General features: G+C 37.3%; 6 protein-coding genes and 2 pseudogenes across 12 annotated transcripts; 5 read left to right on the top strand and 3 right to left on the bottom strand.

The window, feature by feature from the left end:
- Positions 1-14396: 14396 nt before the first annotated feature.
- LOC148923298 (uncharacterized) lies at positions 14397-15032 on the top strand (annotated as a pseudogene).
- Positions 15033-15402: 370 nt separating this feature from the next.
- Positions 15403-17053, top strand: LOC125206303 (uncharacterized). Of its 2 annotated transcripts, none has more exons than XM_089060324.1 (3): positions 15403-15558; positions 15731-16397; positions 16630-17053. In XM_089060324.1, the coding sequence occupies exons 2-3, from the start codon at positions 15809-15811 to the stop codon at positions 16821-16823; spliced, it is 783 nt and encodes a 260-aa protein (XP_088916450.1). In that variant the 5' UTR covers positions 15403-15558; positions 15731-15808; the 3' UTR covers positions 16824-17053. The 2 variants fall into 2 exon arrangements, with proteins under 2 accessions (XP_088916450.1, XP_088916449.1); XM_089060323.1 differs by having other exon boundaries at positions 15417-15658.
- Positions 17054-17188: 135 nt separating this feature from the next.
- LOC125208256 (uncharacterized) lies at positions 17189-23462 on the bottom strand. The gene is made up of 8 exons (XM_048107838.2): positions 22874-23462; positions 21966-22325; positions 21621-21880; positions 20861-21002; positions 20357-20728; positions 20129-20260; positions 19793-19921; positions 17189-19677 (listed from the first exon to the last, which is right to left on the bottom strand). Exons 1-8 carry the CDS (start codon positions 23060-23062, stop codon positions 17455-17457), a joined length of 3807 nt encoding a protein of 1268 aa, XP_047963795.2. The 5' UTR covers positions 23063-23462; the 3' UTR covers positions 17189-17454.
- Positions 23463-32913: 9451 nt separating this feature from the next.
- LOC125208581 (uncharacterized) lies at positions 32914-33768 on the top strand. The gene has a single exon (XM_048108227.2). It carries the CDS (start codon positions 32981-32983, stop codon positions 33569-33571), a length of 591 nt encoding a protein of 196 aa, XP_047964184.1. The 5' UTR covers positions 32914-32980; the 3' UTR covers positions 33572-33768.
- A 4413-nt stretch (positions 33769-38181) lies between these two features.
- LOC125203946 (DNA (cytosine-5)-methyltransferase CMT3-like) lies at positions 38182-42885 on the top strand. Its single transcript, XM_048102473.2, has 21 exons — positions 38182-38450; positions 38530-38576; positions 38656-38746; positions 38856-38963; positions 39048-39167; positions 39251-39347; positions 39455-39633; positions 39723-39788; positions 39870-40109; positions 40348-40406; positions 40505-40571; positions 40659-40988; positions 41065-41133; positions 41210-41293; positions 41390-41477; positions 41671-41792; positions 41914-42018; positions 42090-42133; positions 42201-42270; positions 42342-42445; positions 42522-42885. The coding sequence occupies exons 1-21, from the start codon at positions 38280-38282 to the stop codon at positions 42697-42699; spliced, it is 2439 nt and encodes an 812-aa protein (XP_047958430.2). The 5' UTR covers positions 38182-38279; the 3' UTR covers positions 42700-42885.
- Positions 42886-45103: 2218 nt separating this feature from the next.
- On the bottom strand, positions 45104-45642 carry LOC148923297 (uncharacterized). Its single transcript, XM_089060756.1, has 2 exons — positions 45274-45642; positions 45104-45196 (listed from the first exon to the last, which is right to left on the bottom strand). Exons 1-2 carry the CDS (start codon positions 45640-45642, stop codon positions 45104-45106), a joined length of 462 nt encoding a protein of 153 aa, XP_088916882.1.
- A 2180-nt stretch (positions 45643-47822) lies between these two features.
- On the top strand, positions 47823-50089 carry LOC125203660 (uncharacterized; annotated as a pseudogene). Of its 3 annotated transcripts, none has more exons than XR_016132435.1 (2): positions 47823-47980; positions 49278-50089. The product of XR_016132435.1 is annotated as an uncharacterized LOC125203660, transcript variant X1 (transcript). The 3 variants fall into 3 exon arrangements; XR_016132437.1 differs by having other exon boundaries at positions 47827-47980; positions 49290-50089; XR_016132436.1 differs by having other exon boundaries at positions 47828-47980; positions 49267-50089.
- Positions 50090-50604: 515 nt separating this feature from the next.
- On the bottom strand, positions 50605-59244 carry LOC125205367 (P-loop containing nucleoside triphosphate hydrolases superfamily protein). 3 transcript variants are annotated; one of them, XM_089061147.1, is made up of 25 exons: positions 59165-59199; positions 58986-59043; positions 58252-58504; positions 58060-58157; positions 57701-57790; positions 57218-57270; positions 56685-56750; positions 56548-56601; positions 55873-55932; positions 55462-55540; positions 54978-55045; positions 54803-54865; positions 54579-54683; positions 54214-54318; positions 53892-53999; positions 53670-53816; positions 53383-53565; positions 53115-53273; positions 52794-53027; positions 52458-52598; positions 52252-52371; positions 52111-52161; positions 51780-51827; positions 51483-51686; positions 50605-51381 (listed from the first exon to the last, which is right to left on the bottom strand). In XM_089061147.1, exons 3-25 carry the CDS (start codon positions 58494-58496, stop codon positions 50836-50838), a joined length of 3027 nt encoding a protein of 1008 aa, XP_088917273.1. In that variant the 5' UTR covers positions 58497-58504; positions 58986-59043; positions 59165-59199; the 3' UTR covers positions 50605-50835. The 3 variants fall into 3 exon arrangements, with proteins under 3 accessions (XP_088917273.1, XP_047960210.2, XP_047960208.2); XM_048104253.2 differs by lacking the exon at positions 58986-59043 and having other exon boundaries at positions 59165-59244; XM_048104251.2 differs by lacking the exons at positions 58986-59043; positions 59165-59199 and adding an exon at positions 58678-58938.
- Between the last annotated feature and the right edge of the window lie 815 nt (positions 59245-60059).

The following is a 60059-nucleotide window of genomic DNA, read 5'->3' as shown; positions in this document are numbered from 1 at the left end:
CTTTCCGTCCAATAAGACAAACGCTTTGAAAAAAGAAATTCAAGAGTGTAAGCAGGACTACGATGAATCTTTAAGCCAATATTGGTCTCGGTTTAAAGGCCTGCTTGACGCTTGCCCAAATCACAGGATGACGGAGGCTGAAACATTTTATCTATTCTACGAAGGGGCAAATCCTGAGTCCAAGGACTTAATGAATTCCTCGAGCGGGGGGAATTTCACCAAGAATAAGGCAAGCGAGGCACGCGAGATTCTGGGAAGATTAATCGACGCGAAGAAGGCGTATGACTGCCCGCGTGCTATCATGAGGAGAAGCTCCGCGAACACAGTTAAGGAACGAGAAGGAGAAGAGGTTAGAGACAGAATAGATCGACTGGAGAAGGCACTGCTAAATGCCATTGAAAAGAAAAATACCCCTGGGTCGACTGATAAGGAAAAAAACCCAGGTCAAGAGGAACATCAGCTTCAATTTTACAATAATCCCTCACTCGATGGAGATTTCCAAGCTCAAGTGAATGCAATGGGGAATTGGAATCAAAGTAATCAAAATACCAACTGGAACCAGTGGAAGATTAAGGAGGCACCATGGAGGGACAATCCTTGTTTCAGATGGGCTGAAGGGAACCAACAACCACAGTCACAACACCCAGGTCCAGCGGAGAACCAGCAGACATGGCCCAGCCGGAATCAGGAAGGACCACAGCATAATTCTAACTGGGCAGGGAAGCAGCAAGAGGGGCTGAACAACTGGAATTTCCGTAACCAAGGGGATCAGCATAACTGGAACAACAGGAACCAGAGCAACCAAGGGAATTCTTATGTGCCACCGCATCAGAGGAACAATTCAGGAAACAATCAAAATTTCCAACAGAGTCACCCAGGTCCAGCAACCCAGTACAACAATAATCAAGGAGGTCAGGGAAATTTTCGCCAGAACCAGGTGGTTGGAACCAATCAAAATCAAGGATTTAATCCCAGTTCAATTCAAGGTTTCCGACCACAGCGGAATCTTGATGACATGGTGCATGACCTGGTAAATTTCCAACAACACATGCAGAATAACATGCAGGCTAACAATGACGTGGTGCACAAAATTCAAGATGCCCAGCAGGAGCAGAAGTCTGCCATGGACATGTTGGCAAAGCAGATGTCCCAGTTGGCCACGTCGCTGAACGAAATGCGGGGAAATGAAGGGAAATTGCCTGCCACTGTCAAACCACCAGACCGAGCAAATATTAGTCAAATTACCTTGAGATCGGGGAAAGGCTATGAAGGACCGAAGCAAGTGATAAACGAGGAGACACCCTCACAGATGAACGGAGAAAAGGGGAATCAGAAGTCTCGAGGAGATGATCCTGGACTCAGAGAAATTCCTATACAGGATGACCTCCAGGAGGGAGATTTAAGGGGATCTATGCCTCGACTAAGTGACCCATTTTTCCTTGATCCAGAACCTGAGTTGGAACTTAAAGAGGGAAGCAGGGAGACAGGTGCAGCCCCAGCAGGGAGTTCCACGAATGCAGTAAAGCGACCCAAACCATTCCCATATCGAGGAGAAGCCAAGAAAAAGAAAGATGATACTGAGGACCTTGTGGAAATATTTAGTAAGCTGGAGATTAACCTACCCTTTTTGCAGGCTCTGAAAATACCCACCTTCAGCAAGTTCATCAAGGAATTCATAGCAGGAAAAACCAAACCTGATGGGAAGATTGTTATAGGAGAAAATGTATCCGCCGTGATACAAAAGAGGAGGATGCCGTCAAAGTGTACAGATCCAGGTATGTTCACTCTTCCTATTTCTATAGGTGATATTAAAATTGAGCATGCCATGTGTGATCTAGGTGCTTCGATAAATGTCCTACCGCTGTCAATATATAAAAAATTGGTGGGAGTCAGTTTGGTCGATACTAAAGTAGTGATTCAGTTGGCCGATAGAACATGCATATCGCCTGAGGGAGTATTGGAAAATGTCATAGTCAGAGTGCATGATTTCCTATACCCAGCTGATTTTCATGTGATAAAAATGAGGGGTAATGAATCTGCTGAGTCTAGTGGGGTGTTACTGGGGAGACCTTTCCTTCGCACCGCGAAGACTGTTATTGATGTGTTTGATGGAACCATATGCCTGGACTATCATGGGGAGAAATACACCTTCAACATTGAAGAAGCTATGAAAAAACCGCTTGATGTTGAAAACTTGCATGTTGTAGATGTAATTAACCCCCTAGTCCAAGAATATCTTGAGACTGAACTAATGCAGGAACAGTTTGACAATTCGGAGCTGAGCCAGACTGTAGAAAAGGAGGTGACAGGATGGTGTGAAACTTTTTTCACACAGGACTTGACAGATGATCAGATCAATGAAGCGATCATGGCATTCTGCCACCAGCCACTATCATTCCAATCAGCCAGATCTGTTCAGGAGAAGAGCCCAGACGAGGGAGCGAATCTAGAGGAAATGGCGCCAAGAAGTAAGGCGGAGAACCCTTTACCTCAGGAAGCCATCACACCGAAGAAGGAGTTGAAAACTTTGCCTGAAAATTTAAAGTATGCATACCTGGAGGAAGGAGAAACTTGTCCAGTGATAATTAACAGCCGCTTGACTGAAGACCAAGAGAGTGCGCTGCTGGAAGTAATAAGGAGGAACAAGAAGGCCATAGGGTGGACACTTTCTGACCTAGTTGGAATTAGCCCTGATCTTTGCATGCACCACATCAGACTAGAGGAAGGGGCAAAGGCTCGGCGTGATCCACAAAGGAAACTGAATCCAAACATGAGGGAGGAAGTGCTCAAGGAAGTTCTGAAACTACTGTCCCTTGGAATCATATACTCTATTCCAGATAGCGAGTGGGTCAGTCCGGTTCACATGGTACCGAAGAAATCTGGAATACAAGTGGTGAAGAATGACAAGAATGAGTTGGTGCCTACTCGACTGGTCACTGGATGGAGGATGTGCATCGACTATAGGAAACTAAATGAAGCCACCAAAAAGGATCATTTTCCTTTACCATTCATTGACCAGATGCTAGAGAGGCTGGCTGGCAAACAGTATTTCTGTTTCCTCGACGGATATAGCGGTTATTTCCAGATTTTCGTGAACCCAGAGGACCAGGAAAAGACCACATTTACATGCCCTTTTGGAACTTATGCCTACCGAAGGATGCCATTTGGTCTATGTAATGCACCAGGTACATTCCAACGTTGTATGATGAGTATTTTTTCGGATCTACTAGAGGTATGCATCGAGATATTCATGGATGATTTCACTGTATATGGAGGCTCATTTGATACTTGTTTAGCCAGCCTTGACCTAGTGCTGCAAAGATGTCAAGAGAAACATCTAGTCCTGAATTTTGAAAAATGTCACTTCATGGTAACTGAGGGGATTGTTTTAGGTCATGTGGTCTCTGAAAGAGGAATACAAGTGGACAAGGCAAAGGTGGAAGTGATTGCAAAGCTACCTTACCCTACAAATCAAAAGGAAGTTAGAGGATTCCTCGGTCACGCAGGGTTTTATCGAAGGTTTATCAAGGACTTTGCAAAAATTGCGCAACCACTCACTCATTTGCTGCACAACGATGTGGAGTTCGAGTTTGATGAGGGATGCAAGAGGGCATTTCAATTGCTCAAGGAGAGACTAGTGTCCGCACCAATTATCAGGGCACCGGACTGGAATCACCCTTTTGAGATAATGTGCGACGCGAGCGATTTCGCTGTGGGAGCCGTCCTAGGGCAGAAGATAGATGGGAAAAACTACGTAATTTTCTATGCGTCCAAGACACTAAATCAAGCTCAGAAGAATTACGATACTACGGAGAAGGAAATGTTGGCTGTCGTCTACTCGTTCGAAAAATTCCGCCCTTATCTTCTTGGGTCAAAGGTTATTGTTTTCACTGATCATGCAGCAATAAAGTACTTGCTAGCTAAGAAAGAATCAAAGCCAAGGCTAATTCGATGGGTCCTACTTCTACAGGAGTTTGATTGGGAAGTAAGAGACAAAAGAGGAACAGAGAATCGAGTGGCTGACCACTTGAGTAGAATTCATCAAGGAGATACGGACGAGGCTATTCCCGATGTTTTTCCCGAAGAACATTTGTACTATATGGACGAACCACCTAGACCGATAAGCTGGGAATCTGTCTTAGTTTTAACAGGTCCAGGAGAATCTGATCGAGGAAAGCGCGTACGTAACGCAGAACCATGGTACGCCGACCTGGCAAATTACTTGGTCACGGGAGAGGTGCCAAGTTCAGAGGAAGCCTCCCGGGCCCAGAAGATGAAGCTTAAAAGCGAAGCCAAATATTACTTCTGGGATGATCCTTATCTTTGGAAGATGTGTGCAGATCAGATAATTCGACGTTGCATTCCTGAATGGGAACAAAGAGATGTACTCCATCATTGTCACTCCTTGGCGTGTGGAGGGCATTTCGGACCAAGGAGAACCGCAAGGAAAGTTTTAGACAGTGGATTCTACTGGCCTACATTGAACAAGGATGCCTTTGAATACTGTCAATGCTGCGAAAGATGTCAACAGACAGGGGGAATCTCGAGGCGAGATGAGATGCCCCAAGTGCCCATAGTGATCTGCGAAATTTTCGATGTTTGGGGGATGGATTTTATGGGCCCATTTCCGTCGTCGTACGGAAATGCTTACATATTGGTCGCTGTAGACTACGTTTCCAAATGGATAGAGGCGAAGGCTACGCCCACTTGTGAGTCTAAAGAGGTGGCCAAGTTTCTGAAGTCAAACATTTTCAGCAGATATGGAGTTCCTAGAGCGATTATCTCAGATCAAGGAACACACTTCTGCAACCGCACTATAGAAGCGCTCATGAGGAAATACGGCGTGCATCATAGATTGTCTACACCATATCACCCCCAATCGAATGGGCAAGCTGAAGTCTCTAATAGGGAGATAAAGAGTATTTTGGAAAAATCAGTTAACACCACAAGGAAGGATTGGAGTAAACGCCTTGACGATGCTTTGTGGGCGTATAGAACTGCTTACAAGACACCAATCGGGATGTCACCTTATAGGTTGGTGTTTGGGAAAATGTGTCACTTACCCGTGGAAGTGGAGCACAAGGCATACTGGGCCATTAAGGAAATGAATATGAAGTCTGTGGCATGTGAAGAAGAAAGGAAGCTGCAATTACAGGAGCTGGAGGAACTACGGCTAGAGGCATTCGATTCAGCAATGTGGTACAAGGAAAGAACGAAGCTCTGGCACGACAAGAACCTCCGGGTCAAGGAACTTCAGGTGGGGCAGAAAGTACTTCTATTTCAGTCCAGACTCAAGCTAATGCCAGGGAAGTTGAAGTCAAAGTGGGTAGGTCCATATACCATCGTTGGCCTCCGCGCACACGGAGCAGTGGAAATCCAGGGAAGTGCTCCTAACTCGGTCCCTTTTCTTGTTAATGGCCATCGATTGAAAGTCTATAGGGATAATTCTGAGCTATGCGTAGTGGAGGAAATACCACTACGTGCGCTCTCAGTTATCACTTAGCCAGACAAAGGAATATTCTCGATGAACTCCTGGGTCAAGGGAAATGTTATGTTTTTACACACTGATCCAGGGGATTCGAGAATATTCAAAGGTAATTGTACATAGTTTAATTGCTTTAGAAGACAAAGAAAATCCAAACAAAATAAAAATTCAAAAATTTCCAAAAATATTTTCGAAGACCCAAACTCAAAGGGGGTTTATGTCTCGTACTTTAACCTTGACCCAGGAGTCTGGGGTCTTCATATTTTTTTTAGGTCGCGGTCAAGGGAATCAATTAGAGGAAGCTGAGGAGGCCATGCCAAGTGAAGAGGTGGAAGAGCTTAGGAAGGAGGTGCAGGAGATGAGGAAAGAAGTGCAAGACGTTAGGAAGGAAATGCAGCTGATGAGGAAGGAGATGATGAAGGAACTAGGTGGGGTACGAAAGGAACTCAATGGGAGTCGGGAGGAAGTGAAAGGTCTGAGCAGCAACGTAGCAGATTTGGCCACGAAATGTGCCAAGCAAAGTGAAAGAGTGGCGGAAGCTGTAGAGATATCTACGAGGATGTTGAAATGGCTGCATCAGACGCTTCCCTTGACCCAGTCGAAGTCGACTCCTGGGTCAAGTGGCGAGGCACAGAAGATCATCCACAGCAGTCCCTCGATCAAGCCATTCCAGCAGTTGACCACCCCGACTATTCCCGAGAAAGTTCCAAATCCACCGAGGACGAAAATGCTAATGAGGAAACCAGGACTCGATCAAGCTGCAGAAGGAAAGGAAGAGCTGGAGCAACCAGCGAAGAAGAAAGTGAAAACAAACCGCCCCAGTGTTCCACCACCGTCTGGCTCTCGCGGGAGCCAGCCCCAGAAATGAGCAATTTCCCCAGACCAAGTAAATTTTAGTTTTTGTGTTTCTTTTTCTGTGTTTTATTTCCATGCGTTGCTGTGTTTTATGCTATCTTCTCCCACTTAGCCCAATGCTTGGTCTAAGTGTGAGAAGTTCTATGTTTTCTGTTGGTTTATTCTTCTCCCACTTAGCCCGTTGCTCGGTCTAAGTGTGAGAAGTGAAATTGTTGTTTAATTCTGCATTGAATTCTCTGTTTTCCCCCCTTCACGACGATGGCTTGAGGACAAGCTTGAGTGAAGTGGGAGGGGGAGAGGAATCAATGCAGTGTTATTATGCTTTGAGGAGTTGTAGGTCTAGGATTGTATCGCATGAACTAGTGGATATAATACGGCAGATTCCCTTAGGGAGAGTAATTGAAAATAGGAGGTATTCCAACTTAGAAGCCTGATTCTTTAGTAAGCCGAACCAATCTGAATGAAGCAAGAACGATAGTAAATGCCTTTACTTGCCTAGTTGTGAAGCCCTACTCTAGAGGTGAGTTATAAGCCTGTGATAACACTTAGAGCTAACACATGTCAAAAGTCTGCCACTGAATGCTGAAGGAAAAGAGAAAAGAAAAAAATAATAAAAAAAAGGGAAAGGAGAAAATATATAATCGCAAAAATTTGGAGGTATAAGCTGGACGAAGTCCAGAGGAGGAAATAAAAAGAGAGAAAAAAATCAAGGAGGTATAAGCTGGACGAAGTCCAGGAAATCAAGGAGGTATAAGCTGGACGAAGTCCAGGAAATCAAGGAGGTATAAGCTGGACGAAGTCCAGAAAGAAAAAAAAAAAAAAAAAAAAAAGAAAAAAAGGGGGATAGTGACGGAGGATAGAAGGAGGAATTCTCATAACCCGAGGTTTCAGTGGTTTGGCAATAACTTAAGAGAGAATCGGTCCTAACATCCCTGGTAAGGAATGAGCGATCGAGTGAATCTAACAATTGGGGAAGTAAAAGGCTATCTTGACGAGCTGACAGGTTGGCTAGGTAGAGGGGAGAAAAAGGCCTATTTGGAGGAGTGCAGCCTGTTGGATTGATCTTAATCTTGTGGGGACGGTTGCCTAAAAGTTGAAACCAGTTCATGCATATGTGTTTATATGTTTTCATCCTATGTGATTATGTACTCTTTGTTTTAGTGTCTAGCTTTGCCTCAGTTGTGTCTAGGTGTAGGAGTTTTGTCTAGAGTCTGTAGAGTCGGTCAAGGGGATAACCATGCTTGAAATTCGCCTTATTCTTCTTTTCTTCTTGTCTTTATACTTGAGGACAAGTATGGTTTAAGTGTGAGCAGTTTGATAAGGCTAATTTCATGCATTGGTTATGTAGTGAAAAACATCACATTTCTGCTGGATCTAACAAGTTTTGTTAAGCCAGGTGTGTGTGTAGCGCTAGATCCAGGAGATGCTGGAGGAGGATATCTAGCGAGGAGCAGGAACGGAATCACGAGGAAAAGCTAGAGGAAGGAAGCCAAAAGCTGAGGGCAATCAAGTCAATCAATACCTCGCTGGGCCCCACCTCGAAGCTTATAAATAAAGGAGTGCGCAACAAGAATGGCAGATCGGTCACACTCCACACACAGTCACGCTCTTAGCTCACACACACTAGGGAAATGGGGAATTGGGGGAGGTTTTCGTTTTCGTGAATTACGTATCAGTGCACCACCGTCCCTTGAGGGCGAAGAAACAATTGTTCTCTTAATTTCTGTTTACTACTCTGTTCCGTCTCGAACTTCACGTTTGGAAGTCGAGCTTGTTGTTTTGTTGCTGAATCAGTTTATCCGTTCTGTTTACGTTTGATTTGCCTTGATGAAGTTGGATTTCGTGTTGATTATTATGACGCTTGCTATTTTGGTTTGTTTATTTGAGATGTTCTCTTGAATTTGTTGCTGAATATTTTAGGAGATTCGAGAATCGTGGTATTGAAGTTGTGTTCGGTTGGATTTTTGTTCGGATGCTTGGATCCGGAGTGGATTTAGCATCCGAAGTGTGGATCTGAACAGGGGAGGTGAAATTTGTGCATGAGATTATGGGGATTTTGTTCTGCTTGGTTTGCTTCGTCTAGTAGTGTGATTTCCGTCGTTGTTTCGTTTACCGTTAAAATTATGTTTCCAATCTACATCTGAGTTTGTTTTTCTCGATCTCTGCATTTATTTGTGTTCGTTGAAGAAGATGAAGTCATTTTCAGTTGATGCTTTAGTTAGTTAGGCTGCAGATTCGATTCTGTCCGTACTTACCTTTTTCAGAGTTTGGTCCCCACTTGTTTTAATCTCCTTGGTCTAGAGATGTTCGTAGAAGTCCCAGATCTAGTAGTTGATTTGATTTAGTTCTTATACATAATTCATTTTTTGCCTAGATCTAGCAGTTAGCATAGCATACTTTATTTCCAAATTCACTTAGTTAAATTCCTCAACCCAAAAATATGCGTGGCAGCAGCCAACCCAAAAATAGCTTCCAAATCTCTATGCATGTACTATACGAGTCCATCCTTGTGGGATCGATCCCTACTTCCCTGTGCTAGTTTAGTATCTGTGGTTGAGGGTTTTGAAGGTTTGCTTGCGTACCAACGACCAGACTTCCAGTCTTGTGAGTCTCTAGACCTTGTGATCTAGTTGATTTACTGGATCTAGGAAGTGTGTAATTAGAAATTGATAGGATACAGCAAGCAGAAAATCAACTCTTCAGTAGCCTAGAGGAGGCTATAGGACCGGACTGGAGAAGCCGTAAGAGGGGGGTACCGAGGCGACATATAGAATTTGAGCCCCAGGAAGCCTGGGAGGAGCTAACCCACCCCGATGCTGGCCAGTTCGCCTCCACTAAATCCAGATCCACCCACTTCAACAATTTCATGCTGCGATTGGTGCAGCTCTACTTAGGCTATAACCTATTGGGGCAGAGCAACTCCGCTGCAAGAACGTCCATGACCGAATTGTACTTGGTATGGTGCGCTAAGCATGGAAGGAAACTGCACCTGGGATTTTGGATAGCCTACCAATGCCACCTGATAGCCACCTACCCAGCCAGAAACTTGTCGCTCTGCCACATACTAGGAGCCTTCGTGCGGAACAACATCATCATAACAGAGGCAGAAGACCTGTCTCCAATGTACATGGTCGACGCTCCTGGCCTATTTGATATACCCTTCTTCGTCCACACCAACTTGGTATACTATAGAGAAGGAGTACCCCAGTTCTACCAAATGGGAGAAGCCCCTGGAGGAAGAGCACAACAAGGCCATGAGATGCAAGCTGTCCAGATCGACCAAGCGCAGAGGCTGAGGCAAGAAAATCTGGAGCGGGCAGTGACTGAGCTGGCTGAGGAGAATAGACAATCACGGGCAGAGATGGCGAAGCTGACAACCCTAATGGAGAGCATCCTAAAGGAATTGGCAAGAGGAAAAGCAAGCAGTGGAGCTGGAACAAGCGGACGTGGAGGACAGGAAGAAGAACCCACCGGACCTGAGGAAGAAGAAGGCGATGGACAACATGAAGATGATGACAACCAACCCGGACCTACTGAAGAAGAACCAACAGACCCACCTGCACAGAACCCTGCACCAAGAAGGAGCAGGAGGAACATCTGATCGAACCACCCCAAACTGACCAGTTAGTTTTTTTTTAATTTTTAAGTTTTCTTTTAGTTCTGTTTTTTTTTTTTTAACTTTGTTAATAGGTAAAATTATGTGTTGAATTGTGAGTAAACCCCATTCATAACACTTAGCCTATGCAATAGTCTAAGTGTGAGAAGTAAAGGGTTTGCTCCTTTGGTGCATGTATTTTAGTATGTTTTTCTTTGTGTTTTGTCATAAGCATGTTAACTCACACTTAGCCTACTGTGTAGTCTAAGTGTGAGGAGTTTATATATTTATATAACATGTTTGTAAATTATACTGCTTTGTTTATAAATCTAGGTATATATCTGAAACTCTCCCACTTAGCCTATTGCGTAGTCTAAGTGTGAGAAGTTTTTAGATATAATATGTGTTTGTTATAAGTGTGTGTCTGTCATACTAGCCATTCCCAATTTTCACTTCACAGCCCGTATCTGGGGCAGACACTTGTGAAGTGAGAGGGGGGAGCAAATGGCCAGTATGACATGTATATATGTGTTATTTGAGTCAGTGCATGTTAGTTTTTTTTAAGGTTTGTTTAGGTCTAGGAATTATGTGTTATGTTTCATGAATGGGCTTAAAACTCAACTGCCTCGAACTGACGGTGAGGGAAATTGAGGGAGATAAGGCATGCCGGAAAACAGAAACCACCCCCTCCAGTAACCCCTAGCCAGTATAGATGATGCAAGTATGAAGGAAAAACTCATCCCTTAGGTCAGACACGAAAGCCCTCTTAAAAGGTGAGTTAGAAACCCCAAAGTGGAACTACTTTCCACTAAATACTGAAAAAAAGAAGAGAGGCTACCACATGATGTCTAGGGCAAGGTGACCGCGTGTAGCAAACCCTGAAGGCAGTAGGGAACCCCCCAAGTAAAAAATAAAAAATAAAAAAAACAACCCTTAGAACCCCATTTTCTAGCCTGACTTATACCCCGAAATGACCCATCAGCCACTGGAACTGTGTGCGTGCAAGGCATAAGGCAAGAAAGCAACTGCCCAGGAGGACATACAAAAGGAACCAGCTAAAGAAAAGAAAAGCAAAGAAAGAAGGAGAAAATCGATCTGAAATTTTCCAAATCCAAAAAAATAGAAGAAGGAATAAGGGTGGCAAAGCCACAGAAGAGAAAATTGAAGAAAATGGTCGCAGATACTTGACCACAAAAAGAGGAAGAAGGAATAAGGGTGGCGAAGCCACAAAGAAGCTACTGACCAGTTGGAAGTCAATGTCAGAAATTGTCCAGCCGAAGAAGAAGCCCTAGCCAGAAGCCCGAATGCACACAGTTCTCCCCCATCAAATAAGTAGTTAGTTTTTGAACCTTAGAGCCTTAGGGACAACTACCCCAAACACTACAAACCAATAACCCCATTACAAGCCTTAAAGACCTTCAGGAACTGCATGTGAGATCTGAGTCCGAAACATCTGTGGTTTAGCATTGAGAGAAAACAGTCCTAACATCCCCTGTGAGGAATGAGTGACTGAGTGAACCCAGTGTTTGGCCTAGGATTGGGTGATCCTGACAAGCAGATATACTGACTGGGGAAGAAAAGGGGGGCGGCGGAAGTTCAAAGCTGCCTAAGGCCGGATTGCACCTGATCTCGAGGGGAAGGGTGGTTGAAAATATAGCATGTTCTATGTGTTTAAATTAACTATATGTTTTATGTGTTTGTGTCGTCGTTTGTTTTCTTTTCTTTTGCGTCAGAGTCTTGAGTCTAGTTAGGTAGAGTCGGTCAAGGGGAGTAACCAGGCTCGTATTCGACTTATTTCTTTTTGTTTGTCTTCACGCTTGAGGACAAGCATATGGTAAGTGTGAGCAGTTTGATAAGTCGTATTCTGAGCCTTGGTTACTGGTCAGTATGTCGTGAAATGCATGTATTATCTGCAAAACAGTTGTTCAAGTGTGCAGGATTAAAGGATCCAATTCAGTAGGAGACGATTCAGGTGACGCAAGTGAAAAGGGCGCTAGAAGGGTGCAATACTGACCAGGATGCATGCTAGAGAAAAGGCTCGAGATGGAGAAGAAGGATGGCTGGGATGATCATTAACAAGGGCATAAAAGTCAAAACTTGAAGGAAGTCTACCCTAAAAGCAAGGGCAAGCCTCCCTATAAAAGAAGCCACTTGGAGAGAGAGAAGGAGTTCGCCTTTGGAGTCCAGCCACCACACTTAGTTAGAATTCTCTCTAGAAGATCAGTTCTTTCAGCATTATCCAATCTCTCGTTCCTCGCCACAGCCATGGTCACTTGACGTCCAAGAGTCTGCCGGAGAAGTCATCAGTCCGCCGTTCCAGCCAGTTATCGCAGTAGTATAGTAGTATCATCGCCCCGAGTGGCAAAACAATCGTTACCTTGCTTTCTAGTTTAATCTTTACTTGTTTTTATCGTTGGTTTGTTGCAAACACTCATCGTTGTTGCCTTTGAAGTACTTTGTTATTTTCCAACATTTACGTTATGAAGTTTCTATTTTGTATGTCGCTTTGGTTCGAGTTTGCTTCATTCTGCCTAGGAAAGTTAGATCTAGTTATTGCTTTTAATTTTTGAGTGCTTTCTTATCTGGAGTTGTTGATTCGAAGTTGTAGCTATGTTTAGTTAAGTTTTCGTGCATGAGTTTCTTTTCTACGCCGTGATTACCACCTTGCATGTCAGTCAGTAGAAGTAAAGTTGCAGTTTCACCGTTTAATTTAAGTTTGAACATTTTAATCGATGGATCTTGAGTTTGAATTCATGAATCTGAAGTTAGTTATGGTGTTTGTGTTCATATGATTTTTTGTCAATACTTGGTGAAGAAGAAAACGTCAAAATTAACTTTAGTTGGACCACTTTTACCTTTAAGTTACTTTTGCTTTTGTTCCCTACTTTTTCAGTTGTACTATCCAGACCTGTCAGAGAGCCCCCAGCCACCAGATATACCTTGTTGTCTAATTTTCCTCTTTTAGTAACTGTCTACTTTCCATATGTCTCTGAGACACCTTGTCCCCTACTTTCACGAACACCACCACATGCCTGTTATTTTCATGCCTACTAGTCAGTAGAGTACCACCTTTATTTCTAGTCTAGGTAAAATCTCAACCCAAGCGTGGTAGCTAACCAAAAACACCCAGGAAAGTCACCGCAGTTATCAAAACGTGTCCATCCTCGTGGGATTCGACCCTTACCTCCATTATACTAATCAGTAGAAGTGGGTTGAGGAAACTTGTTTGAAGCCAGGTCTCGGTTGTCGTACCAACGACTCAGCTGGGTCGGAAATCTCTTCCTGATCAGTTGGATACACTCCAAATTACATACGAAAACCCGAGGAATGTACCTGAACAGACCCTTCACCTATGTACCACAACAGCAAAGTCATTAACACAATGCGACGACTAAAACAAATCAGCAAAGTACCCAAAACAGACTGAGGTGAAATACCAACGTCGGTATGTAAGTGTATATCATGATGAGAATTTTCACCATCTTCATCAGAAGATGAAGAGCTAGAAATAAAATTGGGATTCATTGTGAAGGATAGATGAAATGGAGTGATTGATTTATATGATAAATGATTAAAACATGCCTTCAATTTATAATGATTTTACAAAAGCACAATCTGTGTGCTTTCAATCGTAGCCACACATCGAAAATGTAGATTTAAATCATAGCCATCCATTCAAAATCCATAAACAAAAAAGCACAATCCGCATGCTTTCAATCATAGACATTCATTGCAAAAGTAGATTTAAATCCTAGCCATCCATTCAAATCTAGAAACAAAAAAAGCACAAAAAAGTAGATTTAAATCCTAGCCATCAGCCATTCGAAATCCGGAAACAATAAAAGCACAATCCGCGTGCTTTCAATCGTAGCTACTCATTGTAAAATTAGATTTAAATCCTAGCCATCCATTCAAAATCCGGAAACAAATAAAGCATAATACGCGTGCTTTCAATCGTAGTCTTTTATTGCAAAAGTAGATTTAAATCCTAGTCATCCATTCAAAAAGTAGAATAATTACTTCATATCCATAAATATAAGAAACCACAACACCACAATTATCTCATCTCAATTGTTATCTTTATCTTTTCCTCACAAAATGTCAGTTCGTAAAGAAAGTTATACAGTGAATGAAGATAAACTTATGTGTGAAATTTATATGGAAATTTCACAAGATCCTGGCACAGGGACATCACAATCTGGACAACGATTCTGGCAACGCGTGGAAGATGGACTCAATGAAGCTAGATATCCGACTTGGCCAGAGCGTATGCAAAGATCTATGCAGGCTCGTATTCAAGCCATCGAGAAAGCAACAAAAATATTCCATTGATGTATCCGAGCTGCTGAAGCAAGAAATCGAAGTGGTGCTTCAAATGCAGACATAATGAGTGTTTAAATCATATTTTAATGTTCCATTTTCTCTTTGTACATGCGATTAATTGATTATAATTATTTGTAGATGAATGAAGCCATGCAAATGGTCAAGACAAATCCAAACTACAAATAGGGTTGGAAATTTTCTCATGTTTGGGAAATGATTAAAATTTTGAAAAATTCAAAGATTGTGTAGGGAGCTCTAGACAACAAGCATCACGTGGGATGCAAAATTTTGATTCAGAAAGTCAGGCTCATACTTTGCATGGCTCACAAACTTTATCTTCATTTCTTATGAGTTGTGATGATGGCGAGGAACAAATCCTTAGTGGTTCCTCTTCAACAAGGCCTATCGGGGTGAAGAAAGCTAAACTGAAGAAAAAGCAGTCTGATAACTCGGAATCAATTATTGCTGCTCTAGAAAAATAAAATGAGCAATATACTGCGGGCATGAAACAAGCAAACGATAATATGTCTATGTTTTTGAAACAACAAAAAAACAGTCACTATCTCAAAACTACGAGGGAAGAAAATAAAATCATGGCTATGGACTTGAGCTCCATAGTCGATCCTGATAGTCGTGCTTATTTTCAAGATGAGAGAACGCATTTTATAAAAAAGAGCTCAACAACAAGAACAACCGAATGACTATGCAACTGGAACATATCCTTCGTACTTTGATTATATAGGAGGTTCGGGTTCGGGTTTACCGAATTATTAGATTATGTTTTTCATTTTGTCATTGTAATTTGTTGTTTGTCTTTATTTTAGTTTTATGTCATTGTAACGTAATTTCCATTTGTTGGGCCAATTGTATTATGTTATGTAATAGGAGTACTTTTATTACTAAATATTGTACTATTATTTAATTTATTGTATTATAATATTAAATATAATATTACAATTCATACTGAATAAAATTAATATACTAATAATTTATATTAAATATAATTTCACAATCATACAAAATAAAAGATTAATACTAATAATTTATAAGAAATAAAATAAATATCAATTTACTTTTTGAACTAAATATTGATAGATCTCCTAAAACAAATAAATACTCCGCATCATTACATTATACATATGATAATTAATTAGTCCATCTCAAATCCAAAAACAATCTACTAGTTTCAACCTAATTTTCTCTCTCAGCCAGCGCCCGCTATCTTCTTCCCCATCTCTATCTCTGCATCTCAAAATTTTCTTCACTAGTTCTTCAACCATCTACAACTCTCCATAATCAGGTAAGTCGTTGCTTCCATTCAAAAATACAAAGGATGAGGGAGCCAAGTGTAATTTCCAGGAACTTCAAAAAGTGAAATGCAGTAGCTTCTTTGGTTGGAGGTGAATTCTACCCCAAAGATGGGTTTTGCGTCATCGTTGGAGATGCCCTAATTTCTAGTTTTTTAATTGCAGGGAGAAAGGCTGAGTTCCATTTTTAATAGCTACCGAGAGGCTGAGACGCGAATAGCTTATCCACACAGAGACTTTGTTATGAATATCTTACATTCAATTTCCTCTTTCGTCCCAGTTAGACCGCCATCACTTGTGTCACAACCTTGTCTGTTTAGTTTTAGTCTTATTCCTAATATACATGTGTGCCCTTCTCATTTGGTCAAGTTCCCACCCAATCCGATATGCACTCGTAGGCTTCCCATTATTGCTGCAAATCAAGAAACTGTGTCTGAAGTTGAGTTTGAGGATTTTTTGGAGAAGGATTGGTCATTTCTTGAATTTGATGATACAGATACTGATGGAGAGCATATGCAGAAAATTGATCGAATCATTTCCGCAGGAAACATCAAAGAAACATCAAAGGTTCTTGTTTCTGTTGGTTCTGAAGCATTTGTAGATAGGATCATTTGTTCTTCCCCTTGTGAGCAGTTATTCGTTGTCCATGACTCTCTTTTCGTTCTAGCATGCATCAAAGAAAGATATGATAAAGTCAAATGTTGGCAAGGGGAATTGATAGATGCGCCTGAGAAATGGACGGCTTTTGATGTCGTATATCTGTATTTCCTCCCTGCTTTGTCCTCTGAACTCGATCAGGTTCTTGCAGCTCTCGCTAAGCGCTGTTTGCCAGGTAATTTGGGAATAACCTGTTGATTGGATATTTGCCTATTACATTGTTCCTTGATTGTTTTGCTTTCATTTTTTGCTTTTTGTTAAAGACTACTGCATTCCTTGTGAAGTACTAGTGCTAGGTTAGTTGTGTGATTATTCCTTATCAACTCCTTAATGTCTGTATTATGATGCATCAGTGTGGTGACGGTTCTTGACTCACGTAACTCTGACATTCATTTTTGGATTCTCAGGAGCAAGAGTAGTGATCAGTCATCCCCTTGGAAGGGAAGCTGTTGAAGAGCAGAAACAGCAATATCCAGATGTTGTGGTTTCCAATTTGCCAGAGAAAATGACTCTACAGACGACTATGGCTAACCATTCGTTTCAATTGTTGGAGTTCGTGGACGAACCTGGCATCTACCTTGCTGTTATGAGATTCAATTAGGAGTAGGACGACAATGCATTTGTCTTCAATGTCGCAAATGGTGTTTTATCCAATTCAGCTCACTGATTTTGTTTAAAAGTGCCAATGCAAGATTTATGGGTTTTCAGCCACAGTGCAAGTCTAATGCGACTATTGCTAGAAAAAGGAATTAGCTTCTCTCAAATTTATGGAATTGGATAGAACTCTATTGTTTATACAGTGTAAGGTGGAAAAGTTTCATTTTCTTCACAGTTGAAGGCCATTAATTTTCCTTTCACTTTTGAAATCGTTAACACAGGTGTAGAAATCAGAGGGCATCTCACTTGACACCCCAAAATAAAGTAAGTATCATGCAACGGAAAACACAACCATGAGTGACGCTAAAATAAAGAAAATGAAGTTGATCTTATAGAGTCATAATGAAATCTGGATACCGGAGAATAACAAACAGAAAAATCCAGCAACACTGAAAGCACAAGGCAAAAATTTCTCGGACCAAGAGCAAGAAATTAAACAGTTTTCAAGCTTGTATCACTCATCACTCAGCTACAAGAAAGAAATGTAGAGTTTTCAACTCCTTAAAGCTGCTTTCCAGGATTCAGAATAGGAATAGGGAATAAAAAAACTTAAATGGCCTTGCTATGCAATTATCTCAGAAGATCGAAACCTTTATACCATTGTTTGCAGCAAACAAGTTATATTCCTCAACGGAATCCTTCTTACTGCACGAAATATCGCCATCGTAAAGGTGAGTGCTTCCCATGATTCCTTCTTCCACAGTAGCTTGATCAGTTTGAAATCCTGTTGACAGAGCTACAGGGCCACCAAAATGGAAAAGAGAGAAGCCATCATTTCCCATTGCCATTTTAACAAGCTTCCCCCTCTGTTTGGGATCAACTACTGCAGGATGTTGATTAGTTGGATCCATCTTCTGAGTGGTATGCTGTACTTCATTTAGTGCAGTTAACTGAGTAACCTTAGCAGGATCCTTTGCATCAACGCCAATAACCTGCTGAAAAATAGGATAATGAGCACAATTATGTAATGAGGGTGGCAGAGGCTGCAAGGTCCCATACTGCATCAACCGTGCATTCCCATTCAAACCATATCCAAAACCATTGGCAAATACATAGTGGTTGATGGGAGGATAGGATATCAACCCATTTGTATGACCAACTGGCCAAACTGGAGTCTGATGGTAGTAACTAGCTATTGGAGCCTGAAAAACGGGGTAGTTTATGCTTTTATTATGCATCTGAGGGAGCACACTCTGAGGTTGAGCGCTTGTAGTGAGATTTTCTCTCCCACTCTCGAAACATGGAGCAGATTTTTTAAGAAAACTGCTCGGTTCAGTTCCTGCAGAATCCGGCCCCTCACTTGTAGCATCCAGTTCAGTTAATTTACATTGGTCTTCCACAACACTAAGAGATGCAGTTATCCCGTCCCCAATGTGGTGGGATGTTTCTCTTCCCTCTGAATTCTGACTAGACTCTTCTGAATCAGATGTGGATGTTGATTCTAGGTTTTGATGATTTGAATATGTGTTGCTGTCACCCTCACTAAGGCAGGATGAGCAGTTACCAGAGTTGGACAAGGCGCTCACGGATGAACCTATTGTTCCAAGTGTAGATCTTTTTGTAGAGCATAACTTACCATCTTCTGCTACACCTTCCTTTGAGTAGTGATGGGAATTTTCATATGTCTGGAAATCATTGTTCATCTCTACACAGCTCTTAGCTCTAGACCTTGATAAATCTGTTGGATCATTATCCTTGTGATCTGTTTGAACTGAATTATCAGCCACTTCATCAGAACAAGAGGAACAACATTCGAGGAGCTGTTCGGATTCAGAGACTTCGACATTGGAGGTGCATTTCAACGTAACATCAGAATCTGAGTTGCTTCGGACACACTTCTTCTGTGATTCTAATGGTTCCCAAACTTTCTTTGTAGTAAGAGGGTTTCCAGCAATCTTGCCCTTAGGTCGCCCAGTAATCTCACGTGCACACTGCGCTGGAGTATACCTTTTGCTACGATAATATGGTTTCAAGACATCAGCTGGACTCTCGGACTTATTAACATATTTAGGATCCTTCACTACCCTTACAATATGCGACTCTGGCCTTGATCTAGACTCATGATGGTGCTCACAGCAGCAAGAATGGGGTGCACATTTATCACATGTTCTGCTATTGCTCCACTGTAACTTTTCACTGAACTTGCTTCCATTTCTAACATTAGACGTTGCACCATTGGTTCTCAATTGCTTATTAAAGCCGTGAAAGTTCCTTGTCAGTTCAAAACCATCTGCATGATAGCTGGATTCATATTTGCTAGTGACAACCCCATTCTCTAATAATGTTGCATCCTTTCTCCTGTCAGACAATATTGAGTTTGAATCCCTCTCTGAATCTTTGCAGAACTTCAGCTTCCTGCGAGAATACTTGAAGTGCTCGTATGGATATGAGGAGTTCCAATCTCTTGTGTTGCCAAAATCCTCATCCAGTGTATCTTCGGTAGAATTATCCTTATTTGAATAAGTGTACTCTGTCGAAAGTTGGTAATCTTGAATATCAGGAGACAACAGACTGGAAGTATTATCTTCGCATCTTTCGCTGAGAGACTCTTTAGAGTCTCTACTGCTAGCAATAGTTACCCCCTCATCAATGGGCATCGTAGGCTCATCCTTTGTAACATCATCAACCACAGAATTCAAATGTGATTCAGTACATTTCTTTTCACGATTTTCTTTCTCTCTCAATCTTTCCTTCCTTCGAAGCTTCTTTTCCCTTTCTTTTGCCCTCCTGTACTCCTTCGCGCTTTTGCGTTCTTCCTCTTCACGCTTTTCCTTTTCTTCTTCTTCAAGAAGTTTCATCTATAGAATCACAATTATGGTGGAAATCACAGGTCAATCAGGTCAATCAATTTTGAGCAAGAACATGAGGAGGCTAACAACTGAGCCAGAACTAACAATATCATATGTTAAGCACCTGTTTTTCTAATGTAATTATTTCCTTGCAAGCAACATGTACACGTTCTTCTACCAACTTAAGAGCAAGATACACAAAGATGCTATGTGCATTTTGTCGTGCTGTTCCTTCTCTGAAAGCTTTCTCAACCTGTGCAAATAGCACTGCTGCATTAATATTTAACAACCAAATATGAACAAATCTAAGCATACATAGACAAACACATTGCTTCATTGAAGAAAATAAAATCCTTTTACGAGTACTTCTTTGGTACATTAATCAAACCTATTTATTGAAACAAATTAGGTAATTTCAAGTAGATGTAAACGTAAAGTGGGGAAAGTGAAAGCAACATGCCTGTTCCTTAAAAATGACAGTTGCAGCATCTAGAAGAAATTCCCGAGCAAGCTCAGGGCTCTTAGCATGTTTCTGGGGACGAGAGCATTCACCATCAAGTTCATTCCCATCCTTGTCCACAAAATCATCATCCTGAGAGCAGATGGAAATGGCATGAGAAGATCAGAAGAAGAAATATGTGGGGAAGGATTATTATGGAAGTCAGAACATAAACGGCTAGTTGACTACCTCTTCTTCCTCAGCCTCCTCTGCATGTTCAAAGAACCTTGTGATACCTTCCCCTCTAGTAATAGTTACAAATCCGTCACCAACTACGAGCCTGCAATGTACACATTGTTGACCTCGCAAAGCATGAGCTTTCACATAGAGTTCAATGCAACGCCCATCCATTTTCCAAGCCCGTAGAGTTATATAGCAGGCATTTAAGCCACTTAGATCTAGACCATGCGCTTGCACCTTCCACTTCAAACCAACATTTGCAAACTCCAATATATCTGATTTCCCTTCTGCTGTTCCAATAGCCCATTCAAAGTGATGATATGTACCAGAAGCATCAGAAAATGTCTGATGCCAATCAGCATGTACTGTATCACGAGAAACCTGATAGTTGAGACGAAAAAAAACTGAATCAACAACCCAGAAATATCAGCATGATTTATTGCAATAATACTATGCTGAAGATCCTATTTCTAAAGTGAGGGAAATCCAATAGCAACCGCCAAAATTACAGACCTCATATTGGAAGGCTGTGTCTGCCACACAAAACCAACTTGTGCATCTTGTCTCCCTTCGCGTGCGCTTCAGTTCCTTCAGTTCTTTAAACTCACGTATGACATTTCTTCTGCAATCTCTGCAAAATCTTTTGCTGTCAAACCTGCAAAGGAGAGATTCATATATGTTAGGCCATTCAGAATTGATAAGGGTTGAACATTAGAAGTCCAGCCTAGTCCCAGGGTAAGCATGACATTTATCCTAAGCTGAGTATATGGAATTTATTCTTAATATGGAGTATTACAACTAGCTACAAAATTTGTACTTTAGGAAATCATTCTAAGATTGGCTATATTGTTATGAATATTATATTTGTATAGCACTGCTACTGAAGCCAAACAACATTGCACCCTTCTAACAACTAGGCTATATTCTTTCTTTAGACTATTACAAGCACCTAATTCCAACAAATGAGCCTCTGAGTAATCATACATCCCTGACTAGTCAATGGGTTTAGTTGGCTAAGAAATACATTCTAGAAAAATGTACCCAAGTACTCTAATCAGGAGACTTTTAATACAATACAAGTAATGATAGCACACACACCATAACACATGCCAACAGAAATTTCAATTTTTTATAAGAATCTCTTAAGTCTGACATAGGCAACATCATCCATATATTTATACTTTTTCGGACCTATTGTGCCTCATTGATCTATACTTTAGGTGGAGGGATTCAAGATAATCAAGTGGTATCAGTGGAAAACAAGATGGTATACCTATACATGAGCCTTTCAATAAAATCCTCTTCTTTCATCCTCAAAAGAGATAGCCGAGTCTCCTCTCCGAGCGCAGACCAGAAGTCCACCAAAGTCTCCACAGACAATCTGGCAGTATGAAGAGCGCATGTTTCTCTTGTTCCATGCCCTCTACCATATCCTGCAATTCCTTGGCTTATCCATCCCCGTCCACCCCCTCCACATGCATCAGGATAGAGCAATTCACGTTCCCTTTCTCTTGCTTGTGCGCTGTCAAACACCTTATTTAAATAAAGCAGGTAAACTAAATGTGCCCATATAAGAAAATCATAATCATAGAATTAGTAGCATCAAACTGATATTTACATTTTGAAGCCCCTTTAAAGACTTTGAATATATGTAGCAGTCCAAAAGTGTGAGTGTCCCATCCCTGGCAGCAGTCAATCCACCCCATGGATGGACAGATGGATCTTGAGTGTCATCATGGCACCCATTGTCCATACACAAATCTCCATTAATTTGATTATCTGTGGCTCTAACATTGTGAGGGGCCCCTGCTGCATCCTGCTGTAGAGACTTCCCATACATAACAATCTGCAGAAAACCTTCAAGCAACAAACCATTGCACCTGGAACAGTACATATTCTTACGAGCATACTCCAAGAGTGTCTGCTTATCAATCCTAAGAAGATTCCGCCGAGCTTGTGGTGCCAGCTCCAACCAAAACTGCAACACAAACCATGAAAAATTACAGTTGGTGTAGCTTGCAACCTAAATTAAAACTTGCCATCACCTCGATCATTATATCGATTGTGCACCACGAGAAATCAGAACACTGACAACGAGAAATGGTAATACAATCCTTGGTTCACTATTAAAGAATGCACTGTACTTTCATTGATGAACGGCCCTATCAGCGAAACTATGTAGTGCAATGGTATGAAGATAACACATTCCTTATATGCTCAGTACTAAAGTAAATATGTGCTGGTGCTGCTTTAATTTTTCGGGTAGACAAATGCTATTCACACAAATTATGTTTTCCAACCCACCATATTAGTAAAATAACAGTGTTATGGTTATAAATGGAACATCACATACCCAAAGTACTTAGAGGTGCAATCTTATTCGAGTCTAAAATAGTTAGCCACGGAAAATCCAAAGTAGACGGTAAGCATCCAATAAAACATGTACAGTAAGTAGCAATTCTTCATTTCTGGCATAAAACAATCTTAATCAAATTAAAGGTTCATCACAGACACACATATATATACCTTCTGCAGCTGATTGTAGCTCAAATCACCACGGTGCTGGGACCAGAATCCATTACTTGAATTAGACGAACCATTCAATGAATGGAACGGCGCCGTCACATTCCCCGTAGATGGATTCCTGTCACAAGTATTAGTTTCGCTATTATCAGAGATAGTATTGTTATTGATTCTCGGCGCTATCCCTGTCATTTTTCACTAAGTTTATCAATTTCTCCGGTAATCAATCCACATCTCCAGAGACATAAAGCTCCCGTCCAATCTCCGATGCATGCACACAATCGATTTCGCGTAACAAAACTCAGAAACACGCAATTCTTAGATCCGGAATAAATGAATTCCAGATCAATAAAACAGATGATCGAAACAATAAATCTAAACAAACTCGACAAAAACGAAAATCGTGTATCTGTGATTCATTACTGGATGAAATGAGATTGAGAATCCGCGGAGGATTGTTATTTTAGGAGAGATCGAGAATTTAGAGAGAGTGCGTGGGCCGTGGGGTGTGAGGGGTTTCGGTGATGAGATTTGGCACTGTGATACATACAATACAATACATATATATGTGTGTGTGTATGTATATATCGAGTAGAGACAGAAGATGCACCTACACAGCAGAAAAGAAAACATTAGCGGGTTAAAAACGGAAATAGAGTAAAAACTGTTATATTTCGTTTAGGGTCCACTTTCTCCATGCTTTCCAAACAAGGAAATGTCAAATTGTCAATGATAATCTTCATAAAACTTTTTATTACTACTATGTCCAATTTCTTTAATCTTCAAAATACATGCATTCTATAATTGTGATTTTCAAATTATCTTTATATGAAAATTTAATAATAACAATAATCAACACTTAATTCTAATTATGAGAGATGCAGTATTATTTTGGAATTAGTTATACAAATTTGGAATGAAAATGGTGCTTGATATTTTCATTTTTTTATGACGTGATGCCATGGAAAGGGATCTGGTTGTCATTTATATCATGGTAAATTAGGCATGAGTTTACATAGTAATAATAACTTGATCATACTAGTAACTAATGATGGAAATGACTATTAATTTACTATTTCATTAGTTCTATATTAGTAGAGTTATTTCATTTTCTACACTCGCTTTAGAAAAACAATACTGATAAATAGTTAAAGTTAAGAAAAAATTATAGTAAAAAAATTTATATAAAATTATAGATAAAAGTATTCTCTATATTATTCTCTCTTATTTTATTGTTTATTCTCTATATTTTAACTAGAGAGAACTACAAATTTTGAGTTGATAAAAATATTACTCCTTCCGTCCCATTTTAAGAGTCCCGGTTTACCATTTTTGGGTGTCCCACTTTAGGAGTCCCGATTGGAATATTATAAATGGTATTAGGCCCCACATTCCACTAATCTTTTTCCACTCACATTTTATTATAAAACTAATATAAAAAGGTAGGACTCACATTCCATTATTTTTTTCACCAACTTTCTTTTACATTTCTTAATACCCGTGCCGAACTCAATCGGGACTCCTAAAGTGGGACTGGGGGAGTATTGATTTGTTTTTCAAATAAAAGGAATTATAAATTTAATCTCTGAATTATGTAGTATTATCAAACGCAGTCCTCATTATATTTTCAAGTGATTCTGATCTTTATAATATTATTGAAATAACTTTTTCAATTTTTAAGTTTTTTTACAAAACTGCCCTCAAATCCTTGAGAGGGCTATTTTTGTCCATTTCTTTTATTGTATACTCTCTTATCTTTACTTTTTCTCTATGGTTTATTTTCTTCTCTATGCAGATATACTTTATATTCTAAATCAAATCAATAATTTGTTTGATTATAAACAATGGAAATTTGCATTTAATATACCTTGTTTTCATTTGGCATCAAATATTAATGTTGATTGTTTGATTATCGGGTTGTCGCGATATATTTAATCTTTAGAGTGAGAAGATAGACGAGATCACGAGAGACAAAAGTAAATAAGAAAGATGATATTAAATGTAAACGCTTGATCATGTTTCACGTTGTTGATGATTGGCATTGAACATCACGTGTCTTTCTAAATTCTCTTGAAATATTGTTTGATTAACAATGTTTTGCCATTTTAATCCAATGCTGGATTTTATTACTTACCTTTTAATGCGTTAGTTGTTGGGGCCTTTCCCTTCGTTTTCCTTTTTGTCGTTTTGCAGCTCATGCCTCATGGGGTGGATATGCGTCAACGTTATCTGCGAAAACTCTGCTTTATTGGGCATTTAGTGCACTATGTTTTCAAAAAAATAACTGTTATGTTATGTTAATTATTTATTCTTTATTTATTTAAATAAAAAAATAAATGTACATAAATTGCACACATACATAATTTCCTTAAATTTTTTAATTTAATTAAAAATTAATTTTGTTATTTATTACTCCGTATATTATATGTAGCAATAAGAAAGAAGTGATATAGAAATTTTATGTCAAATCATAACATGATTTCGAGCTTGATTAGAATTAATTATACAATATTTAGTAAGAATTTTTTTTTTTCTTAAATATACAAATATTTAAGTTTAAATTTTAATTTTTTTTCAAAGTGTTGCAAAATGATTAGTATGAATTTTTTTTTAAATCAATTAATGTTTATAAATCAACTTTTAGTGTAAAATGTTAAAAAAAGTTCGATTATGTACGTGCAATTATGTACATTTATCATTACCCGAGAAAAGATAATTGTACATAAATTTACATATACATGATGCCATGGGAAGTGATCTGGTTGTCATTTACATCATGGTAAATTAGGCATGAATTTCCATGATAGTAACTTGATCATACTAGTAACTAATGATGGAAACGACTATTAATTTACTATTCCATCCGTTCCAAATTTAGTGGAGTCATTTCATTTTCTACACTCGCTTTAGAAAAATAATACTCCGTACTAATAAATAGTTAAAGTGGAAAAAAGTGTAAAGTAAAAAAATGATATAAAATTATAGATAAAAGTATTCTCTAAATTATTCTCTTTTATTTTACTGTATATTCTCTATATTTTAACTAGAGAGAACTACAATTTTTGAGGTGATAAAAATATTAATAATTTGTTTTTTAAATGAAATGAATATAAATTTAATCTCCGAATTATGCAGTATTATCAAACGCAGTCCTTATTATCTATAAAATATTTTCATATGATTTCTGATCTGTATAGTATTATTGAAATAACTTTTTCAATTCTTTAGTTCATTTACAAAATTGCTCTCAAATCCTTGAGAGGGCTATTTTTGTCCATTTTTTTTATTGTATACTCTCTTATCTTTACTTTTTCTCTATAGTTTATCTTCTTATCTATGCACATATACTTTATATTCTAAATCAAATGAATAATTTGTTTGATTATAAACAATGGAAATTTGCATTTAATATACCTTGTATTCATTTTTTGGCATCAAATATTAACGTTGATTGTTTGATTATCGGATTGTCGTGATATATTTAATCTTTAGAGTGAAGAAGAAGATAGATGAGATCACGAGAGACAAGAGTAAAGAAGAGAGAGGATATTAAATGTAAACGCTTGATCATGTTTCACGTTGTTGGACACCACGTGTCTTTCTAAATTTTCTTGAAATATTGTTTGATTAACAGTGTTTTACCAATTAAATCCAAGGCTGGATTTTATTACTTCTCTTTCAATGCGCTAGTTGTTGGGGTCTTTCCCTCCGTTTTCCTTTTTGTCGTTTTGTAGCTCATGGGGCGGATATGCGTCAGCGATTATATGCGAAAACTCTAATTTATTGGGCATTTAGTGCACTATGTATTCAAAAAAATAACTGCTATGTTATGTTAATTATTTATTCTTTATTCATTTAAAGAAAAAAATAAATGTACATAAATTGGACACGTACATAATTTCCTTAAATTTTTAAATTTAATTAAAAATTAGTTTTGTTATTTATTGTATTATATGTAGCAATAAGAAAGAAGTGATATAAAAATTTTATGTCAAATCGTAATATGATTTCGAGCTTGATTAGAATTATTTATGCAATATTTAGTAAGAAAATATTTTTTTCTTAAATATACAAATATTTAAGTTAAAATTTTAATTTTTTTCGAAGTGTTGCAAAATGATTAGTAGTATGAAATTTATTTTAAATCAATTAATGTTTATAAATCAATTTTTAGTGTAAAATGTTAAAAAAAAGTTCGATTATGTACGTGCAATTATGTACGTTTATCACTATCCGAGAAAAGATAAATGTACATAAATTTACATGTACATGAAGCCATGGCAAGTAATCCGGTTGTCATTTATATCATGGTAAATTAGGCATGAGTTTACATGATAATAACTTGATCATACTAGTAACTAATGATGGAAACGACTAATAATTTACTATTCCATCTGTTCCATATTTAGTAGAGTCATTTCATTTTCTACACTCGCTTTGGAAAAACAATATTGGTAATAAATAGTTAAGGTAGAAAAGGAGTAAAGTAAAATTAAATGATATAAAATTATAGATAAAAGTATTCTCTATATAATTCTCTTTTATTTTACTGTATATTCTCTATATTTTAACTAGAGAGAACTACAATTTTTGAGGTGATAAAAATATTATTAATTTGTTTTTTAAATGAAGGAATATAAATGTAATCTCCGAATTATGCAGTATTATCAAACGTAGTCCTTATTATCTATAAAATATTTTCATATGATTTCTGATCTTTATAATATTACTGAAATACTTTTTCAATTCTTTAGTTTATTTACAAAATTGCCCTCAAATCCTTAGATAGGGCTATATTTATCCCTTTCTTTTATTGTATACTCTCTTTCTCTCTTATCCTTACTTTTTCTTTATGGTTTATCTTCTTCTCAATGCAAGATATACTTTATATTCTAAATCAAATGAATAATTTGTTTGATTATAGACAATGGAAATTTGCATTTAATATATCTTGTATTTATTTTTTGGCATTAAATATTAATGTTGATTGTTTGATTATCGGGTTGTTGCGATATATTTAATCTTTAGAGTGAAAAAGAAGATAGACGAGTTCACGAGAGACAAAGTAAAGAAGAGAGAGGATATTCAATGCAAACGCTTGATCATGTTTCATGTTGTTGATGATTGACATTGGACACCATGTGTCTTTCTAAATTTTCTTTTGAAATATTGTTTGATTAACAGTGTTTTACCATTTAAATCAAAGGCTGGATTTTATTACTTCTCTTTCAATGCGCTAGTTGTTGGGCACTTTCCCTTCGTTTTCCTTTTTGTCGTTTTGTAGCTCAAGGCGGATATGCGTCAGCGGTTATCTGCGAAAACTCTACTTTATTGGGCATTTAGTGCAATATGTTTTCAAAAAAATAACTGCTATATTATGTTAATTATTTATTCTTTATTTATTTAAAGAGGAAAAGATAAATGTACATAAATTGTACATGTACATAATTTCCTTTAATTTTTAAATTTAATTAAAAATTAATTTTGTTATTTATTGTATTATAGTATGTAGCAATAAGAAAGAAGTGATATAGAAATTTTATGTCAAAGTATAACATGATTTCGAGTTTTATTATAATTAATTACTATATACTAATATTTAGTAAGAAAATAATTTTTTTCTTAAATATACAAATATTTAAGTTAATTTTTTTTTTTTCCAAATTGTTGCAGAACAATTAATATGAAATTTGTTTTAAATGTTAAAAAAATTCGATTATATACGTACAATTACCCTAATTTTATCACTATCCAATAAATAAATACATTAGCCCAATTATATCAACCTTCCAAATCATCATTCTAAATAGAGCTAAACATGTCGTATAATCAGACATGATATATTGGAAATGAATTTCGTGTCGCTTTTTCATCTGTAATACTACTGCTATACATTTCATGTAAACATCCTTTTTTCCATCTGTCGTATAATCAAACATGAATTCAAATAAGGAGTATATACTGAAAAAAAAATAATTAGTCCAAATCAATAATCCAAGTTACTATAAAACTAACGAAAAAATGATGCTTCAATTTGGCCATTTCAATTACACATATTGTGTGTCGACATTCATTTTACCTATTCCTTTTCACGAATAATCAAACTATCTACATTATACCACGTATTAAAATATATGAGACGAATAATTCAAATTTGGGCAGCAACTATTAAGCTATTTGATCAAAGACAACAACTTGAACAACCAACAATCCTTCAAAATGAAGTCATTGCTATTTTTAAGTAACTTATTAAAAGGGAACATATTTCTTTTAAAGGGAACATAAACCACTAAATTGTTGTTATAAAACTAACCAAAAGTAAATATAAAAAATAGTACTAGTATTTATTTATAGGTAAGGAGTTCGAGGAGAATGATATGCGTACAGTGAAGGACAAGTAGAGGCTGAAATTAAAAAATACTATAAAAATATTAAATTTTACATGTAATATATGCACATTTTTTATCAAACACTAGATGATAACAATTTTGGATGAGTCGACATGTATCGCTGAAGAGTGTTTTATTTTCATTTTTCTCTTTCGAAAATTTTTCTTTCAATGTATACAATTAAGATATCATTCATCCAATAGTCTCTCATTCTATTTTCCAAATTTGTTTTAATAAGTTTCATTAATAAAAATACTTTTTTGACCAAATTTGTTACAATTGCGAGGATCAGTGTCAATTCACTTGAATTCGGGATTGTACTATTTAAAATATTCGTGGCTGCAGTTGAATTATTCCGTAACATTCATGAATAATGATACATGAAGATAAGCAATAACAACAAAATTTCTTGAATAATATACATTCATATACTAATATATACTTTGTTAACTACATTTGCACAGTAACAATAATTGTTAATATAATCTCAAATTGCTAGTTTATTAAGAAAGTAAGAAAATAATTTATAAATTAGTTTCATTATTATATTTTGTTTTATGTTATACGAGAAAGAAATGATTTAAGAGCATCCACAATAGTGTGGACATCCCAATAGCCTAGCATTAGGATATCCCAAAAATACCTTCTGTCACGTCATTAGGGCATCCCACTGCACAATAATAGTCTAACACTAGGACAATAGCCTAGCACAATAATAACCAATAAAACAAATTCACAAATATGAAATTAAAATTTCGACACGAATACAGACGGAGAAAGTGCAATAATAATTTCATTAATTTTTTTTTAACATAGTACAATTGAAAAAAACGATTCAAACAAGTACATGTTAATATGCCTTGAATCTGTATAGTTTACCGCTAGCCGAACGTGAAATGTTTTTGTTTTAGGTAGGCCTGTCAAATCCGGTATCCACGGATACCCGATCCGAAAATTTCGGATACCCGATCCCGAATTTTCCAAAATCAAATACCCGATACCCGATCCAAAAATAATTTCGGGTACCCAAATACCCGACTCGGGTATCCAGTCCCGATAAATAGGGTATCCAATCCTGATTTTGTATTTTTAATTTTTTTTTACGAATATTAAAAATTCATAAGTTATAACATCCATTATTCATCCATAATAAACATCACAATTCAAACATTAATCCTAAATGTGACTTAAGAGTGAAGAATTTTGGGAGTATATTTAATTATTTATTTTTTTTAAATAAAAGAATAAATATTAAATTTATTAAATTAAAAAAAATTAAAAAAAATTAGGGTAATTCGGGTAATTTGGTCATACCCGATCGGGCCCGATACCCGATCATCCAAAAATCATATACCCGAACCCGATCCCGAAACCCGAAAAATCGGATATCGGATATTCAATTACCCGATATTTCGGGTTTGGATATCGGGTATCCAATATCCGATATCCATTTTGACACCCCTAGTTTTAGGCCTTCATTTTCGACGATCATGTTGTGCATGATAATACATGTATTAACCGGTCGCTCGTCCGTGGTGCAAATGAAATGAAGTGCAACGAGTCGTATATATAAAGTTTTGAAAAAAAAAATTAAAAAATGGAAAAATGCTCTCGTCCATCGGGACGTCCGTCGCCTGGCCACAATAGCGGACGAGAGGACGGACGACACGACGGACGTTCGTGCAACGTCTCGTCCATCCGGATGTTTGTCAACCGCTTGTCTGCCCCAATAGTGGACGTCCCCGACGGACGAGCCGCTCGCCGATCAGATGTCCGTCGGAACGTCCGCTATTGTTCATGCTCTTACTAATTTTGTTGCTAATTTTGTCATACTATCAAGTGAGTCCATATACAAGTTAATTTCATTATTATAAATTATATGATGTTATACGAGAGGGAAAAAATTACTCCCTCTGTCCCACAAGAATATGCACTATTTCCTTTTTAGTCTGTCCTATGAGAATATGCATTTTCTAATTTTGGAAAGTCTCTTCTCTCTAATGAGGTGAGACCCATTCTCCAACTAACTATGCTTTACTTACTTTTTCTCTCTATATCTTTCTTACTTTACCAATATTATATCAAAACCCGTGCCGTCCCCCAATGTGCATATTCTTTGGGACGGAGGGAGTACTATATTTACTCAGGTTATAATATTATTTTGGTGATTACCAAGGGTATCTACTGGCGGGCTCAGTGACTATTTCCCGCGGCATCTAAATGGGTGGGACAGCTGGGCCAAGGATTTAAAGCTGCTCCATACCCAAAGGTAGGGATCGATCCCCTGACCATTTGGTTGAGGATGGACGAGTCTCATGCCACTCGACCACACCCCTTGAATTCAGGTTATAATCTTATTAAACAACCCTATCTACGAGCGCCCAATAATTAAATAGGCCCAAAACTAGTAAAAGCCTAAATAGTCTGTCTTCTCCCCTTTCTCAATCTTAGAGTTTCAGAGATCGGCATCAGGGCTCCTCAAGCTATCTGGGGCGGAGACTTGGCGGAGGACGACCTTGGCCCTAGGTGGTTCCGTCGCTGTATGCATACAATAAGAGAATATTTATTTATATGTTAGGAGTTTGAGGAGAATAATATACGTACTGTAGTATCTTATATGAGCAATATTATCATTGTTTAATGCATATTCAGTTTTATTTGTTTTATTTTACATATTTATTTTGATTTTAATATGCTATAAAATTTTAATGACATTTTTTTTCACAAAATTTATAAATCAAAACTTGATTTATTTATAGTTTTTTACTTTAAATAAATAATAAAATAACAAATCGGTGCGGGGGCTTGATGCATATTATCATCGTTTAATACATATATAGTGTTGTTTGTTTTGCTTTACATATTTATTTTAATTTTAATATATTACAAAATTTTAATGACATTTTTATTTTTACAAAATTCATAAAATTAAAACTTTATTTATTTGTTGTTTTTACTTCAAGTAAATAATAAAATAACAAATTGAATTTTAATTTTTATAAATTTTATAGAATTAAAAAAAATGAACATTTGTAATGTAAATAGAATTATACTAAAATAAAACAAATAATACTATATGTGCATGGTGATACTCAGATATGGTATTTAACCAATCATTTGTGGCGTACATCCAAGGTGTTATTCGGGGAGAAAACGAATAATTACGCACTGATACAATGTTGGTTGAGTTATATTACATGTTATGATTAGGTTCTAGGGTAGTGATAAAATGTAAACTTATATATTGTATAAATTCCAAACTCCTCAATACAACTTTAACACAGCTTCAACACAATATCAACACAGTGTAAAATTTCAAAATTTTGATGTCAATATAGTATCAACACAATATCAACAGAACATCAATCCTTGACTACCGTTGAAACTCTGTCGGCATTTTTCTGTTGATGTTTTTTTTTTATCTGTTGATATTTTTTAATGGTCCAGATCATAGTTTGAAGTTTGTACAATATTTAGAGTTTATATTTAATTACATTCCGGATGAGATATTTTTTTTTGTATAAATTGGTAATTTTTTTTATTGAAAATCGCTCTCATATTCGTAATTTTTAAAACAAAGTAGTGATGTCAAATCTCTGCGAGTTAGAGTCGCTGTAGGAAAGGTAAGAAACAAAAACACGATTTTGCAACATACCTTGAAATCTCAGATCGTTTCTCATCAGATTCAGATCCCACATCACTCGCTATTCTCCTCATCGCGATGGCGTCAGCCCTATTTTCCGGCCTCAGATACTCCGACAGCCTCACCGTCGTCGGAATTTCCTTCTGCACCGCCGTCGTCTGCGAGGCCATCTCATGGCTACTCATCTACCGCACCGCTTCCTACAAATCCCTCAAATCCACCATCGACAAAGCCTCCAAAAAGCTCGAGACCATGAAGACGACGGACGTCAACTCCGCCTCCGCGAACCTCCTCAAAAAGACTTCTAAAACCAAGAAAATCGACCGCGTCGAGACCTCTCTGAAGGAATCCAGCCGCGATCTGTCCATGTTCAAGTTCAAATCGGGCGGCGTCGTTGCCCTAGTTTTGTTCATGGTCTTCGGATTGCTAAATAGTTTGTTTGAGGGCAAACCGGTCGCCAAAATTCCGTTTGTTCCGATCAAATTAGTGCAGAAGATGAGCCACAGGGGATTGGCGGGTGATGATATGACGGATTGTTCCATGGCGTTTTTGTACTTGCTGTGTTCGATCAGCATTAGGACCAATTTGCAGAAGTTTTTGGGATTCTCGCCACCGCGTGGAGCTGCTGGCGCCGGCTTGTTCCCAATGCCAGATCCCAAGTCCAGCTGAGGAATGAGAATTTGATCCAGGTCTTTTTGCTGCTTTATTTTTGGTTGATTCTTCCTTCTCATTAAATGAGATTGTAGACGGCACTATTTTATTTATATTTAGCTCTCTTAACTATTCGAATACTGAATAAGAGCTGTAATTTGAATCTTTGACGTTTCTTTCTTTCGTCTTTTTAAAGATATCCACTTTAGTTACTACTATCATCGTTATAACTTTACTTTGTTAATTTTTTGTTTCTTGTACATGGTATAATCTGAAGTTGTCATAAACTTACTTATACTCCATCCACATGCTTGTGTTTGTGCATTTCTGTATAAATTGCTTGTGTAATGAGAGTTTGTTTCTTAGATAACCTTAGTTCAATTCAAGAAGCTCCAAATGTAGATGTGCGTGAATGAATAAGAGCTGTATTCATGTACATCATAGAAACTAAATACTCCGTATCTTGAAGTTTTTGTCAATGAATTGTCCATCTAATTTGTTATTGTACTTGTGGCTCTACTTATGGCTGCCTTTGTTTGCTTAGAGTTGTTAAAATTGGAGGGAATACTTTCCATGTAACAAGTTTGCACCCATGATTTTTTGTATGATTGTACCACCTTCCTTCTTTGTTGATGTATTCATATGTTATGGCCTTCGCTCATAACTTGAAGGGAAAAGTTTCTACTTAAGAATCTTTAGCTGTTTGTAGTCCGTTATGAATGTTTTACTAAGACTGGTTTCTTCCTTCTTTGTCAATGGATTGAAGTCATGTTAATAGGAGTATATTATTGTTGTTTGAGTTTTTCTCGAACCTGTCAGTCATTCACTCAAAATTACTTAAATTGGAGGAAGTGTTTTGAAGTACTCTATAGTCCAGACTCTTTGGATTGAGTTGTTCTTGAGTCGGTTTATCGATTTTGTGTGTTGTGCTAGTGTTTCTACTCCATGAATTTCTTGGGATGCTCTGATTACAACTTGTTGAGTGTCTTGAGAGTTGAGACTGCTATATGTAGTACTAGTATTTCTGAATGTCAAGCAAATGTTATTTTATCGTCGGGAATTCCAGTTCCTTTTATGTGCTTTGGTTTTGCTATCCAACATACTATATAAAACTGTTCTAGATTCAAAATGAAGTCATTGTCACATAGCATACACTCTTAATCTTTTTCATGATGATAAGTTTCAAGTAAATGATATTGGCTCGTTGGAAGGAAATGCAGTTTGCGGAATGGGCTTTGCAGTAGTAAAATTGTGGAACTTTCTTACCGCTTTTGACAGGTAAATGTGCATATAGTGTTTGCTTGCTCTCTACTATCCAGAAAGGCAGAAACCGTAGTACAACATCCAGTCTTACCCTTGTAAACTTCGTCAAACTCATGATACACCTTATAAACTTTGATTATTTTTAGTGGTTTGCAAATTTTTTACTTTTGCGTTGGGAAGTGCAGTGACATCGGAAATGTGGCTTCTGTCCCCTTTTTTGTACATATTCAATTGCCCTTCGATCTACCATAGTCGATGTGTTTTTTTATCCTAAAGATTAAGGAATAAGGTTTAGTGAATTAAGTGGAGAGAGACATGAAAAAGACAATAGAGAATAAAATAGGAGAGTTACAGCACAAAAGGCGTAGGCCATTTACACTGTAACGTATAGTTATAACTTTTGTGAAAAACTTGGTTGATAGTTTGCAGACCTCGAACGACAAGTTCAATTAGCCTTCTACATTCCATACCTGCTTATCCCGTTAATTTCATTCAAATTTGTCAAAATCCTCTTAAAGCACATAAGAGTTTCATTCCCGACTTTCGTAGGACAGTCATCGTCCTGATTTGACGAAGCTTGCTGTGAGATGCCCCTTCTAAGCTATGTCTCACAATTTTTCTGTTTTCTTCTGGTCGCTCTAAGTAGATTTTGTTGCCCTACAAGTTGATGATCAATTGTAAAAGTTGGGTAGTTTAGGCGATGACCTGATTGTTAGATGTTGTGATTTGTCTTACTGTTGTGTACCTATGCAAGATCTTATTACCTGTTGCTGTAATTTAATCGAGTATAGCTACATGGTTATTCAATTTTTCTAAAGAATTATGTCGTCTACCCGATTTCAGTGTGAAGATGTGGTTTAGTTCTTTGTGAAGATGTGGTTTAGTTCTTCGATCTTTGATAGATGCATCGTTGGTGTATAAGACGAGGAATGCGAAACGAAATGGGACACGAAATTTGATAGGGTTCCAAGAGGTTAAGTGCGGAAGGAGTATAACATGAGTAAGATAGGAGTGTATGTTAATTGCGGATTAGTTCTGTCGGAGTACTAATGTTATACTCCTTCCATATGTGAATAGGAGTCCCGTTACTTTTCGGCACATATTTTACGAAATGTTAAGAAAAGTTAGTGTAACATGAGTCGCACTTCCATATATTACTCTATTCGTCCACCAATATAAGACCAAGTTTGACCGGGCACAAGTTTTAAGAAGGAGGAATATAGTGGAAAGTAAATTAGAAAAAGTTAGTGGAATGTGAGATATACTTTTATATAGTTTTAGAATGAAATATGAGTGAAACCGAGTTAGTCGAATGTGAGGTCTATTACCAAAAGTAGTAAAAAACAATGGGGTATTTATTGATGGACGAACTAAAATGTCAAATGTTTATTGATGGCGGAGGGAGTAATTTTAAATGAGTATGTAAGTGCAATGTTGAGCCTCTTTACCATTATAGTAGTAATTATGAACCGTAACTCTTATTCACGGACGGAGTGAGTAGTACTCACACAGCAAAATCTTTACTAAATTCAGGTAACTATTACACTGCAATTTAAGAAGCATAGACTTTTAAACATCAAATTAGTCTATATAATTATAAATAACAATGAATTCCTAAGAAATTGAGTACTCCATCCATTCTTAATAATTTGTCACCATTTGATCCGACATGTGTTTTAAGAAATGTAATAGAAAATAAGCTGAAAAAAGTTAATGGAATTGGAATGTGAATCATACTTTTATTTATTAGTTTAATAATAGAATGTGAGTGTTAATGAGTTAGTAGAATGTAGAGTCCACTACTGAAAGTGAATGATGGCAAATTTTTGGGGACGAACAAAAATGAAAATAGGGAAGAGGGTGTAGAACAATTAATACGCGTTTAATTGACCTTTTTTCTTTATCGACGGGACATTAAAATAGAATCATAGATTGAAATTAGTTTTAATGTCAAGGAGTCTCATTTCCCGCTAATACCAAATATTCCCTTCATCCACCATTTACTATTCCACTAGTATCACCCACGTGCAATGCACGATCCATTTTTTTTATTTAAACTTATTTTATACTGTAAAATAATTTTACAAATTCATAAAAATATCATTGTATGAAATCTGAAATCATAAATATATAGAATAAAAAACAATTATTAGAAAATATAAAATCAGACAGAGAAAAAAATAACATATATACCGAATGAGAAACAATATTATTTCAAGTTCTAAAATCACAAATTTATACAATAGCAATTTATTGTACCAATAACTTAAACATGAGATACAGTTGATAACAATGAAGCAAAAACTAATTATAAAGACAAATATCTTACAACAGAAACCCGACATTTTCACGAACAGTGAGAGAATCAAAAAGTGCAGCACTCTGAAAAACATGTTACATTGGGCAGTAGATTAAAGAACTGTCTAGACTAGAATCACTTAAATAATTGAGGAGGTGCAAACAATGTTGTCTCACCAAGCCAATTCTTAGGCCAGATAGTTCCTCATCACAGATCAACCCGTGTCGTCTTCTCCCGCGAATCAATACCTCACCCTAGTTGTTCATAATTAATGAGAGACCACAAGAAGATATTCAATCCCAATCTAAATTAGCTTCTATCAATAATAATAATATCAAATGAAAGGAACGAACTTGGAAGAATCAAGATTACCTTGTCTGGAGCAAGAAGCCCGGCCATAATCTTCAAGATTGTTGACTTGTACATCCACGTACATATTTAAATTGATCTCTTCATAATTTGATGACTATGTAAATATCAAAATTAATAGGTTAGTGGGTAAGTGGCAATGAATATCATTAGTTTGTAGTTAATCATGAAAAAATAGAGTCATAGTATTAATATTTCATTTAGGTTACACAATATTTATATTTAATAATATAGTAAATATATTAAAAAAACCTTTTTATATTATTAATGACTAATTATTCTCAAAACACTCCTTTTATATTTTTATAGATAGATTTATAGATCAGCGATCCAAAAAGATTTTAAAATTGTAAGAGAGAGAAGTACTCATTTTCAAAATATAAATGGAATGAATTCATAAAATATATAACCTACTTATCAAATACTACTACTCCACTGTAATAAGAATCAAATAAAACATGTAATTTAATGCTAAAAATTTCGAAAGACAAAAAGATACTCCTCGGGTGAATGGAGTAGTACTAATATTAATATTTAATGGTGAATGGAATTAGTATTAATATTAACATTCCGATTAAAATCTCTAAAATGAATTTGCCTGTTGGCCTCGGGTTCATGTACTTGCAATAAATCTAAAATTAAATGTATTTGTCATTTTAAAAACACATGGACGCTCTACTTTTCCCGCTGACTCTTGTTTTAAAATTTTCATCTTCTTCAAAATAGCCCTCTTTTTCTTCCTCCCAATACTGTATACAACCCTCTCTCTCTCTCAGAATACACTACAGAGAGAGAATGGGAAGAGGTAAAAAGCGAACGGAGCCAACATCCCCGGCGCCTGCACCTGCTGCGTCACCGAAGAAGCCGAAGAGATCGACGCCAGACGTGACCGATCTTGGTTTCTTCAGCGCTCCACTCCCCTCCGACGAAGCCAAATCAAGATGGCCTCACAGATATCAAACTAAGGTTCAAATTAGCCCTTCATTTTCAGTTTGGCTGTTTTCGCAATAGCCCATTACCGTTTTTCTTGTTTTTCGTTTTACAGCAAGCCAAAGCTACAGTTACCGTTACATTATCAGATGGCTCGACCGAGTAAGCGTAGCTCATTAATCCCCCATTCTTGTGCCATTATGTTGGTCTCTCCTTTTCTCATTTTTTTTTTCTTTTATAGGGAAAAGGAACTTTTTCAAGCTAAATCCCACTATACTAGAGCTACCGTTGATGGGGTGGAGTTTGAACTCTTTGACAATGCTTTTATTCAGGTTATTCTTCTTTTATTTCCTAAGATTGGGATTGGAATATTAAATTATGATTTGCTAGTAGTCACTCCTTACACCATATACTAATTAATCTTGATTTGGGTACCTACAGTCTTCAGAAGGTGAACCTGATTTTATTGCAAAGATTGTGGAAATGTTTCAAACCACAAGTGGTGAGATGTATATTTGCACCCAATGGTTTTATCGAGCCAAAGATACGGTGCGGCAACTTTCTTTATAATGGATTGGCTTTTGAAACTGCTTAAGCTATATGGCAAAATCACTTTTGCATTTTTGCTTTCAGGTTATAAAGGATCAAGATTACCTCATTGATGCAAGACGAGTCGTTTACTCGGACATAAAGGATGACAATCCGCTAAGCTGTGTCACTAAAAAAGCTAAAATTAACCAGCTTGCACCAGATGTAAGGAACATAGTGATAAATTTGTCATTTTGACATTTTCCTTTTAGCCACTTAATTTTTATCAAGCTGCAATCTTTGAGCAGATGTCTGCTGATGCAAGAGAAGAATCCATGGCATCCTGTGATCTTTATGTTGATATGATGTACACTTTCCCACATGCCTTTTCAAGTTTAAGAAAAGGTACCTTTTTCAAGAGAACTTATGTGAATGAATTACAGTTTCTTTCTCCCTTTTTTCCACTTTTTGTTGTTAATGTCATATTTTTTTGGAAAAAAACAAAAATGCAGACATAAATGACTTATCATTAATTAATGAAGCGATGGAAACAAAAACTCCTGATGTCCAAAAATCTCTAGAAGATTCCCAGCGATCAGAAGTCACTTTATTGGATTTGTACTGTGGTTGTGGTGCAATGTCCACTGGACTTGGTATTGGTGCATCTTTGCTCGGAGAGAAAATTGTCACGGTACGAAAAAAATGACCAGAACTAGCAACTGCAAACTTTTCTTGATATTTTATCATTGTTTTCACTTGATGCTTTCCTTTGATAAACAGAAGTGGGCTGTTGATTTTAACTCCTATGCGTGTGAGAGTATAAAATATAACCACCCAAATACTGAGGTAGTCTGTCACATTTATGTTGAGTTGCAAATGGTTATTACTATCTTGGCAGTATGAAGCAAATGTTAGCGAATTTTCCAGGTAAGAAATGAAGATGCAGAGAATTTTTTTCTTCTACTAAAAGAATGGGAAAGCCTCTGCAAAAAGTTCAATGTGGTGGGATCAAAAGACATTGAACTAGAGCCTCAAGGTTCAGACAGTGATGAATCTGAAGTTGACGATGGAGTGGTTCCATCTGAAGGGGAGTATGAAGTGCAGAAGTTGCTTGCAATTTGCTATGGGGATCCAAATAAGAACAAAAAAACTGGTCTATATTTCCAGGTACTTTCTTTAATATTCCAGGTACCTTCCTTAATCTTGTTAAATAGCATACAATTCTTGCAGGAGCTATTATATGTAAAATATGGTTAATGGAATTATACTTGTACTAAGTTTTTATTATCATTTAACCCAAGAGGAGTAAGAACATTTGGTTTTGCAAAGATAAAAGGCTCACAGAGCAAAGGGAAATTGCTTTTTTTGCTATCTTTTCAGCTAACTCTGATTTTTAAACTGCTAGGTACGCTGGAAAGGTTATGGCCGTGCCGATGATACTTGGGAGCCTGTTGAGGGCCTAAGGTATAAATAATATTCTTCCCACCAATCACTATGGCTAAATTGTAGTATCTTTATATTTCTAACCATCTTATCTCATATTCTTTTTTTTATGAAAAAAGTAACTGTGAAGAAAGAATACAGGAGTTTGTCTTAAGAGGTTATAGAGCTAAAGTATTGCCTCTACCAGTAAGTTATATCCCATTCTATGGATTATGCTAAGTTCAACTTTATCTCGTCCCTTTACTGTAGCTTATTTACTTAATGCTTTGTCAGGGAGATGTCGACTTTATATGTGGTGGTCCGCCATGTCAAGGAATTAGTGGCTTCAACAGATTTAGAGATGCTCGTGCTCCCTTAAAGGACAAAAAGAATCACCAACTCGTTGTCTACATGAACATTGTGGAGTTTCTAAAACCAAGATATGTGTTGATGGAGAATGTTACAGATATACTGAAATTTGCAAAAGCACAGTTGACTAGTTATGCTGTTGGACGACTTGTTTCTATGAACTACCAAGCCAGATTAGGTATAATGGCTGCTGGTGCATATGGAGTTCCACAATGCCGGATGCGTTTTTTCCTTTGGGGTGCTGGCCCAACAGAGGTAAGTTTAATACCCTTGATGAACTAGTGCATATTGATACTGCTGATGTCAATAACAAGTTACTTTGATTTTCCAGATTTTGCCTCAATTTCCACTGCCCACACATGAAGTGCTGAAGAAAGGAGTTGTTGTAAATGAGTATAAGGTGTGGCATACACCGAGTCTTCTTTAATATCCTATCATTTGTACCTTTTCTGAATACCATTTTGACTTTGATATAGGAACTTATAATTGGACATGGAGAAGAGCATTGTCAGTTGCATAAATCTGCTCTACTAGGAGATGCTATTTCTGATATGCCAGCGGTACAACCCCTATTAGTTGAAAATCGGTGAAATGCATTTTTTTTTACATGTGTTCCAAATTATAATACTCATTCTCTCATGCCTATGTTTCTTTAGGTGACAAATAACACAGAGGAAGATGAAATGCCTTATGATAAAGCTCCTAGCACTGAATATCAGAAACACATACGATTGAGCAGAAAAGGTTAATATAGTTTTTTTGGTTAACTCTCAATGCAATAGTTAACCTCCTCTTACTTTTACTTGATGGAGCTGACTGAATGTAATTGTCTCTCCTAAATAAAATGTTCTTTCATTGTCAATTAAGAAGTAAGAATGTAAGGGTTTATATTTATGAGTATTAACCTTTTCTCTTTATTTGGTCATCTTCTCTGCAGATATATTTGGTTGTTCTAATGCTAAAAGGCAAGACTCACATAAGTCCATATTGTATGATCATCGTCCCCATAAATTGAATCAGGATGATTATGAAAGAGTTTGCCAAGTTCCTAAGTTCAAGGTTGGATATTTTTTGTTTGTTTCCAAATATTAGCTCATAGAATTGATTTTTCCATTGGATCGTCCCCAACGCTTCCGTGCAGCATTTTTCCATAACAGTTTTGACTGTTGCATCTCTATAGGGAGCCAACTTTAGAAACCTACCTGGAGTACTGGTTGGACCCGATCGAGTTGTAAAATTGGATGAAACTGTCGAGAGAGCTAGGTGCACGTCAGGCAAACCTCTGGTACTCATCATTGCAGAACTATTTGATCCTCTTTGGTTCATTCTAGGATAACTCATGTTATGTGTAAACAGGTACCTGATTATGCCTTAAGTTTTGAAGAGGGGAAGTCTTGCAAGTAAGGTTTTGTGTTTGCTGTCTATATCTCATTTTTATGCATTATCTAACCCCAAACCTTTCCACAGGCCTTTTGGTCGACTAGGGATGGACGACATTGTGGCCACTGTAGTTACAAGGCCTGAACCCCATAACCAGGTTTGGACTGTGAGAGTTAGTCATCAATAATACTAAGGAATGTGTGAAATTTATTTTGTTTTTGTTAATAGGTTCTCCTGCATCCAAATCAAGATAGAGTGCTCTCTGTCCGTGAAAATGCAAGGCTACAAGGATTTCCGGACTGCTATAAGCTTTTTGGACCAGTAAGAGAGAGGTATATATTCTGAGTGTAATATGCAACAAGTGTGTTGATATCTTTTCTGTATTTTAATGTGTTACTGTTAGTACAGGTACATGCAAATAGGAAATGCTGTTTCCTTTTCTGTTTCAATGCCGTTAGGCTATTGCTTGGCGAAAGCGCTGCAAGGCGCACGATACACAACACCATTGAGCCTTCCATTCAAGTTCCCCGACTGCCTTGGAGAGTTGAAATCTCTTCGACAAGAACCAGAAGAGCTTGTTTCATAGTGCACAACCATTTGTTTGTATACATACTACTATGAAACAACCGGAATATCTTAGTTTTTCAGGAATCTGATTTCCTAGTTTTTTCATGTATTTTTCTCCCCACCTGTTGATTTTCTAGACATTTGTATGAGCTCACAAAGGATGTACACTATTCATTGCATCTGACTACTTTCTCTTGCTAGATCACTTTCTTTTTCAAACGTCTCAACTAGTATAGTGTTTCAAATTCAATTCATATGCTTCTTTCTCAGCAATCTTTTTAGTACTTACCTTTCAATCCCATTTTAAAGTTTGAATTCATGTACAAGTTGTGCAATTATCACTGACAAGCTTTATAAATTTTAACTCAATATTGATCCGAATTAAAACCAACAAATTTATGAATTGAAAGATTATTATTTGTTGAGAATTTTTTATATTTACACTTTGTTTAAATTTGGGAAACAGCCTATAATAATAAAATTATTTAATTTTTGAGTGAACTGCATAAAAGAGCCCTAACTTTTCGGCATGTTGCACCGTTGACCTCTAACAAAAAAAATCCCACCATAGGGGTCTAACAAAATATAAAATCACAAACCCTACATATTTTGCCAATTTTCGGACGAAATTGCCCAAATAGATTGAAGGGCAATTTCGTCCAGAACCCTGCACACCTATGCTGTGACTACAAGCTGGTGTGTAAGAGATGTAAAAAATCAAACAGACTATTTGTTTCCACTTTCTTATGATGTTGAATTAGACTATGTTAATTGTTATCTCTCCCTCTCTATTCAATCGTTCTACCTTCTTCCCCTTTGGTTTTTTTCTTCTCCGTCATCGTGTTGTGAACCCCACGAATCGGCATCCCTAACTCGAGTTAGTGTGCTTCTGTTTATGTTTTGTAGAGTGAACTGCTTCCCGTTTAGGCTAAACCATTTGCAACGCGAATTAGGGGTTTAGGGATTTCAGATTTTAGGGTTACCGTACTATGCAAAAAATTGAGGGATTTCATTTTAGAGAGCAATATTAATTGCAAATAGTTAACAGTTATTGTTTTTTAAGCATATGATTCATTTTATTTTGCAATTGTGGTAAGAATTTTAGCATATGATTTAAGTTACAGTAGTATGCAAATTTTTGGAGATTTCATTTGTTGTTGTTTTTTTTATATTGAATTAATTTTAGCATATTATTTTCCAATTCTGGATTGAATTTTGGTTTCATCGAACTTGCAATGCTGATTTGAATTTTGTTATGTTGAATTGAATTCAGGCCCTGTTGCAATGTCCTCTTTTTCTTCTCAATCTTACGGGTCAAGCTTCAATTGGAATTGGCCTTGTTCTGAAATTGTGAATTGTCTTCAGGCCGAACTTGTGATATCTAGGACGGCTGCTAACCCGGGTAGACGTTACTATCGCTCCCCAATATGGAAGGTTAAAATCTTGTATTGTATTATTATGTATTTCAAATGAATTTTGTTGGCAGAAAGTTTAATCACCAAGTTTTCTGCAGGAAGATGATTGCAAGTTTTTTCGATGGGTTGATGCGGGTCTGTCCCCAAGCCAAGACAGTTACTTTCAAAGAGTGAAACTTAAACGAGACCAATTCGAATCTCATCTTAGAGCCAAATCGTTAATTGAAGGTGTTCTTGAAGAGAAATTGCACACAAAAACTGAGGAGTGTGAATCGTTGAAGTTACAATTGGCAACGAAAACTGACTAGTGTGAAGCTTTGACACTGAAAATTGCTAAAACAACGAAAACGTCCCGAAAGATTAAATTCACAATCTTGTTGTTATGTATTGTAATATTTCTACTTTTGTAACAAAGCTATGGTATGTGGGACGTACTGTCTTTTGTTATCTAATTATCTTGTCAACATGTTTTAATTTTCATTTTTCGATGTCATATGATTATCAACCAAATATAAAAATCGTATACAATATAATCAAAGTTCAGGACACAAACTATGAAGAGAAATCACATAATAAGTTTGCATGGAATACCATAAATCATGACTGCAGTTCACGATTCAAATTTGAAGTTATAACATAAATCACGAATGAGGTATTCAATTTTGGATGAAATAACACACTGGCGAACACAACTGAAAAATAAATGTCGAAGATGACCATCAAATGAATATTCGTTAATAACTTGTAGTTTTAAACATCAGTTCATCATTGCTACCAAAATATCATTAGTTCATCTGTGCCACCAAAATATTTACCCAAAAACACTACAATTTAACATACATAACATCAGTTCATCACTGCTACCAAAATACGTACCAAAAACGACCACAATTCAACATACATGCACCATTTTGTTTGACAAAAAAACCATCTCAAACACCTCCAAACACAGACAAGTTTTTATGGTGATTTGAAACTGTTCCACTGCTGCTTCAGTAAGTAAGATTGTCAATCTTGAGCACCGCGACGGCCACAACGCTGAGGCTGAGACCTGACCCTGGTCCTGCTCCTAGTGCTAGGTCCCGGATCCGCAATATTAGGCTGCAAGAAATAATATGATATAAAAAAGCACTTCGTATGAGTATAAAATAATTATGCGAATATGTAATGAATACTACCTCTTGGCTTTGGCGATTGTTTGATGATTCAGGCAAGTTACTCCCCCTCCTATCCGTTGTACGCGACCCACTTTGCTGTGAACTCTCCCCAACTTCAGCACGAGCATCTGTCCGAGGATCATTGTTGCTAGTCCTCCTGTTATGGCCTTCTTGCCCGCACCGGCGACATCTCATGATGAAGGCTCGTCGCATTGACTCACCTCCGTCCGCATGAAGACGAATCTGGGACTCCTCACGCCTCAATTTCTTCGGTCGTCCACGCTGTTGCTTTGTCCTAGGAGGCGCCAGTTCCAATGCACCATCACAACTCTTGGGCCAATTGTCCACCCCATTGATTGGGTAAAGGACATTCTCGTATAGCATCGTCATAGTGGACTTCAAATAATAGCGGGAGACGTATCGCATGACATCCTCGCCATTCTTGTTGATTGTTGCAATAGCATGAGTGCACGGAATCCCTGTTAGCTGCCACAGTCTGCAGGAGCATGTAAAATCGCGCATGTTCACAACATGTAAATTGCAATGTACTCCCTCCGTCCCATATAATTCATCCCAGTTTTCCATTTCCGTCCGTCCCACGTAATTTGTTCCATTTCACTTTTACCATTTTTGGCAGTGGATCCCATATTCACTAACTCATTCCTACTCACATTTTATTATAAAACTAATATATAAAGGTAGGACCCACATTCCACTAATTTTTTCAACCCACTTTTCATTACAATTCTTAAAACCCATGCCCGGTCAAAGTGACCCGAATTATCCAGGACGGGGGGAGTAACTCATAAATCACAAACAACACATCTACCTCTTGCACGCATGCATGTACGTCTCCCTGTCCATCAACTCCCACTACTGCATCAGTCTCTTCAACCTTAACCACAACAGCTGCGGGTTGTGCTCCTTCTGCACTACTACATGATGCAAATGCTTCCATCAAATTCTTACGAGTTGCCTCCTCTTCCCTCTTCCATTCCCGACGTTTGTCTTCTAAACTTTTAGTCAAATGCTCTTCAAACTCAACATCCCTAGGGTACCACTCAATCATCAATAATGGTGACACTGTTTTCTTAAGCTCATCCGGCTGTTGTCTCTTATTTTTTGGTTTAGGTTTGGGCACAATAATTGTTTTAGGTTTGTCAATCTCCTCAATCACCACTTTGGATTTTTTCCTATCTTTGACAAATTTTAGAAACTCCTCTGCTTCTTTCTTTCGCTTCTTAAGTAAGGCTGCCGCCGCCGTCATCTCGTCGACGTAAACGTGAACTAGCCTTGTGCTAGTAGTCGCAACTTCGAGAAAAGCGGCCAGATGTGGGTCGTCAATAATGAGCATCAACGGACCGTGTATGTCAACGCCCATACACTCAGCATTATACTTTGGATGAACGTAATAGAACTCGCAGACGGTTTTCCTATCATACCTCAACCTCAACACCATACTGGACAGATCTAATAGCTCGAATTGGTTAATATTGCAAAAGTCAACGAATGTCAAGTGACCCCCAAGATACTTCTTCTGTCCATTGATTTCGAAGAGTGAACCACCATGATGAAATGCAACGGAAAACCTCCCGAGATGCTCCTATGTTAGGGTTATTAGAAAATTAGGAAAATACCAAAAATTAAACCAACAAATGTCACACATAAAGTCTAAAATCAGAGTAGAACGCAACGAAATAAAAACAAATTCCCAAAACAAACAATTTTCGAAACCCTAAATTAAATCACACAATTGGTAGGTGGGCGATTTGTGAAATTTAAAATTGAACTTACTGTATTCTTCTTCCAACTCAGTATCGCGGATGTCCCATGTTTCTGGGTCTACGTCGATTACCTCCGGAGCGCGTCTAAGTGACGGTGGCGGAGACGGAGACGAAGACGACGGCGGTGCCGGTTGCTTTTTCCGCCGCGATGAACTACGGGAGGAGGATGCTCCAGAGGTACCAGTTCGTTTTTGTTTAGGCGGCATTGATGAAAATGGTGTCTGAACACCGCCGAAAATAGATAGAAATTGGAGTGGTGGAGTCGATTCAGATGAGAGAGCGCAAAACTCAAAGGACTGCAAGTGAAAGTGAATTGGAGGGAAGTGAAAAATAAGTGATTTAATTTTCACATTCTATCTAATATGTTTCAAATCAGGTACACACACACTATGTAGCGTGTGGGAAGCCAAACGTCGTCTGCCAAAATTCAAGAGAGAGAGAGGAGAGACATGACATTTCAATCACATCATTGGGCGGATGTCAGCCAAATTGCATGTTGCAGGTGCATGCAAAGGCGGTGTCAGTAAATAGGCGAAAATGCCCGTTAAGGGCTTAAGGGTGTTATTGTCCGAAAATACCTAATTTATGATTTTATATTTTGTTAAACTCCTATGATGAAATTTTTTTTTTATTAAGGATCAACAGTGCAACAAGCCGAAAAGTTAGGGCTCTTTTATACCGTTCACTCTTAATTTTTTAGGACAGTGGGAAACTAGGAATATGCAATTGAGTACTAAAAATAACATTAATAATTAATTCTACTAATAAATAAAATAAATTGTAACCCGAACCCCTAAGGCCTAAACCCCCAATCCCCAATTCACCACCTTCTTCCCTTCAATCTTCAACCCGCACTCCGCAACATTTCTGTGCGAAGCCGGAGTCACTCTCTCTCACACATTTGATTTGGAGGACGAAACATACTCGAACTCCTAATTCCTCCGGTAATCTCTCCCACTCGCTCTCCTTCTGATTAATGTTCCTATTTTACTGTGATATCGGTTTAGATTGAGTTGTGAGTTTGTCTGGTGCACTGGTTCTGATTTGTTGGTAAAGGCACAGGCACAGGATCTTGAATGTAGTTGAATTCGGATTTGGGGGGGGGGGGGTGGAAATTTACGTCTGATTTTGCCGTAACTGATGCATCGATGCATCCGTAGTCTGCTTTTGATGTATTTTCAATATTCATGTTACTAAGCGTAAGCTTATTTTAGGACTGCGTCACTGGTGAATTAGATATTGTTGAAGAGGAATAATTTAAGGATATTGAGGTTCAGAAGCTCATAGACTAGGATTCTTACTTACGATAATATCCACACAAGGATTTTACAGTTTTTGTCACTTTCGGCTTTCCTAAAGCTAAGCATTGAACAAAGGTTATTCAATCTCCTCTGTTTTGACTCACAGCTCCAATTGAAGCTAAAGCTACTCAAGCAGTAGCTGTTGTTGCTTCGCAACTTTTTTATGAATAATCCTCAATCAATCGCTTATATTAAATTCTGAATCCTAAGAATTGAAGACGTACTCTCTATCTGATAGATTTTTGCTGCTCGGTCCTAGTTAACCTATGTTAATATTATGATTAATTTGATACTATAACACATCATAACATAAGTTGTAGTCTTATACTTTTTTCTGTTTAGTTTAAGTGTAATACTTATATCTATGTCAGACAAATGCACTTTGTTTTCCTTCAGTTTTTGTAAACCATAACACTATAATGCAATTATTTTATAAACCGCATCTGTTTCTACTTTGTGCATTTGCCGAGATGTTTTTGGCATTTTGATCTGAACCACAGAATGATCGCCCCCTAGATGCTACTCTTTAAGAGAGCACAATTTTGTGCCCACCTAACCATTCCAATTCAATTTATAGTTGCTATTTGTTTTCCCTTATAATTTCTGTGTGTGAGTTGTGAACTCCTGAGATGTTAATGGATTGTCAGCCATGTATGGTTTTCGGAACCTTTTGACCTGCTTTATCTTTTTTTTTTTTTGGCCATAATTGGAGAATGCTTTAAAGCATTTTCTTTTGTTTGCTTCACTTGTATTTATAAACCAAGGGGAAATTTATTTTTCAGTTTGTTTGATAGTTTATAGCTTTTGTCTCCATGTGTCTCTTTGTGACAGATATTTGTATTTCTTTTTTTATCTTTGTTTAATAGTTAAAGGAAAATGATCATAGTTTGCCTTTCATTTTTTTCTGGTTTCTTCATTCTAGTGACTAGTTTGTTTGCAGTTGGAGCTACAGATACATATCTTGTTGCTGCAAGGCCACTGGTGATACCCACTTAATTGTTATACCAATCCATAAACCATGAAACTAGCTACTTTGTATCGTCTTGCTCGTGGCCACCCAGTCGTGTGTCGAAAAAACAACCTTTTGCAGTACCGCTGCTTTCAACTTGACTTTGTTCCAAGAGATCCCAAATCCAAGCCTAAGAAATACAAATACCCAGATGTCTATGAGCCATACGGACCTAGACCACCACCTTCAGACAAAATTGTTCAGCTTGCTGAAAAAATTGCGGCCCTGCCACTTGAAGAGCGAGTGAAAATAGGTCCGAATCTGCATCTCAAGGTAAGCCATCCCAAGCTGGTACCACTTGATGTTGAAGGAGTGGATGCGGGCAGCCAGGCCGGGGCACGTGCTGGATTGTCCAAGGCTGAGGCGAAGAAGGCGGAGAAAACCACATTTGATATCAAGTTAGAGAAATTCGACGCAGGTGCAAAACTAAAAGTGATAAAAGAGATCCGTTCCTTTACAGATCTGGGACTGAAGGAAGCTAAAGATTTGGTGGAAAAAACACCCGTTATACTGAAGCAGCAGGTAACAAAGGATGAGGCAAATAGCATTATAGAGAAAATCAAAGCGGTTGGTGGAGTTGCTGTGATGGAGTAGAGTAGTGCTCTGTGCTATGTATTCGAGTAAGTTCTTGTTTAATTTGTCTCGATATAATTTGTTTCGACTATAGGGATGGAATGTGATGACATCTACTAATTTTGAGTTATTGATCCCAATCAACCAGTGTTTGAAATAAATTTTTGCTACTCGTTTCGTCCAATATAATTTACCTCTTTTCATTTTGTTTCATCCCATAAAAATAGTCCACTTTTATTTTTGTCAACTTCTTTCTGTCTAATCAGGTGTGTCACATTCTCTACTAACAATACTCCAGTTACGTTTTCTTTCTATGTCTTACATACCAATCTTGCATTAAAACCCGTGCCGTCCTAAAAGTCTACGTGTCGGAGGGATATTAATTACTACCTTTTTTTCATCTATTGATTAAGTATGATGCAAGTTCAACTTCTGGTAACATATTGCCGTATCTTACCGATCACCATGATGAAACCCTCGTCTACCTGAATGCCAACGCCACTTCATTGTTAGATCTCTTCCCAGCATTGAAACAACATGGAAGATGCAAGAAAGTGGTCCACAATGCTACTCCATTTAACCTTAAACATACTTATCAATAAGTAACTATTTAATTTATTTGTGCATAAACCTATAACATTAGTATGATATCGGATTTGAAGACCGAAATAACTGATGCTACATATTGTACACCACAAATTAGCATTAGAAACTGTGTCAACCTTTTTACAATCACCATTCAAGCCAAGAACACAACAAACCAAGCCAGGCAAGATACACTTGATAAAAAAGGGGCTCCTCACATTGCCCAGAAAGCAAACTACCTAAGCACTACACAACCAAAAACTCGCCGTCTCCTACAACCACTTACAAAGCCTAACTACTGAAATCATTTTGTTCGAACTCAATCTCACTCTCACGAGTCATCAATCTTCAGGCTCTCCCTTGACGATTCATCATTCTCGGCTCCTTGAGATTTCTTTAGCTTGGCCACAAGTATCCACATGTTTGCAAGTTCGTTCTCTAGGTAGGCTTCTCTCTGTTTGGATTCTTCAACTTTCCTCTGTAATTCAACTTCGTGTTGATCTTTTTCTGCTAGTACAGCTTCCAACGAATGCTCTCTTTCGCGACTAACAGTCAATTCTTTCTTCATCTCCAAGGCTAAGACAGCTGGATCAGGTTTTTTGCTAAAACCATCCTTCCGGCCGTTCCTGTTGGGAATGGCAGTACGTCTCTGAGCTGGTACCTTCTTTTGTGCTTCCAGCTCGGCCGCTAATCTTCCATTGTGGTTCATGAGCTTGGCAACTTCTTCAGAAAGCGCCTTCAGCTCTACTGCTGCAGCTGATGCTAATCCCTTTGCATATGAACTCTCCTCTGCAAGTTTCTGGTTCCGTTGTTCTAGATCTTCCCTTGACGCTGTCAGTTCAGCTAATTTATTTTCTAGTTCTTCAATCCTACTTGCCTAAGAGATGTGAAAAAATAGCACAAGATTAGTATGGAGTATCTTATATTATATTAATTGATAGTTCAGGGAAGGCCGGAAGGGAAAAGAAAGATTGGAACCTGAGCTTGTAGAACCAACGTGCCATTTGAATCCCTCGGCACTGAATTTTCTCTACCAATTTGATATCCCATATGCAGGTTTCCGCTTTCAGAAAAGCCTTGCAAAGGACCGGTCAATGGGAATAAGTTTCTCTGTTCAACGACATCGGATAGCTGTTCTCTCAATGAGACAATAGTCTCTTTCAACTCTTCACACTCAGCAATCTGATTAAAACGAAAAAGGAAAGAAAAATATCTCTCACATTTCAATCAAATGATGTAAGACTGTCTTCTAAATATGATGGACCAGTTTAGCACCTTATGGTTCAGTTGATCTTGGATAACCCGATTGTCTGCAGTTTTGACCTGGAAACAAGTTGATGTGCATAAATTTTGGTGAAAACATCATAAAATGATTAACATAGTGAGTGTTTCGATTAAATCGACAGGGCAAATCCAGCTTCCTTATAATTACTACAGTCAAAGACTTTGAGAAATAGGGACCAGACCACTCCTATCCAAATAAATTAATAAATGCTGTAATATTCCCATAAAGAGGAGATTTGACTTCGTTTAGTTTGTATTATGACAAGCTAACTTTTTTCAGCAGTGTTGCAGATAGTTAGAGCTCACATATACAATTAATTACCTCAAGTTCAAGTGCCTTCTCATTTAACTGCGTCACCAAATCAGCTACTGACTGCAGTGTGAATTGTGAAATAATAGTTACTATACACACATGAGTTAAAGTACTACAGAAGTGTCTAAAATTGATAAAATCTTAAAATACCAGCGATTCCTCCAGTTTGTCCTGTCCAGCATAAGGAATGACGGAGTCAATTTGCTGCTGCAGTGAAGCAATCTGATTGCTTTTTTGGTGAAATTCTTCTTTTAAATTTCTTATCTCCGCCTGAAATAGAAAATATACCAGATATACTCTAGGATGGATGTCCAAAGTGAATTTTAAACATAATAATACAGGTTCAAGAAAGTTACATGGAGATGTTCATTCTTAGGATTTTGAGCAGCCTCCTCTGACAATCGTTTTAAGGCACTCATGTGCAGTCCCACTTCACCCGACAAAATTTTTTGCTGCTCACTCAGTAAGTCAATTTCATCCATAGTCTTCACAATGCCCTGATAAGAAGTATACAATGGAAAAGAAGGCAATCCAAAAGTTGATCAATGTCGCACCACATATAAAATTATAAAACAAATGAAGAGGATTGCAAGTTGACCGCACAATATCAGAGATATGAGCTGTTTTAAACTGTCATTAGAATTAAATAAGCAGAGTTCACAGAGAACAAACAACAGTTCTTTATGGCATACCAGTGAAGTCTCTTGCCCCAGATATGTATCATCAGGTTCAAACACTTCTTCAGTATGCTTCATATCAGATATTTGATCAACAGGAGTGTTATCTGAGGGTAAAGAATGTGAATGTCTGGCTTCCATGTGACTATTTGTGCTATCAGCTTGAGGTGTTGAAGGACTACTTGTTGACTTGACGCCACTTGACTTGTCGCTAGAGCTTGCCAAGGCTCCTATGCCACTATCACGTTTCTAGTGAGTAGTGATCCATGTACAAAGCAAGGTCAGTGACTCAGTCAAAAAGCAACATTTCTTATAAGTAAATGGTATCTCACACACCCGAGGTTTTAACCAACTAAGCAATCCAGTCTTCTTGGTCCTTTTCTCTTCTCTCAATTTTTCATCCACAGTCTCGGCACTACTATCAAGAGGAACATACGTATCCACACTTTCATCATCCAGGACAAGATCACGTCGTCTGTGTGGAAGATAAGCCAGCTGTAACATCAAAACAAAGGAACACTTTATCATGGAATGACATAAGTTCTAATCACCCACCCACATTCCCAGATGATGGAAAGAAAGGAATGCGGAAGGTACATAAAACCTCTTCTTCTCCAAAGGAATGTCTTCTTCTTGGTCCTGATCGTTGAGAAAATTTAGGTGATTGGGAAGTTTTGGTAGATACAAGAATCAATTTAGTCAGCCTTTGTATTCTGCTCATTAATGCAGCTTTAGCTTCTTCTTCTTGTTCCAGTCTTGACTGCAATCGCACTTGACCATCTTCTAGCTGTAGGGGCCAAACCACCATAACATGTAGCCATCAGTCGATATAACAAAAATATTCTGTAAAACTAAGATTATTCCTGATCAACCTTGGGCATAGAGAATCACCTTTTGTTTCAGAAGCATAATATCACCTTCTGCACTGTCTTTTATTTGTGGAACTGTGATTATGCCTCTTTTCAGTTGTTCCAGTTCTTCCTTCAAACAGCGGATTTCGTATTGGTACTTCTTAATTAATGATTTCTCATCGATTATCTGCACGATCACAGGATTGCTTCAATGGGACAATTTTAAAAAGGTGTTACAATGTGATATCTATACTGAACATACCTTGTTTTGCGCTGCTTGAATTTCAATATGTTTTGCTCGATGCGCAAACTTCAATGTGTTATGTGTCTCCTCAGAATTGCTTGACGAGGGAGTAATATTGCAAATCAGCTGAATCGAACATGTGTAAGATGAGACTATTTTTTTTCTTCTGACAGAACCAATTAAAAGTGGTCGCCAGATTAATTTAGCTAAATCTTTGCAGTCCAGAAGATTACACCCTTCAAATTAGAACAACAAGACATCTATTGCTACTTTGCTAGAATCATTAAGATAGACAAAACAGATATCAATTTACAACAGATATACAGGCTTGAACTCTTACAGATACACGTCCTTGGCCACTGAGTGAGGACTGGAGAAGCCTCGTCAATTTGGAGTCTCTATAAGGGACATGCATTGATTTCCCATCCGTTAATTTTGAGATAACCTATTGCAGCCACAGATTGCATCATCACGAACAAACATTATATTTTGATTACACAAACAAATCACAAAGGATTAAATCTACAAAAGGTTAAAATGATTGGCAATGCAAAAACTCCGGCCACCAGATTTAAGCATGTGTATCTTCATCCCATTTGTGTCAAGGAGTGTGTACCGGTTGGTGTCAGGAATAGTGTGTGCACGAGAATGATAAGTTTGTCTAGGGACAATATAAAAGAATAATCACAAAGATCTAGGACTTACAGTTCCAAGAGTTAACAAGCTCTTGTTGATGTATGAACCCTCTTTTCTACGCAAGCCTGTTGTTTCGGCCTTTGAGCTCTCAGAACCAGCTAAATCAATCAGGTTCTGCCAATATAATTTAGAAAGGAAGAGTTACTGAAACAATTAATACCATAAGGACAGAACAGTTCAGTAAAATCTTCGTACAATCTTTTTAGGGAAGTAGATGAAGGAAAAACAAATACCAATTGTGACAAGGTAACAGCCTCGCCTTCTGAGTATTCACCACAAGGGCTACTTTCTATAGTCTGCAAAGCAAACAATTTTATCATACTGCCAGTAGAATCATGGAACGGATGAGAGGAAAAGACCACTAAAATTTGCATTTAAGAAATTTAAGCTTAGCAAATAACTGAATACCAGTGTGAAGATTGTATGACTTCTACTGCTTTGCAAATTGAAATTTGTTGAACCCACATGTCTGTGCTCTGCAGAATGGAACAAGAAACACAACTTTTTGACATAAATTAAAATGTTACTTACTTCATAATTCCACCAGATTGAAACATGAATCTTTTATCATTAGCAATCATAATATAGCTAACTTCAGCATAACCACAGATAGAGAAGGCCTAGGGTATCATGACAAACTAAGAAATACAATAAAGTGAATCCAGCCCTCAGTCCATTATGAGGTGCTAAAATTTTTTTATCTTATATTGAAGCATTTGAAAATGGAAGTGACCAAACAGGATGTTGGTCTTCAGTTAAAATAGTATGGCACACAAAACAAAAGAACCTTGCATCCCTTAGCATAAATTAATAACCAGGGAACCTACATGTGAAAGAAGAGATTCGTTAAATAGAGCATGCGCTATGCCACATCAAAGATGCCAAGTGTTACCTTCTCCTGCTGCAATAAGGGATAGAGCATGTGCTGGGGATAATATAACTTCCTCCTTAACTCCTTCAACAAAGGTTCCCTACAACCAATCGGGCAAATTTTCTAGAAATTAGTAAAATATCAGTAGACAGAAATCATGAATTGTTACTGACATGAAATCATAAATTCAGATATGTCCTTGTCATAATAGGGTTATTGGTCTTTGGATAAACTATTGAGACTGAATAGTGAACTTGGTGGTCAAGTTCAGATTCATTTCCAATTTGGTTCTTCTAAAAGGAGAAGTAGATAACTTGAAGTAAAATAAGTCACGAGCTTATTATATCAGAAAATGAATTCACAAATCACAGAACATAATTCGTCAAATATACTAAAGGAGATCTCCCAATTTAAAATGAGTGAAAATATTACCTGTGCATCTTCTCTAATTCTCAAATTTTGTCCCGCAGGGTTCAGCAAATCATTAACAACCTAATAATATAAAGGCATTAAACAGAACCCTAAGGAAGTGGACTAGTTTTAAATGGAAACTAAAGAAATATAAATCACACACATACACACACACACACACAATAGTACCACTGTACCAAAAGTATCTACTTGCAATAGAAAAGAGAAAAGTATGATAGAAAATGCTAGGCATCACCGCATCAGGGGCACACAAGTTCCAGTATTACTACTTACAGTATGGACAAAAGCCAGTAGCAAAGCTTTCTTGAGAGCCCAACAAACTCACATGGTCACACACATCTTAGGGTTGATAGAAGCCAAGAAACAAAGGAAATGATAAAATTGTTTCTTATAACTGATTTAGTTGAAATAACAGGGAAGATTGGGAAGCCATAGGCTGCACATACGGCAAAGTTTTAGAAGGATAACAAGGTGTGTTCAAAGGAGACTATTGAACCCATAAGTGTAATTGTTGGCTGAAAACGGTGGATCCTAGATATTTTTCTGACATCTTATACCAGACCATTTTATTCTAGATATTTGCTTCAAAACAAACACTTGCATGATAGTAGTAAGATTAGGTACAGCAAACAGTGTTCATGAATCCAGGAAGCTGAAGATTGATTAGAATCATACCTCATTGTAGATTTCCAAATATGAAACACGAAGGAGAAATTCCCGAGTTGGAGTCTGCGGATGTCACAAGACAATGCAACCAATAACATCGGAACATAATACAGAAGAAAGCAATACCACCAAGTAAGTTTTGATACCTCTTGAATAATGCTGAAAGCGTCTTTTACAGCCAAAGGGATGATACCAGGAGACCTTTGATCACCCTATAGAATAACATTATCTAATTCTTAGTTTCTGATGTAAGTGCAGCAAAGAGATGGTGAGGTTTTCACATGAGAGCACCTGATGCAAATGTGATACGGCCAAGTATGCAATATGAGAAACATTAAGCTTACTATCAAGACACATTAATTAACATAGGCCATACATCTAACACAAACCCTTTACACTTCCATGTGGCTACTATGTAAAGATGTTACATACATGTGAAAACGGATGTGTGAGGAAGTAATATGGCTGGATATCAAGTTGAATTCACTTCTAGCCAGCCTTGTGCTTGATTATTAATATTGAAAATCTGGTTTTATGAAGACATGTAACCTAATAGTACCATCAATTTAGGAAGCACAGGAATAACTAGAAGGTACCAAGAAAAATCAAATAGAACTTTCTAACTTTAACAAGTTAAACTGTAGACAAACTTAATGCAAGCCAGAAGAAATTTCCTTACATGCATGGTATGAGTCTTTCCACTGCTAGTGACCCCATAAGCAAACATAGTACCTGTAATTGAAGAAAATGAAAAAGATGAAATGGCTACCATTAAGAAGATCGGGTCAGTATAGGAAACAACAAAAAAGTCTACTGTTATCTTTCTCATGAAAGATAATAACTATTCTTTTACTATGTAAAGAGTAAGTAAGGACATTTTAGCATGTAAATAAATTACTATGTGTCATGGTTACAGTTGTATCCTCATAAATTTAGTCAAGCAAGTATAAACCCTCAGCAATAAATAAACAACCACCAATAAAACACTATATTTTCAAGTTCTATTGTCCTTACATGCCGGATCACTTCTTTTAAGGTCAGCATCTTCCTTATGATGAATAATTTAGTTGCAAGTTTTAAACAAGAAGGTCCTATCCAAGTCAAAGCAAACAGAAGATCATGTAACTAAAAACTAAAAGATATCAACCAGACAAAAACATACCGTTGATTCCTTCCATTGCACCATTAACAACATGCTGTGCAGCAACATCATATACATGCCTCGTTGTGGTGGTTGGACCAAATACTCGATCTGGAAATCATTATACATAGTGAAACAGAAGAAATTTAATGTCTGTTCAGACTTTAGGGGGTAAGAAACAGATGCTTCACAGATTATCAGTGGTTGAAGTTTAATGTATAATCAGACTTGTTGAGGACAAAAAAAATATTACTACTAATATACTAGAGTTCATGAGATATCCTAACAAAACTATTCTCCACCTCCAAAAAGAAGAAAACTTAGTCCGGAATTGTGTAATGAATATAGAATCAGTGCAATAATTCAACTCTAGATATTACCATATGCGTAAGCAATTGATGGATTATGCTCGTTCCTCACAATAGTTTCCCCATCTGCATACCACGCAATCTCCTCTCCTTGTCGGATTTCCCTCGGACTACACAAGTAGAAACTCAGAAATTCACCATGGGATCATACTAAAGCCAAAGCTGATGTCTTCAATTTCGCAAACATAGCTTTCATTAATATACCTGAGTGGTCGAAACCGCACTGTGACTGTAACATTCTCTTTAGACCTCTCAACATCCAAAACACTTTCAGAGTATGTATACTGAGGTTTACTTCGTGCAGATGACGATGCCGGCGAACTCAGGCAGTCTATGGAAGGCTCCGGAAACTGGCGAGATGATGATGTCGTCGACGACGCGGAAGAATTGTTATTGGCTGTAGCTCTTTGACTAGGTTTTTTCAGTGTCAATCCTTGTCTATAAGCCATTTCTTTACCTTTAAAATGAAAACAACCGAATCAAATCAACGCACCGATTCGTAAAGGCTTTGAACAAGAGCAACGTAAAAGCAGAAATAAACAGAAGAAAGTTTCCCCAAAATTCAACGAATAAAATTATTCAAAGCCAGAACGCACAATGCAGCTCAGCTGAAGAGAAATTTCAGAATACCTAATAAAATCAGTAACTCCTCTTCAGCTCAGCACAAGACATTGGTACAATTAAACAGAAAACAGATGTCAATTTATACTCGAATGCAGAATATCCAAATCGAGAGAAAATTAAATAAATATCCAGATCTTTTCAAAAGATCAGGTGAGTTCTAAGGAAGCATCATCATTATCGTTATCAACAATAAAGAATATTTCACATCTCTCTCTCTCTTCCCCTCCGTGTGCGTGCGCGCGTGAGAGAGAAAACCACCGAAAAAATAAACGGAAAATAGAAAGCTTATTGATAAATTTTGATTTAATGCTTGCCTTGGAAGCGATGCTCTTTGGTTAAAGGCAGGATGCTAGTGGTGAAGCAGTTGAACTTCTGTACTCAATTTGGTCAATTAATAATTTTTTTTTTAATTTGGAGAAGAGAGTTCATATGCAGATTATAAAAAACTGGAAAAAACAAGGTCGGAGAGAGAGTGTGTGTTTTTGAGTTTTACCGAGAAAGGAGAGACAGAATGAGGGCACACCACTACACTTCGTGACCCAAAATGCCGTGCCAGTTGTGTCTACAAATGTATTTATACCTATACCCATGTATTTAGATTTATGAATATGCATAAGTTGTAAAATGGGTATTTAAATTACACTAATTGCGATTTAAAGAGCAAACATTATTTTTCTTTTGAAATTAAATTAGTTCAATACAAATTAATTACAAGATTTATGAGCTTTACTAATTAGTTCAATACAAATGAATACACTATTTATTAGCTCTACTTTGTTTGGTGGTTTCAATGCTTTGATCTATGATTTGGGTTCTTTTATTATACAAATTCTTGTATTTTCTTGCATTTATTCGACATTCTTCATTGGATTTTTTGGGATTTAATTAGCTTTTCAGTGGTTGTGATTTTTTTATTTCTTGGACTTTCTAATTTCCATTTTTGATTTCTTGGACTTTATGAAATTTTATCTGCTCTATGATTCTTAGTCTCTTTTAGGGGGGTTGAATTGAATGTTGAAAATAGCCATAATTGAAGTTTAGTTTCAAGAACAACATAATCATATTGTTCAATTTTGCTTGATTTTATATAGAAATAACAATTGCGAAATTAAGGAACACAAATAGTATCTCTGAAATTAATGGCAGAAGAAGTTATCAACCAAGAGATGGGTGGTTATGAAGAATCCAAGGTTGTTTTTTCAAAAGTTTATTTCTACACTAACGTGTCTTTAGGCAATGTTTATGGGTCATGGGAGAGGAATTTTAGAAGTTTATTAATAGTAAATCGCTTTTCCTTGGTCGAAATTTAATTTTAAATTATCTCATGCTTATATTTTTATCTTATCTAATAGTAAATCATAGAACACCTAAAATTGCTATTTCAACTG

Source organism: Salvia hispanica, chromosome 6 (assembly GCF_029641045.1).
Source record: "Salvia hispanica isolate PSC_SH4W2 chromosome 6, Shi_PSC_v1, whole genome shotgun sequence".
Classification (NCBI taxonomy): Eukaryota; Viridiplantae; Streptophyta; class Magnoliopsida; order Lamiales; family Lamiaceae; genus Salvia; species Salvia hispanica.
The sequence above is the reverse complement of the archived record's forward strand: the minus strand, read 5'-3'. Positions and strand labels throughout refer to the sequence as shown.

Excerpts from the sequence above, each read along its gene's own strand:
- LOC125206303 (XM_089060324.1), top strand. The coding sequence starts at position 15,809 with ATGAATATCTTACATTCAATTTCCTCTTTCGTCCCAGTTAGACCGCCA. Across the intron at positions 16,398-16,629 it reads CGCTAAGCGCTGTTTGCCAG|GAGCAAGAGTAGTGATCAGT; the intron begins GTAATTTGGGAA and ends TTGGATTCTCAG.
- LOC125208256 (XM_048107838.2), bottom strand. The coding sequence starts at position 23,062 with ATGACAGGGATAGCGCCGAGAATCAATAACAATACTATCTCTGATAAT. Across the intron at positions 20,729-20,860 it reads ACACAGCCTTCCAATATGAG|GTTTCTCGTGATACAGTACA; the intron begins GTCTGTAATTTT and ends CTCAACTATCAG. Across the intron at positions 19,922-20,128 it reads CTGTCATTTTTAAGGAACAG|GTTGAGAAAGCTTTCAGAGA; the intron begins GCATGTTGCTTT and ends CTATTTGCACAG.
- LOC125208581 (XM_048108227.2), top strand. The coding sequence starts at position 32,981 with ATGGCGTCAGCCCTATTTTCCGGCCTCAGATACTCCGACAGCCTCACC.
- LOC125203946 (XM_048102473.2), top strand. The coding sequence starts at position 38,280 with ATGGGAAGAGGTAAAAAGCGAACGGAGCCAACATCCCCGGCGCCTGCA. Across the intron at positions 40,572-40,658 it reads CTAAAGTATTGCCTCTACCA|GGAGATGTCGACTTTATATG; the intron begins GTAAGTTATATC and ends ATGCTTTGTCAG. Across the intron at positions 41,294-41,389 it reads CTATTTCTGATATGCCAGCG|GTGACAAATAACACAGAGGA; the intron begins GTACAACCCCTA and ends ATGTTTCTTTAG.
- LOC148923297 (XM_089060756.1), bottom strand. The coding sequence starts at position 45,642 with ATGACGATGCTATACGAGAATGTCCTTTACCCAATCAATGGGGTGGAC. Across the intron at positions 45,197-45,273 it reads ACAATCGCCAAAGCCAAGAG|CCTAATATTGCGGATCCGGG; the intron begins GTAGTATTCATT and ends TATTTCTTGCAG.
- LOC125205367 (XM_048104253.2), bottom strand. The coding sequence starts at position 58,496 with ATGGCTTATAGACAAGGATTGACACTGAAAAAACCTAGTCAAAGAGCT. Across the intron at positions 54,319-54,578 it reads GCTTGTTAACTCTTGGAACT|GTTATCTCAAAATTAACGGA; the intron begins GTAAGTCCTAGA and ends TGGCTGCAATAG. Across the intron at positions 53,028-53,114 it reads TTAGTTGGTTAAAACCTCGG|AAACGTGATAGTGGCATAGG; the intron begins GTGTGTGAGATA and ends ACTACTCACTAG.